The sequence below is a fragment of the Pseudochaenichthys georgianus genome, chromosome 15, assembly GCF_902827115.2.
Source record: "Pseudochaenichthys georgianus chromosome 15, fPseGeo1.2, whole genome shotgun sequence".
NCBI lineage: Eukaryota > Metazoa > Chordata > Actinopteri > Perciformes > Channichthyidae > Pseudochaenichthys > Pseudochaenichthys georgianus.
The window spans coordinates 6333708-6405796 of record NC_047517.1 but is presented as its reverse complement, the minus strand read 5'-3'; the positions used below and the strand labels follow the sequence as shown (position 1 = coordinate 6405796).

At 42.2% G+C, this 72089-nt stretch overlaps 1 long non-coding RNA gene across 1 annotated transcript; it reads left to right on the top strand.

Moving 5' to 3' along the window:
* The first annotated feature begins 31204 nt into the window (after positions 1-31204).
* Positions 31205-32060, top strand: LOC139435239 (uncharacterized). The gene is made up of 3 exons (XR_011644523.1): positions 31205-31366; positions 31756-31816; positions 31929-32060. It is a non-coding gene; the product is annotated as an uncharacterized lncRNA (long non-coding RNA).
* The last annotated feature ends 40029 nt before the right edge of the window (positions 32061-72089 follow it).

Sequence of the window (72089 nt, the reverse complement as noted above, 5' to 3'; positions counted from 1 at the left end):
TTTATTTGTAAATGCATCCCGAGAGGAACATTACACATATCCACAGTATTTACTGTATAGTTCAATGTTAATTGACAATAAATATTGTTGTTTTTGAATTGTACTTTATTTGATTGGCAGTCAGTTGTTGATTACATGCAGACGTTGATAAAGCTACAGCTACTTCAATATATATCACACTAATTCATGAAGCAAGTTAGACATTTTGATGTTCCGGACCTTTGCATGGGGAGATTTTCTCTAACTGGACCTCGTTGAATTTTAGTTGAAGACCCCTGCTCTAAAAGGTATTATCTTCTGTGATGTTACGACCCTGTAGGGATTGTGGGTATTGCACTTCATAATTACATTCTATGGTATGCTTATGACATATTTGATGCCAACATACATGGGATTAGGGGAGTCCTTCTTGTTGTTTGCATTGTCACTGATAAATGACAGCGTAGTATTCATTGTCAAGATTTTGTGTTTTTAACTTGGGACTCTTTTGAGACTGCTACGGCTTGGGAAAAGATTTGAGCCTTATGTGTAATGTTTTCTGTATTGTATGGTTAGCTTGTCCCTTCATTTGATAGTCGGATTTTGATGTGATAGCTACAATTTTCAGTAAGCAGTAGACAAAATAAGTGAAAATATGAATGTAATTTATTTATTTTTGGTTTATCTGGGAGAGCATGATCTTCATGCCAGGGTGCCGATGGTGAAGCTGGTGCAGGTCCTCCTTCATCTTGTTCAGCAACTGAACACTGGGCACATCCCCCAAGTCGTTGCCGCCACAGTGGATGAGGAGGACATCCGGGGCTGCTCTTCCTCGCAGGGAGTTGGAAAAGAAGGGGAGGACACCTCTCCAGCGCAATCCACCCCAACCGAACCAGCACACCCTCAGGTCGAGGCCAAGGTTGCTGCCGATGGTCTCTGTAGCTCTCTGGGCAGCACGCCCGACACAGCCGTCTCCGATTATCCATACTGTCACTATGGGAGGAAAATAAATGAGAGTAACAAATGCTTCAGATAATAATAATAATAATAATAATAATAATAATAATAATAACAATAGCTTGGATTTATATAGAGAGGCGAAGTCCCTCCCTTTCCGGGAGCCTCCATGGGACCCCGGAAGCGTAAAATTATACATTGAAGTCAATGGAGAGAGAAAGGTTATCTTTTGATCCCGTTTGAATTGTGCCACGAATGACACATATGATGTTTGTCAATTTAAAAGAATATTTTGCAAGTCAAAAAAATTAAAATGTGTCGTAAAACTGTGAAGTTACACATTTGTTTGTGTGAAACCGCTCAGTGAACTACAGGTCTCTCGCCTCGCACAATACGCGTCACCATCACAAAGACGGCCGTCACGTTAGCAAATTTCACCTGTTTCTTTCAGAATGAGAATAAAAGTATAAAACGAGGTGAACATCACTACAAGTCTGGACACGTTGAGAGCTGTACATACACGAAAGGGGAGTTAGTCGGTTCTGTAAGAGCCAGCATGCGGGACCGGCTTTACAAGATGTTGGTGAGTAATATGAGTGCAATATGTAACGTTAATGTCAGCTAGCTAACATTAGCTAACAAGGTACACTAACTTGTTTTGTTTTAGTAACTAGTTTTCTCCTTAAGAACTTCGTGGTCTCTGTGTATGCTGTGGATTACATTAGTGTTCACAAGAACAAGGTACACTCCCGTGTTTTGTTTTAGTTGCTCTTCAGATTGAAGCGGCCAGTTTTATATCGACTATACTGTATGTGTGATCTCCTTTTACATCTCGTTGTGTCATTTGAGTTTATTTGCTGTGTGTAGATTCAAGGATTTTGGTGACATGAACATGACCATCGCGGAGGCAGTCCAGTTACCATCCTTCTGTCTCCGTGAGGAGGGTGGGTCATATATCACCCATACTGGCACCAGGTCCAAGGGCAGCTGCACATCACAGACCGGAGTCTCTGCTACTTTGTTGTGTGGACCACGAAGGAGGCGATCATCATCCCCATCCCCAAAGACCCTGCATGGCATGGAATTCTCCTCCTACTGGAAAAATCATACACCCAGCATATGCTCCCTGTGTTGGCCAGTAGAGAGGAGGACATTTAAATAAACATACTCTTAACACCCTCAGACTCTGCGTTGTGTTTCGTATGTGTGATGGGGTGTTATGCAGAGGGGAGGAAAACAGGACACAGCAGATTGGGATTGTGGTGGAGATGCTGAGCAGTTATTTAATTGTTGCATGTAATTATTATTATACTGCGTGCTTCTTAGTTATTCCATCTTTTGTTGTAACATGGATCTGTATGTAACTCTATATTCACTTGTTATCTACCACACTCCCTTCTACATCACACACCATCATTATACATGATGGTGTGTATAGGATATATATATTTGTATACATTACATATCTATAGGTTACTTACGTAACCCCAGCCCTCAGAGTAACATGAAGTGAGATGTCTCACTATGGGATGCGCCTCATCGCGGAGCAAACAGAAGCATCAATCTCATTACGCCAATCCTGATTGGCCGGTGATTCTTGACGTCAACGTCAGGGGAAATCACCCCCTATAAGTAGCCTGCGCCACGACGCATGCGTCATTCAAAATAAGCACCTCTTCTCGCTTCACCATAGCAAGGAGGGCCGTCTGGTGAGACATCTCACTTCATGTTACCCAGAGAACTGGGGTTACGTAAGTAACCTATAGTTCTCATTCATAACACTCCGTTCGATGTCTCACTATGGGATATTGTAGCTCCCGTATTGCCAGACGAGCTTATCTCGAAGACCACCGACCAACCGGAATTTAACAGGTGGAGTCCCGACTCAACAAGGTGCCCAGCACTGCTCGGGCCACGCTTGGAGCGGATACGCCCAGCCTGTAAAAGCAGACAACAGTGAGCGGCGAAGACCCGCTTGCCGCTGCACAGATGTCTTGGATGGGAGACATCCTGGACAGAGCCCAGGATGCAGCCAGACCCTGATTTGAAAGAGCTCGCGGACCCGAAGGTGCCTGCAAACTCTGACTCGTAAGGGTCTCAAAGCAATAGCCTCCACACGACAGTGGGAGAGCCGTTGCTTAGTAACCGGCTTGCCCCCCTTTAAGGGTTAGCCCAGGACACCAGGAGTTGGTCATTATGACAAACACCCCTGGTCTGTCCATACAGGTGCGTAACCACAAACTGGACACAGCAAATTCCGCTGCTGTTCCCCGTAGGGACCCAGCGGCTGAGGAAATGTCTCAATATCCATTGGGTACATGTACAGACAGTGTCTGAAAACATTACTGGCTTGCCTGGCGGAAGCCAGGGTCAGTAACAGCACTATGTTAGAGAGACCTGGTGTAGGAATCTCTCGCACTCTGAATAGTGTTAACACCCTATGAGGGAGTCTCACTATATTCAGGTTGTACCACCCACGGGCCAGGCCCATAAGGCCAAGCGCTCTGGGTGTGGGTGAAAAAACTCACCCCCCGCCTGGGACAGTATGTCCCTGTGTAGTGGGAGCCGCCATGGCTGCCCGCACAGCAGCTGATAAATCTCCGCCAGCCAGTACATAGCTGGCCAGTGCGGAGCTATCAGAATAAGTGTGTGGCGTTGTTCCCTCACTCTTGCCAGAGTCTGGGGAATCAGAGCCAAGGGTGGGAACGCGTACAGAAGGCCCGAAGGCCAAACGTGTGCGAGTGCGTCCACGCCTAACGGTGCGTTTAGGTCGCGCATCGAAAAGAACAGCTGACACTGAGCATTTTCTCTTGATGCAAACAGATCCACCGTGGCTCTGCCATAACGCACCCACAGCTGGCTCACAATCCTTGGATGTAAAGTCCAGTCTGCATAAAGTGGTGTACCGCTGGACAGCAGATCTGCCCCGAGGTTCGACACACCCGGTACGTGCGTCGCTCTCAGGGAGAGGAGACGCCCGCTGCTCCATAGGATCAGTTTGCGTGCCAGCATGTGTAACTGGAGAGAACGCAAACCCCCTTGGTGGTTTATATACGATATTGTCGTCGTATTGTCTCTCCTCACGAGGACATGGTGTCCTCTGAGAAAAGGCAGGAAGTGCTTTAGGGTGAGGCACACCGCTAAAAGCTCCAGGTAATTTATGTGTGCCCGCTGGAGGTCTCTGTTCCAGAGACCCCTCACCGGGCGGCCTTCATAAATACCTCCCCAACCTGTCAGACATGCGTCTGTGGTGACCACCCTTCGTGAAAGGACAGCACCCATAGGCACGCCCCGTACTAGAAAAGACGGGTGCAGCCAGTGGCGCAGTGCCGTTACGCATTTCACAATAACCATTACCCTCCTCGCGCCATGACGCGCGGGGTTTAGTTTTAAGGCGGCTACCCAGCGCTGAAACTCCCTCATGTGTAAGCGTCCTAGTCGTACGACCAGGATGGCTGACGCCATGAGCCCCATCAACCGCAGGCATGTTCTGAAGAGAACATGTTTGCGACGCTGGAATAAAGCGAGACAAGCTCTGAAAGCTTTCACTCTTTCCGCTGACAGGCGAGCTGAAAAGGGTACCGAGTTCAGGTGTAAACCCAGGAAGAGTATAGTCTGCGCGGGGCACAACATGCTCTTCTCTGTGTTTATTATGAACCCCAGGTTGAGCAGGTGCTTTACGAGAACATTTGTCTGCGTAATAGCCTCGTGCTCCGACTGTGCGAGAAGCAGCCAGTCGTCCAGGTAGGTCGCCAAGCGAATACCCTGTTGTCTTAACGGGGCTATCGCGGCTTCCGTACATCGTACAAACACCCTTGGACTGAGAGACAGACCAAAGGGAAGTACTCTGTATTCGTAACAGATCCCCTGAAATGCGATATTTCCTGTGTGGATAATATACTGGGACGTGGAAATACGCATCTTTCAGGTCGACTGATGTAAACCAATCATCTTGTCGCACGAGACGCAGCAGAGATGTGTGAGTGAGCATTCTGAATTTATATCTTTTTAGATATCTGTTCAGAACCCTCAAATCCAGTATTGGCCGGATTCCGTTCCCTCCTCGTTTGGGGACGAGGAAGTACTTGGAATAAAAACCACTCTGACTCTGCTCGGCAGGTACAACAGATATAGCTCTCTTTTCTAGAAGTGAGAGGATCTCTCTCTCTAGAATATGGGCTGACTCTCCTCGGGCTTGTGAATACAAAATGCCCGAGAAACGAGGGGGGGTGACAGCGAATTGGAGTCTGTAACCCCGTGTTACTGTCTTGAAAACCCAAGCAGATGTTGTGAGCATCTTCCACTGTGTGCTCCTTAGAGCCAGCGGAGATGTCACATCTCCTGCCCTCTGAGACTCTGTTTGTTGTGTCATGGGGCCCTCTAGTGTCTGAACACGGTGGTACCCCATTTCAACAGTCCCCACCGTTACTGCGCACGCACGTGGCGGTGGCTTCACGGACCCGTCAATAATCCGTCCTTTGAGAGATGCCGTAGCTGCTCTCGAAAGGGAAAGGATTGACGGGCCGTTCTTTACAGCTCTAGCCGGCACTGCGTGCGCACGTGGCGGTAGTGCCCTTAAAGCCTCAACCGGCACTGCACATGCGCGTGGCGGTGGTGCCTTCACAGACCCGTTTATTATCCGCCTTTTGAGAGAGGCCGTAGCTGCTCTCAGAAGGGGATTTATGGTTAACGGACTGTTTATTGTTTTTCTTTTCATTTTTTTGAGCTGCGCCCTTGGCCGAAGCCTGGATGCGTCAGCGAAAAATGGTTTATTCAAACAATAATGATGTGACATGTGTTTTGTGCGGACTTGAGGATGGCGTTGAGGCATCTCTCGAGGCAGCGGGAACACAATTCGAGCCGGAGAAGGAACTTCCAGCTCTGTCACAGAGGGGAGAAGGAGGGGCTGTCATGCCGCTCGCTACTTCCTCCTTGATTGCTGGCCGAAATTCTGGGTTGGCTGCGCCTGGGCTGCGCCTGGGCTGCGCCTGGGCTGCGGCCGGGACCGGAGATTTTCTAGACCAACTCGCCCTCGTCTCCTGCCTGGGCTGGGGACTCGGGGCGGACTGCGACCTCTGCTGATCTGGTACTCTAGATCCAGCAGGGTTCGGAGCAGCTTGGGCGAAGGGTCGCTGTTGCGGAGGCAGCGGCTGGACCCTTCGAGGGAGACAGAGGTGGAGGGCCTCGTCTTCCTTCTTTTACGACTCGCACCTCCTCTGCATGGAAGCGAGAGCGGAGCCGAAAATTCCCTCGGGAACGATGGGCATATCCAGCACATCTTCTTTATCCCCGTCCGGGAGGTTGGTGAGGTTGAGCCATCTAGCTCTTTCCTGCACCACTATGATCCCCATCACTTTGCCCGTGGCCTGGACGGCGCAGCGTTGGACACGGAGACAAATGTCTGTGACCGCGGCTATCTCGTCCAGAGTGGCCGGTCCAGAATCGCTCGACAGATCCTCACAGAGCTCCGCTTGGTACGCGGTTAGCATCGAGGAAACGTTCAGAGCTCTGGCGGACAACGCTGCAGCTTTGTAGGCCCGTTCTGTCATGGTCGACTGGAATCGGTCTGTTTTTGCTGGCAGTGTGGGGTTCCTGCTCGGTGACGGGCCCATCCTCGGTAGGAGGTGGGCTGCCACCCGCGGTTCCATAGGCGGTATGTGGAGCAGGCCGAGCCTCTCCATACCGTCACAGTCAAGGGAGGAGGCACCCTGGATTGGGGCCTTGTTGCTAAAGGGCCGGTCTCTCCACGAGACCGACACCTCATCCAACATTTCCGGAAAGACCGGGAGGAGTTGTCTCTTTGTCCTCGTTGTTTGGAAAAACAGTTTTCCCTCGTTAACGGGACCTGGAGGTCTCCTTGGCCACTTCGGGCCATGGGATGTCTAGTCTGGCCGCAGCACGTTGACACACGGCTTGTAGGTCCATACTGAGACAGGGCGAAGCTGGTGTGCTATCGCCCGAGAGAGCAGCCCAGGCTTTGCAGCCTGAGCTGGTGACATGAAGATCTCGTCTTCCTGCTCGTCCGAATCAGACAGGAGGAACTCAGAGGCATCCTCTTCGTCCTCCATGTAATTTAATTCCAGGACATCCTCCGCGGGTGAAACCATGGTGAGGTCCAGTCGGGAGCCCCTGCTTGGTATAGCGTGGGGTCCCGTTCCTGCGTCCTTTGCCGCCACCGGGACCCGGCCTGATATGATGAGCCCCAGGCCGTGAAGCGAGGGACTCAGTCTCTGCGGCGGACGCCCCCGTGTCTTGGTTGCCAGCCGGCCAACCAGTGGACATGAGGGGATCCTGTCCCGACAGGCTAGCTTGTCGTGCTAACCGTCAGCGAAGGCTCTTATGGTGAGGTGGGCACAATGCCCGCACGAGCCGGGGTCGTCGATAGCCTCCTGGGCGTGTTCCAGCCCGAGGCAGGACGAGCAGACCTGGTGTGAGTCTGTGCCTGTTATCTTCAACCCGCAGTTGCAGAACCGAGCCTTCGAGTCCCTGACCCTCTTGGGTTCAGTCTGTGGACTGTTAAGCTAGCCCGGCTACCGTTCGAGATGTGCTCTGAAGCGAGAAGAGGTGTTTGAATGACGCATGCGTCGTGGCGCAGGCTACTTATAGGGGGTGATTTCCCCTGACGTTGACGTCAAGAATCACCGGCCAATCAGGATTGGCGTAATGAGATTGATGCTTCTGTTTGCTCCGCGATGAGGCGCATCCCATAGTGAGACATCGAACGGAGTGTTATGAATGAGAACTGTAAATTGTATAATTGTATTTAAACGTCTTTTTGATCTCTCTGTCTATAAACACAAACTGAGTAAGATTGACAATAAAGTTGACTTTGAAAAATATATATATTCTTTATGAAAATAGTTGACTGTTGGCGAAATGAATCCAAATTAAACGTTGGACTGAACTACAACTACGCCTTTAAATCTCGACGGACTGTTTTTCAGTGGGATGGCAAGTTCCTATCTTTAAACATTTATTAGTTTTTTCTCAGAACAGATTTGATTTTCTGAAGTTAATTTAACTTTGCCGACCATGTAAGGTCATTATTAAAAAGGTACAATCAATTTGTTTAGGGTTGAATAAAATAATGATAAACATTTCATTTGGATAATTTACTGACAGAATAAGAAACTCAATGATGCTCTACTCACCTGTTCCTTTTTATAAAGTGAAACAGTTGAAACGATAGATTTTAGTAAACTTAAAAACAACCTTCTCCAAAAGCTATCAAGGAATAACGAATACTTGTTTTAGAACTTTATTACATATTTTTATATAAATAGTTTGAATGATCCATAATTGACAGAAGCTTGTGTTTACACTGACCTGTTACTCATATATTAATGTCTTTGTAACTTCTGTAAACCACGACCTCACTAATTTATTTCATTCATCACGGTTCAGTAAACTAAATGATACATGAACCAGTTTAATCATTATAATAACGTAGGATTGCAACTCTTTGAAACTGTAGGTGGCTCTTAAAAGAGCCATTGTGTTTGGGTGTGCTGGTCTCAGGTCAGTCTAAGCCCTCTCTCCGTGGATGCGGCGGGCCAGCTGGATGTCCTTAGGCATGATGGCGACCCTCTTTGCTGGGTTCATCTTACTGGGGGGGCAGCTACATGGATGTCGGTGCAGTCCACAGTCATTGTGCAGTTGAAGGCAGAATGGATGAAGGCAGAATGAATTTATTATTGACTCCGAATGAAACACAACTTCATGTCATACAATACATTGACTTTATTTGTAATTGTGTAAAATAATAAAGCATTGATTAGCAAGCAGGACCTGCAGGAACAGAGCATGGTGATGGATGGAGCTGGGAAGAGAGAAGAATAAAGAAAACAGATCAACTTTATTATCGGATATTAAAAATTCAATTTCAAAACAAGTTGCCGCTCCGACAGTATGTAAAGATGATTTCACTTGACCTATGCAAAATATCACACTCAATACATGTGTGTCTCTGGGGGGTGCATTGTGCCTTTGAAGTATATAAATAATATACCATAACCAAATACTATTACGTACAGTGGAAATCAGGTTGCCAGAGCAGGTCAGTCCAGTGTGCATGTTCCTCAGGGTCTCAGCAGTTACAGGTGAGGGAAAGGAAATAAAAGAGAAAAAGGTCAGTAACAACACTTTAAAGTAACAACACTTTGAATAATTATCTCTTTTAATAATGTTCTATCAGTAATCACTCAACTACTGTCTTTCCAACAAACAGATTGACTCACTATCATCACAATGAAACACGTCCAGAAGAATGGACCACAATCTGGCATATTGCATCTCTTCTCTTTGCTGAAATTAATGTTTTTGTATGCATGGTCCTTCTATAAATAAATGTCATGCAAAGCTGCCTGCCTGCCTTCCTTCGACTCTCCCTGAACTGCCTGATCTTTTAATGTTCAATGTTATAACCATTTGAGCAGATCGCATTAAGTAGAAAAGATCGCAGATGCTAATGTGCCGTTAGCCTACCTCCCGCCCCCTTAGCACCTGGTGGAGGGGGCGATAGGCTCCTCTTCAAATGTTTCACAAAATACTTACCATCATGACTACTCTTACTGTTTAACATTTGGGTTTACTTCATGTTAAGGCTAATACAAATGACAAGGCTAAGTAATGTGATGCTAACTAACGTGCTCGCTACTAGCTATGTAGCTAACTTGACTATGTTCCATGCAAAACATGTGTATTACCTGATATGTCTGATCCAACGACTCCTGGTCCTTTCATCAGACGGGAAGCGATATAACGAGCAAAGTGGTATGATCACTTGTATGATTACAACCTGGTACAAAGCACACAGGCATCTTGTAAAAGTGAATTTATTTTTAGCAATCTCTTATTTATTGGAGGGAATAAATCACTTATGAGATCTTCTTCTTCTTCTTCGCTTTAATTACGAGTCGCAACCACTTGGAGCATTATCGCCGGTGACATCACTTACGCGAGCCAGAATGGGAATTGGGATTTGTAGTCTTTGTAGTCGCGTATTTTTCATAGTCTTATATTTCAACAGTTTTACGACAAAATGTGACTTTTTTGACATGGAACTTATTGTTTAAGATTGACAAACATCATATGTGTAGTTCGTGGCACAACGGGATCAAAAGATACGTTTTCTCTCTCCATTGAATTCAATGTAAATTTTTCGCTTCCGGGGTCCCATGGGCCGGAAGTAGATGGGCGTGACTTCGCCTCTCTATAGCGCCTTTCAAGGGACCCAAGGTCGCTTTACAAGTCATAGGGCAAAAACAAACATAAAAAAACAAAAGTCAGACAGACAAAGCAAAAGATCGATAATGATAATGAGGAATATCAAATTAAGAATAAAGGGTTGCTCATGTTGTTCCTTTGACAATAACATACAAAATAACTATGAAATCACACCTGTATGGTTAAAAGTAACAAGAGAGCAAAACCTCAAAAAACAGATTAACAGTACACAGTTTATATATATATATATATTAGGGCTGTCAACTTAAAGCGTTAATAACGCGTTAACGCAAAAAAAAATTAACGCCACTAATTATTTTAACGCGGAGACAGGACAATATATACATGAGGTAAGTGGGCACAGGTGGAAACAATCAGGGGCGGGGCAGACACTGACGGCGGGAAAAGGGACCAGAGCAGGAAGTAAAGGGACCTGGAATGAGACAAGGTGAGGACAAAATAAAACAGGAAGTGGAACATAAACTAAACTAACATGACAAAACTTAACATCATTGACGGGACACAACAGAGAGGTTCCAGGTTGAATTGAGGTGAATATTTGTAATGTTCAGAGGTTGTTGTGTTTAATATTCATGAGAATATTTGTCATTGTTCAAATGATAATAAACATTAGCATAAAGCATATTTGTCCACTCATATGTTGATAAGAGTATTAAAAACTTGAAAAATATTCCTCTAAGGTACATTTAGAACAGATAAAAAATGTGCGATTAATTTGCGATTAATCGCGATTAACTATGGACAATCATGCGATTAATCGCGATTAAATATTTTAATCGACTGACAGCCCTAATATATATATTTATATACTGTGTGCTGTTTATCTACAATTATGCACACATATATATATGTATATATATATATCTATATATTAGGGCTGTCAGTCGATTCAAATATTTAATCGCGATTAATCGCATGATTGTCCATAGTTAATCGCGATTAATCGCAAATTAATCGCACATTTTGTATCTGTTCTAAATGTACCTTAGAGGAATATTTTTTCAAGTTTGTAATACTGTTATCAACATATGAGTGGAAAGATATGCTTTATGCTAATGTTTATTATCATTTGAACAATGACAAATAATCTCATGAATATTAAACACAACAACCTCTGAACATTACAAATATCCGCCTCAATTCAACCTCTCATACAATAATACAATACAAATGGTGTGTGTGTGTGTGTGTGTGTGTGTGTGTGTGTGTGTGTGTGTGTGTGTGTGTGTGTGTGTGTGTGTGTGTGTGTGTGTGTGTGTGTGTGTGTGTGTGTGTGTGTGTGTGTGTGTGTGTGTGTGTGTGTGTGTGTGTGTGTGTGTGTGTGTGTGTGTGTGTGTGTGTGATGGATTGTTGGAGCTATGTGCAACTCAAGGCATATGCTCGAACGGGAGTTGCCTGGACGCTGCAATCATGTTGCGCACTATCCGAGCTGAGTGTGCTGACTTTTCGTACAATGTCCCACTGTCTGCTTCCTGCATAAAGTCAAGTGCTCGGCGCAGTTGTGGCGAAATGTCGCTCCTCTGTTTTCCTTTAAACAGCTCCTTCTATCCGTTAGCGCAGCTAGATAGCACCAGATGCTAACAACAATAATGCATGTAAGGTCTCTCTCTCGCTCGTGCCACTGTAGGAGCAAACACAGTGTGGGCCACAGTGTGGGCTTAAAGCCGTCCGTTAGATGAACCTGGTCAGATTAATAAGAAAAGGAGTTCAAACACTGGCATAAAAGTTATAACAATAATCTGATTTTAATGGTAAAAAGACACAATACGAAAATACAGAGTGCCCTGTAAAAGAGCACTCCGGGCTCCCCGCTCCACTGCCGTACGATACAGATATCGGGACCAGTCAGTCAGCAACAGGGGGCATTTGGCATGAATAAACAACAGTATATATGGACATATTTGGGGCGGAGAGTCACTGCTTATCTTCCACCGGACTGTACTCCTTTAATTTCCCAGGGAAGGTTTCACACAAACTATTCTTTCTCAAACAATCAAACATTGTACACAGATATATTGGTATCAAACATTGTACACAGATATGTTGGTGCTTACCTTGTGTTTTCACTCTCACTTAAGTCCCTCTCCCTTTGCCATCAATCCAAAATCAGCTGAGCTGCAACATTATACAGACAGGTAATAATCAACATAATCACAAGGATACAATATGGCTCTGCTAAAAACACTCACTCTTACACGCACCAAAGTTATATTTATCTAATATTTAACTCCCTCCACCCCCGCATACAATCCCGTTTAGAAGCCCCTCTTCTCTAATTCAACAATGTTGGACGAAATGACATTAAGAGAACGGAATTTACAATTAAAAGGCTGTTCAACGTGTGTTGCTAACTTGCTTCGGTATCCTAGCTTAATCTGTTATCTGTAAACGTTCCCTAAATCTACTAATTTAGGGATAATCCACTGACATCCTTTAATACACATGTTAATTTGAATCAGATGTACTGATAATATCCGCAATATAAATCGTTAAACTTCTTCTTACCTTTAAAAGTCCGTCACGAACGGTATATTATGCTGCAACTCTACAGCTCTGCTAGCCTTGGCGCTAACTTCCGGGGAACGATTGAGAGGCTCCACGATCCGCCATTGCTGTAAAAAAGTGGTCCATTGGAGTGAACGGAGATGACGTAACTCTCAGTCTATATGGCGCTGGTCATACCCTACCGGGCGCGTTTCAGAAGCATTTCAGAAGCGGAGCGTCTTGCCTGCCAGCTCGCAGTTTTTGTTGATTTGGGCATATTTCCTGGACAGGCTACTTTATACATACACATTTAATAATAATTGTAATATTCCAGTTATATACGACATGAATCAAATATGTGTTGCTGTATTTTAGTGGTAAGAAAATGCATTTATCATCATAATTATTCTATATATATAATTTACACAGTGCCTGTAAACCGGAGGAGAACGCTTGCATTTCTCCTCCTACTTGAAAGACTACGGAGGGATAGGGTCTGCAAATTAGTTTATTTGGGGGATGGGCCGGATGCTCTGACCGGTCCACTTCCTGCCTGCAACGACTCGCGTCGCGTAGAAAAATATGGGCCCGTTCAAATCCAGTTTTGGACAGTCTGCGTGGTTCCATCCCATTTCAAAGTGTTGTTCGGCGCCCTAAAGCAACTACCATGAGCTGCTCCGACCCTTGGTCCTGACGGACTCCAACTTGTGTTTATTAATCAAACAAATAAATAAACACAAGGATAATTATGTGTTACTGTTAAGTAAATAACAGTGTGTAGTTTAGAAAAGAATACAAAATTAAAAGGAAAAAACTATGAAACAATAAAGATTTCAGTATTCTGAGCCCCTACTCTCCCCATAACTGACGGCAACAAAAGTCCTACATTATTCAATTAAAATAAAGAAGTAAAAACAATAAGTGTGGCTTGATATTGAGTAAGAAAAGGTTGAGCATTTTTGCCGCGATCCCAACTCCTCTATTTCCAACGTTCAGGGAGCTCTATGCAAGTCAATGGGACACCCTGCCCGTTGAACACTGACTTCCAACGGGTACCCTGTACGTAATAGAGTGACGGGGAGGGGCCCTGACCGTCCGTCAATATGTGACGGGTTGGGAGTGAGAACGTATTGTATTCATAGTATGATATAAATATATACATCTGACAGTACCACTTTACAATAAGACTACCCTTATAAAGGATTCATAAAGGGTTTATAATTAGGTTATGAATTAGGTTGTAAACACTTTATCAATATCAATCATTAAGAACCATTTATAAACCAGTTCTAACATAGTTTTCATACATCAACACAGGCTCACTATTTGGCAAGATGACTAAGCCTTACATTGGCTACTTAGCGAGAATCAACTCAGTGAGCAACAGATACCAAGGATGCTGGCTGATGAAGACAAAGTAAACTAAGTAGCCAATATCAGGCTTAGCAGTACAGATAAATGTGGGCTCACTATTTGGCAAGCAACCAGTCACAGTTGCCCTGTTTATCTCATGTCTTATAAAAGCTTATTAAGGATTTATAAAGTGTTCACAACCTAATTAATAAATGAATTACAAACTATTCGTAAACCCTTTATAAGGGTAGTCTTATTGTAAAGTGGTAACCATGTACACTTTGTACAGTATAATAAATAAAAACCTTTATTCGTGCAACAGAGAAGACATTAACATTTTTACAGCAAGTAAAGAGCCAAAGACTAATATTAATTAAGAAGCATGCATAGAATATTAAAGATAAATATATCTTTATAAATTGTGTATATAAAGTTACACAATTTACAAAATAAACATCCAGTACCAGTAATAGTTGTGAGATAGCAGCCAGGTGATACTGTAGGGCTGTCCCGAATACAATTTTTCGGGCTCCGGACATTCGGTAGTAATCAGCAGCGAATATTTGGCCCGCGCGTATTTCGGTGTATTCACGGCATTCATGTTGTTATTCTACAGTTTTGTTGTTTTATAGTTATTTGTTAATGTAACCCAATTTGTGTACTTTGAAATTGAAAAGGATATCGCATTGTGTTTGTTACTTTCGTTGCAGTTGTATATGTCTTAAGTGTAATTTGGCTTGGCTTCCTATTTATGGACATGCTTTTATTTTGGAATACTTCCGGTTTTATTATGAAAACGTTGAGACCGGAAATACTGTTTTCACCCCGTGAGTGTTGACACCAACTTTACATGGATGCTGTGGGGAAAGACGTAGTATATTAACTTCTCAGACCTCTTGAGACCTCAAATCATCTTCGTAATATCTATCAAACTATAGATCCTACACATCCACTGGACGTGGATTCTAAAAGTACAATATACACTTCTCGCTAGAAATCTAATCAAAAAGCATTTTAATGGCCAAACTATTCTAACATTTTGGATTTTCCAGAGAGGGTTATTTGTGAATATACGACCCTCCGGAGCGTTTGCAATCAACGGGAGCATATGCTGCAAATTGTTGTTTCTTACACGACCACTAGAGGTGTTAAACTTTAAAACGTGACTCTAGTTCGTAATAAGCTGCTGAACAATCGACCTATTTGGTAGTTTTTTGGAGGAGGACAGGCTGTTTATTACACATGTAAAGGCCCAGACACACCAAACTGACACCAAAGAACACGTCCCGACGGACCCGATTGTTGTGTCGCCTCACATCTCCTGCGTCTTGGCCAACAGTCGCACTGGAACACACCGCAAAGACTTGAGCCGACGGCCAAGTAGCACGTACGCACTGCGCATGTGTGAGTGGAAATAACTCTCCTTACCAGCAGGTGGTGGTAGTATGTATTCGTCATTCAAAAGAGGCATCAACCGGAAGACAGACTGCGTGATACACCGAGAGAAGAAGAACAGACTGCGTGATATAAACAAACAACAAATAGCGTGTGCGTTCCATTTTCACTCTACAGCTAAGCTCATGGGGCTTTCCCGAACCTGTGGCGAGAGCTGGAGTTAAATGAAATCTCACATTTGCCTTCTTAATAGTTTATTTGGGTCCCTCACTTCCGTTTCGCTTCTCATGCACTGATTCGCTAAGCTGAACAGCCAATCAGAGTGATTTATTTTGCCGGCAGCAGGAGCGGATCTACTGGGGTGGCATGGGGTGGCAACTGCCACCCTAAAAAATAGCCTTGCCACGCCAGCTGCCATCTTTTTGTTGAAAAGTTGTGGCTAATCGGACATTTATGAGAGAATATCTCTAATGTCCGAGTGCAAACCAGTACAAGACGCAAGTCTTGTAACCCCTCCCCCGGCCCTGGCGCGAGCTTGGAAATATGATTGGCGGCAATTTCATTTGAACGGGGGAACGGCGCAAAACGAGAAACATTCGTACCTATGATTCGGACCCAAGTAGACGGAAGGAATGAGGTATTTGCGATCTACAATGACAGAGAAGAGACTGTCTAGTTTGTCTGTACTCAGCATTGAATCCAAATGCACTAAAGCTGTTGATCTTAATAAGTTTGTGAGGCGTTTTGCTGAACAAAATGGTAATCGCCGCATTCAGCTCTAATAGGCATGCCAACTTGATGCTCTGCTCACGGATAACTCGATGAGCATAAAAAACTGTTAAAGGGAAATGGAAACACTTTTCAAACTGCTTTCCATGCGACAATATTACCATTAGGAAATGTATTTATCTAGTCTATTTCCAATATAAACGATCGAGATACGCGAATTTACTTTTTGAAATACGTGCCTAATGACCATGGGCGCTTCCATTGCTCCGGGACTTTCCCAGTGACGTCACTGATTGGGTACGGCTTCCTGGGCCAAAGCTCAATAACAAACAACATGGCGTGCAATGCACCAGTAGTTTACATTACAAGAAAACGGTCGTCGTCAGGAGTTTATTGTATTGCCCCAGGCTGCACAAATGGATTTTATACAAAGAAGGAAGAAGTACATTTCCATAGGCTGCCACTAAAGGATGAGAAGCTGCTCAAAGTCCAGTCTGGATGCCTGGTTCAATACAAAACATTGGATTTGAAGCCAGGATCTGTTCCCACAATATTCGATTTCTCAACGTATGCAGTCGGGAACACCGACCGTCCCAGCACGTCGGCCGCGCAAGACAATGACAGTGTCAACAAACGTGAAGTTCGAGCCACCAAACGAGTTGCTTCAGCTGCCGAGAGAGAGGTAAATATTGCAGCACTACCAGATTACTAGCTCACACATGTATTTACTGACACAGTGTGACCTTATTAATTAACGCAATCGCGTCCAAACTAAATGGTAGCTATTATGACGTACAATAGAGAATTGGGGGTGTTCTATAGCTCAACTAATTAAACTGGCATACACACGCTCATCTGTCGAAAACAGCCCTAAAAAGGCTAGTATTGCTATTGATGGATGGTATTGCAGGACCCAGAGCGCACGGAGCACAGAGCGGACAGCAGATAACGGAATTGCAGTTGTATTGCTTATAGATTATCAGAACATTTCAAAGGGGACACAGCCCCATTGGATATTAACCTATGGATTAACTACATCATCGTTTTTATCGTTGTAATGCCATTGAAGACCAGTTTAGACCAGACAATGAGGAAGGTAAGCCGTTAGCCTGGCGTATGTTAGTACCTAGCGCCACTTGTTTTGATGTACGTTTTTGTGGATAACCTCACGAGTTTGTATCTTTCAGTGTTGAGGTGGGCACCGTTAGATTCTGTGTCTCCTTGCGATCATAAACGATGTGTTGGATGTGCGGCTAGGACCAGTAATAAGGGAGCTAGGAGTGATTTTCGGTGCAGTAATAGGTTAGCATTTTCGCTCGGGGCTAATTCAGAGGCTCACTGTTAGCATTGTGTTTTTTTTATTTTTTTATTCCGGATCGTATGCCACTCTATTCGACCGAATCGGTTCATAAGCATAGGCCATGGGATGCCTGATAACTGTAGATGCTTCCACATCAATGTCATCTCCCGACGAATAGTCAAATTCATCGTTCAAAACGTCGATCTCATTGCAAAATTCCTCCATCGCTGCCATATCTGCTACGTTGTGTTGACTTCAGGTGGAGCGAAAACACAGCCAGTGACGTCACCATTTGGGACTCCCCTAATGGCGGCAGCCTGGTCCCGGAATTCCCCACCCGGCCGGCGGATAATTAATTTTCTTTTGGCGAGTAATATCATATACAATAAATATTACGATCAATATCCATTGTAAAATGAATAAACTACCGGAATATTATAACTGTAATTGGTGTTTCCTTTCCCCTTTAAGATGATGACCTTGTATGTGTGTATACATTTGTTTTCTTTGTGGGATCTGCCCCCAAAAAACAGTTTTATGTCCTGAGAAAGTCAAATAAGACTGTGTAAAACTACGCTGCCCAGCCAAAAAAAAGTAACCACTTTGATTTAACTAGGCCAGTAAGTAAGGACTTTCCACTGGATAATAACTTACTGCCGCGCAGAGCTGGAGTACTCGAGTCGACTCGCACTGATTGACGCGACTTGGACTTGTGAATTCTCGCGCACGATGACTTGAACTCGGACTCGTGAATTATCGCGTACGCTGACTTGGACTTGGACACCAACTCGTGAATTTTTCCCCCCACGATGACTCGGACTCGACTTGTACATTGCTGCTCTGACTTGGACTCGAGCTAATTTTCTCTGGAGTCTGATGTCCTCTATCCTGGTGTGTGCACCTGTGAGGCGAGTTCACGTACTGGGCCCCACTATTCCAGTCTAAAGATGTTTAGAGACACACCCCGCATCGTGCTGTATGCTTTCACACATTCTGCTTCCACATTGGAAAAGAGCAGTGCAAAATGCTCGTTATGTGGAAACAATATTGAAGAGAAGGCTCCGTAACACATTACTCTAAGGATCGAGTTCAGACATATAGGCTGTCTTGAACACTATCATCAGAGTAACGTGATCTAATCAATAAATAAAGATTCAGCCGATAACACGAAAGCACATGGCTACTTAACATGCAGAATGACAGCCATGTGCTTTCTGGGGCTAAATCTTTATCAGTAAACCGATTTAACAGGTAAAAGTTCCTTCAAAATAAGAGTCCCGATCTTATTACTATCAAAATAAAAGTACAAAACGAAAACCTTACCATAGGAAAATATTGGCATACAAATATAATCACTTCTCTAAAAGGTAACTCATTTTAAATATAGTTTATTTATATATAATAATATTAATATTAATATTAGTAATAAGCTTTATATTTGTATAGCACCTATTACAAGAATTGTAGCCAAACTCGCTTCACAGCAGTTCGATAGACAGATTAGTATAACATGACAGGATAAAAGCAATGTAGAGGAGCAGCTACATTTCAACACATATATCCACGAAGATTAATACATGAAGACTTGTGACTCAGACTTGACTTGGACTCTTCTTAGGTGACTCGAACTTGGACTCGGACTCTAACACAGGTAATGATGACTCGGACTCGACTCGGACACTCCTTGGGTGACTCGGACTTGGACTCGGTCTCGAACACAGGTAATGATGACTCTGACCCGACTCGGACACTCCTTGGGTGACTCGGACTTGGACTCGTACTCGACTACGACTCTCCCTTGGTGACTCAGACTTGGACTCGGACTCAAAGAGTGGTGACTCGAGAGTGACTTGGACTCATGAATTGGTGACTTGACTACAACACTGCTGCAGCGATGTATATGTTTTAGCTGAATGCACGACTTTAACCCCAACTGATACAGTCACTTCTTTAATGTTTGTTCTTTCTGATGTAAAGTCAAGGTTGTAACTGTTTGCAGTAAAGTCGTGGGGCGCTGAACTGTTCCTTTGAATCTTTTTAATTTTGATACAAGATATAATTACTTGTCTTTCAAATTTGAAGGAGGGTGAGCAAGCATTTTGAGGAACATTCATCATTAACTCCTCCAAAAAATATAGTTAATTCAATAATAAATGAATATGTGAATCATTAGAGTGATTGACAGCTGATAGGAATAATATGATTGTTAATAGTATCATATTCATTCAGACAAACATCAATGAGACAGTTAATTAATGTACTTATTGCAGCAGTCTTCATAGATTTGGTACCCCTGCTGGTCCAAGAGTGAAATACACTCATTCAGTTATTGTTCAGTTAAAATTCATTAAATGATGTCTGCCACCTTATATACATATTTATATGTAAGGCTTTACTGATGTGCCACAATAATGTCACCTAATGTTATTGAGATAAAATATTAATATTGTGGCTTTCCAAGTTAACATTGATTGATATGACTGCGATTAAATCAGTATATACTTCTGCCAGGGGATGCCACCCCTCAAAATCTCCTGCCACTCCATGAATATTTGTCTAGATCCGCCTCTGGCCGACAGCCTGTTGAATCGGCGGCGGAAGGTGTCGGCACGGCCGAAAAGACATGAAGGTGCAGGACACACCAATCTGAGTAGGGCGACAGGACGCTCATCGACGGCCAGGCATCTATCGACATCTATTGACATCTATCGACGCCGAAAATCGTCCCGGTGTGTCCGGGCCTTTACACTAATTGGGAATGGCTTTGGTAATGGCAGTGGCCATTGCTTATGATATATCCCTATTGTCTGGGTTGGATTTAAACCCCAGAAATAAATGTTTGGAGAACAGAGTATACTGCCAGGCCTGGCAACTCGTTTGTCTTAATCCAGACAAACCCTTTATCCTTCATTTCCCCCTTATACTCTCGCTTTTAATTTGCTCAGCAGCATCCAAAGCGGGGCCGGCAAAGGAGAGGAAACATTACAACTCTGCCACAGGAAGTGGAGAAAATAATAACTGAAGTGGACGATGAGGCCTTCAGGTTGCATCAAAAGCAGAAAAACCCTAGCAGTGCTGACCTTAGGGTGTCGGAGTGATCAATCAGCAGGACATTGTGGACATTACCTATCAAAGAACCAAGTCTATATCCTTGACATTGGCCTAACATTAAAGGGGACATATTCTGCTCATTTTCAGGTTCATACAAGTATTTAGTGTCTCTACTGTGACATGTCTCCATGCTTTAATGTTCAAAAAGCTCTTTATTTTTCTCAATAATAGTGTGAGTGTTACATTATGCTGTCATTATGTTATGTAGGTAAGGGGAGCGTGGGAGAGAAACTCCCTCTGGAGGGAACACTGGGATTTTAGCCTTTGCAGACCATTTACATGCACATAAACCTTTATAACACACTAAAGGGAAGGGAACACCCCAAAAAGCAGTATAGGGCCCCCGTAATCTCAGTGTTTACACTGGTAATTAGGCCACCACACACTGGGTGTTATCCAACTCCAACTTTCTACCACCTCCAATCAACCATCTGCTGAGCATCTTAATAACCAAAGAAATTACATTTACATTTCACATAATATCCATCCTTGCTACTGCAATTGCCCACTGGCTCCCTTGGATGTTAATGCTCATGAAGTTGTTTATAAAACTTATTTTAGAACAATAAAATCATCATATTAAAGAAAATAATTTCTTCCCAACTCAGTTTTTTTAAACATTGTGACTCACCAAAAGGACACAGACATCAGTTGTTGGAAATCACTGACAAATGAACTTTCAGAATACTCTAAATCGTGTTTTTTTCCAAGCACTAACATTTTAGGAAAAGGTTAATCTTTTATGATTGACAGATATTTATTTTCAGTGCCCAACGGCCAGTACACGCTACATCAACACACCATGAATCCAGACGTAAGAAGGAAACCGGTTTTGTAAACATTTAAACTAAATCGTGTATGGCAGGGGTCGGCAACAGGCGGACTGGAGCCGGACCCAGACGCCGACCTATACGGACTCGGACCTATAATCAATACATTAATAGGGGATTTCAATTTTGATGGGGCGATTCTATTTTAATCGCCACCGACAGGGGGCGAAAGAGACGAGTGAGCGATACAGGGAGAGAAACACAGAATAAGTGATGAGAGCGCGGCAGAGAGAAGCGGAGAGGAAAGTGAGTGAAGAGAATAATTAGCGATACAGGGAGAGAAGCGGAGAGGAGCGTGAACAGGCGTGTTAGCGACAGACAGGGAGAGACAAATAATTACACGTGGCGCTCTCCGAGAAGAGGAAAGTGGACAGTGAGAACAAAGCTTTTAACCCTGAGTGGACGGACTCATTCATGTTCATCCTGCCCACTGAGAGCACAGAACTAGTGTGTCTCATTTGTTCAGAGACCGTGGCACTCATTAAAAGTGCCAACCCGCCACTATGAGACAAAACACAAAGTGACCAAACATTCCCTCTCAAGTCAGAACTGAGGTCACAAAAACGAAGCAGTCTCAGAGCCCAATATGATCAGTCCACCAGGATCAAAACTAAATATCGTTTAGCAACCACCTTGGTAACAATGAAAACGTTGTATAGACACAATTTCTTGAAGTAATCTTCGTAATAACTAGCAAACTAAAGATCATGTACATCCACTGCACACATAATCTGAAATAACAACTCATATTTCTCGCATCAAATGACATCAAAGGGCATTTTAATCGCCAAACTAACCTTAAAATAGGCATTTTCCACCGAGAATAAAACGAATGTTGGCCATGTTTTTTTTTTCTGTAGGGAGAAATGTGAAGATCACGTGACATAGACGCCAGCCATTGGAATGAATGGTGAAAAAAAACGTAGGCATTTTACAATTTCAGAGGCGTTTTCGTAGAAATACTACGTCCTACGTTGTGGACCAACGTAGTTATTACACGTTTTTTTATGAGACTGGGTTCGGTATTCACCTGGTGTTTCCAGAAATTAGACGTAGATGCAGCCAAAATCGACGACGGCAACTTTCAAGGTTTGTTTTTCCATACTTCTGCAGGCAGTCTTGTAAGGGCAATCCGACAACCCACACGCTGGTAACGATCTAGAGCACACCCCTCAAGTCCAGAGATGTAATCCGAAGACATGCAGCGATTTCTTCGGTCGTTAATTCAGAAAAAAAACCTAGTGCGCTCTGCCTGGCTACTTTAGCTAGCTGTTTATATTAGCACCTCCAGGATATTAGCACCTCCAGGAAAATGGCGTATTTATATATATATATATATATGGCGCGCGTTGCATTGTGGGTAGCTCGTGACGTCACTGTGTGTGAAAGAATAGGGAGCCGTACACATGCCGCAGTGTTTGCGTGGCTGTGTCTTTAGTTGTAAGCACAGTGGCGATCTGTTGTTATTAGCATCTGGTTAGCTAGCTATGCTAACGAACTTAAAGAGCTTTTCTACAACCAGGTGGAAGAGAGCTCTCCTGAGAGGCTCAAATAACCTCAGCTCAGTGAGGTTAAGGCACACCTTGATCATTATAGTTAGTAATGAGACATTAGAGACTAAATGAAAAACAGGTATAAAATACTAAATGACAGTAACAAAAAAGTTGTTAAAAATAACAAGAATAGAGTTTAAAAGCGGAGTGATTTGTAAAATATCCAAAAAGAAAAATCTGCTTACAGTCCTGTTTCATATGATTGTTGAAAGATGTATCCATAGATCTCTTCATTGTGCTCTCAAAGTGCACCAGATTGATGCTTTTAACTTCAATATTTAAAAAAAAATCTTCCCGGGGAGCATGCCCCTGGACCCCCCCAGAGGAGGTTAGGTCCCCCCCACTTAAATCATATTCACATGGATAGGATACTAAATACATTTGCAGTGCACACATCTTGTGTCCATATCTTTCGGTTTTGGTGGTCATGTCACAACCGTGCACGTGCATGCATGCGCGAGTCATGGTAAGATATCTGGATTAAGCAACAAGTCCTCCAACTCATACGACCAAATAGGTCGATTGTTTAAGCACCTTACATTACGACCCATAGCCACGTTTTAAAGTGTAGCACCTCTAGTGGTCGTGTAAGAAACAACATGCTCCCGTTTATTCACAAATAACCCTCTCTGTAAAATCCTAAATTGTAGGATAGTTTGGCCATTAAAACGCGTTTTGATTAGATTTCTAGCGAGAAATGTATATTGTCCTAATTTTAGAATCCACGTCCAGTCGATATGTAGGATATATAGTTTGATAGATCTTACGAAGATGATTTGAGGTATGCGGCAGCCTCCATGTAAAGTTACGGGTTGAAAACAGTATTTCCGGTCTCGACGTTTTCAAAATAAAACCAATGATCAAATGAACATTTAATATTCATTACTAATGGTACAGCGCACAAAACCTATTACCGCCGCAGATGGACCAAAAACGGGAGCGTTTGGGGAAAAAAAGGGGGCGGGTCCGCTCAGTGAAACGATAACAACGAAACATGGAGGAACAGAAGTCTGCGTTTAAATCGTGTGTGTGTGTGTGTGTGTGTGTGTGTGTGTGTGTGTGTGTGTGTGTGTGTGTGTGTGTGTGTGTGTGTGTGTGTGTGTGTGTGTGTGTGTGTGTGTGTGTGTGTGTGTGTGTGTGTGTGTGTGTGTGTGTGTGTGTGTGTGTGTGTGTGTGTGTGTGGTTAAAATCTGTTTACGCTGCAGCAGCAAAAGACAAGGAGGCATTGTACATTAGACAGAAGACTAGAATTAAACAATCGAAAATGTAAACATCTTAAATAGAAATAACATAGCATTACAACGTAGAAAGAAAATATACATAGTGTGAACAGCTATCTTACCTGTTAACATATACATGTTATGCTAACGTTGCCTTGGTTAGAGCCTGTTGCTGTTGTTTATTGCTTTGAATTCTTTAAAACAAATATTATCTTCTTAAACCTGTATGGTAGTCAGGAGCATCACATCCTAATGTTTATTGATATATTTAGAGGGAGGGAAGGAAGGTTTCAAAATGCTGATTAGATACATTTCTACCATTTCTTTAATTCATGGTGGTTTCAGTAATCCCATGGTAATTGAGGACACAAGTAATCTAAAGTACTAATGTAATCTTTATGACTTTCAGAAAGGACAGGAGACCCACAGGTGCCTATCAATGATTGTCAACTGACAGCACAATGAGTCAAAGCACTAGCAGCAGCAGAATGAGGATGATGTTAAATGTGTTGTTTTAGGAACATCCATTGTAAATAAATGGAATTGAATAAACATTGAATAGCATATCATGCCGTTTGTCTGTGCCTTTTCCTCTGTGTTGTCCTGGCATATAGTCTCCCCCATGGTTTGCTGTGCTGCCTGGGGATGCTCCAAGCGCTCAGAGAAAGGAGTACACATGTAAAGTTTCCCCACTGACACAGAGAGGAGGAAAGAATGTCTGGCTCAAGTCAGCAGGAGCAATTTAACTATCACAAAAGACAACAACAGCAATATATGTGAGGTAATCATATTTTTCCCAAACGAAGACCACACCATTGGGAAGCTTAATGTCTGTTTAATCAAAAATAAAGAACAGGGAGAGGCTTGCTAAACTCTGGGAGTTGAGACTCACGTGCAGGGTGAGGGTCTCATTGCAGGTCTTCAGGCTCCATTGAATCCCCCCTGGGGTTCTTGTGCTGAAAGAGGGAGACAAAGACAGGAGAAAGGGTTAGATACATCTAGCATCCTATAGGATGGGAAATTACTGACCTATTTTAAACTTACCTTGTGTTTTCACTCTCACTTAAGTCCCTCTCCCTTTGCCATCAATCCAAAATCAGCTGAGCTGCAACATAATACAGACAGGTAATAATCAACAGAATCACAAGGACATTATATGGCTCACCCATAAGTTACGTTTTTGTTTACTGTCTGTCTCAAATATGCACTCTAAATCCATATCAATAGCGATGTATCACACAAATAGCTCTCTTCCTTATTATTGTGTAGCGTTCGTTAACTATATTATACTAGCTTGAACTCCAAAATGGATATCCTCATTTCACCACCTCCACCCACTACAATCACACGCCCCAATGTTATATTTAACTAATATGTAACTCCCTCCACCCCGGATAAAAGCACGTTAAGAAGCACCTTTTCTCTAATTCAACAACGTTGGAAGAAATAACATTAAGAGAACGGATTAATAGGCTGTTCGTGGTTAACATGTGTTGCTAACTTTATCCGGTATCCTAGCCTGAAAATTAACGCAAGCTCAAAACAGAAGTTGGTCCAGGTTCTGGTCAACCCAAAATTGTGATAGAGAGAGAAACATGTTTTGTCATTCTGCCACCTCTAATGCTTACAGCAAGTAATCAATACCTCAGAAGGGTTCATGTACTGTTGCGAGGTGGGGGTGTTTACAACCCAACTCCTCAGCGCGTGTTGTTTTGACGAGTCCTGCTTGAAATCATAACAGGGAAGGAATTAGAAGACACCAGGATACCAGTTAAACAATAATCCGTTTTAATTAAACAAAGTAGTAATAATAATGCAATACGATATAATATAATACATTACTTATACAATTCAAAGAATCATATAAGCAATGTGTGGAGTACTCCCGCCCTTATTCACGCACTGCGGACATCCTATTCGTCTTGTCAGAGCATGAAGAGAGGGCCAACCACCAGAAAAACATTTCCCTAATACAAAAGAAGGGGTGGCGTTTCATTGGGGAGATACCAAAACGCTATCTCACAGGGAAATCAGTGCCTGGTAGCTTTGAAAGCCACAGGTGTTGGGAAGGCACCTCATTAAACCTCAAGGAAAATGTCCCTCCCATTTGTAAAACATATCGATGGTTTAACCCAGAAAACATTATCAGGGATAATCTTTACACTCCAAACAGAAATCACCCTTAATTCTGCATCTTCCTTCTTCACAAATAGCTTAAAACACTCTTTTGATAAACAGGTAAACAGTCAAAGAAAAAACTATTGTGCTCATCTATTTTTAAGAAAAAGGGAACATTGTTTCAGAAATCTATAAAAAACCTCTCTATATTGGAGAGGAAAAATGTACCTTTTGTTCCTTCAACTATTAACACACAGGAATGTATAAACTCACACATATACTCATTCAAGATACATAGATTTCCTTAAAACCTGGCCTGCCAGAGATCTCAAACAGAATTTCCTCTCCCCTGGCCCACTCACCCTGTGCTGCATACCTCGACCTCCCCCACTGCAATAAAACTTATTTTTTACAGCCCTTTGTCTCTCGCCATTTTAGTCCTCACATTTATGAAAGGATCAAAACAGAGAAATCACTATAAAACACAAACACAGGTATTGCTTGAACAGTATTCACTTAACTGCTACTATTTGATAATTACCAGGGAAACTCAACAGACCTCTTTTAGTGTCTGGAAATTGCAACAAGACTTTCTGCCCTTTTACATGTATCACAGTTCTTTGGTACAATATCTCACATCAATTTCCACAATTCCCTCTTTTGCACTCTTAAAAAAGAGTGCAACTTACACAAGGCACTTGAACCATAACTATTGTCGCTCCTCTCCACTGTGTTCATCTCTCAACATTATATTTAGAGCCCTTTAAACATTTAGAAACAGCCCTTCATAGCAATTTCTTATAGCAGAAGGAGAGGGAGACCAAAACATGTCAAAAAGCTGAGTCCCCATACTCGTCCTCTCCCTCCGAGACATAGGCCAACAGAGGCATTTGATACGGGGGGGGAGAAGCATCTTTTCCTTCAATGGTGGAACTGATTAGTCTGACACATAATGAGCGGATGCACGGCACACCACAACACCCACATGATAGTCTCTGTCCATGGATATAACTTGAATGGTTTCATCAGACCCCTCTGAGGGCAGGATGGGCTGGTTACACGCAGCACATTTAGGCGCCAGGACCCTGTGGTAGTCTTTCAGACAGTAGATTTTATTCTCAGTGTCTACAGTGAAGGGCACTCCGTCCAGGCTCTCGTTGCAGATGACGCAGCGGAAGCAACCGGGGCGGTACAACTTCCCCAGGGCCTGCAGGCCTGCATGTCCATGATCAGATGTCCACCTGCGTTGCACTTGTCTGCAGACTGCTGGAACCCAGAGTACAGAAAGTCCTCTTCACAGAAAACCCTTCCTGCGTCATAGTAGAACGCCTTCCCTCTCAGCCTTCGACTACAGGCGCTGCAGGTGAAGCAGCTGTCATGGTAGAGGCTGCCCATAGCTTGGCAGGCCTGGCTGGCTCCATACACTGTCTTGTTGCACTTAACACACACTCCTGTTTCAGCGGAGAGTGGAGTCCCCTGTGCCGTCCTGGCTTGCCGTGTCTTTGTCCCCTCTGATCCGCTGACGGCGGCTTCTGGGCTGCCTGCTAGAGAGATGTCTTCCTTCTCCTCCGGCTTGCTGATGGCGGCTTCCGAGTCGATGCTGAATAGATGTCCTCCCGATCTTCCTTCTCCGGTCCGATGATGATGCCTCCTGGGACGACTGCTGGATGGATGTCCTCGAGGTCCTTCTCCAATCCGCTGATGACAGCATCCGAGTCGACCTCCATGACGAGAGCCAGATCTGTCCTGATGTCGTCTAGGGTCCTCGCAGGTGTTTTCCCCGCCGCACACTGGCTCCAGTGTGGTACCAGTTGTCCCCCTTTCCTTGTAGGCGGACGGCATGGGATGTCCTCTGGGTCACTCGGTCGGGGCCGGAGAGCCTGGGGTTGACAGTCAGCCTCCTGCGTCTCGGGTCCCCCTTTCGGCGTCAGCAACCTGTGTGGAGAAATCTGATACAAATCCCTCAAGCCTACACTCCGGGCTCTGGGGCCCTCGGCTGTTTGACCCACCAGTGCGTGGGCAACTTGGAGCCTGTTGGTGGGGTGTAGGTCAGCTCCCAGCATTCCATTCTGGACTTACATCTCTCTGGTAGCCCCTGGTAGCCCCCACTGATTCTTTATCTGTGTTACCTGCTATAACTCAATCAATATTAGAGACATGTCAACATTCATCAAACAGTGTGTTATCCCCAAATATGGAGCAGGTCAATTCTAAAACTGTCAATCAATGGTCAGATTGAACAATCGAGTTGGGGCAGCCGGTTCCTTTCAGTCCCTAAATAAAAAATAAAAAATGTACATTGTGAAGTTTACACTCCCTCTTTTTTACACATTATCTCATGTGTAAACAAAATCCTGCATGGGAAGAAAACCTTCAGGTCATAATGGATTATAAGACAATACCAAACATTTTTCCAAATGTACATCCATTATTTCCACAGTAAACACTTGAGAGTGTTTCTCTCCATCATTCAGTCCTAAAAGAAACAGAATCTTCATGTTTTAGTTTGAGTTTCACATTCTGCAAACAGCCACCTCCTGTGGGAGTGAAATATCAAGTAGGTTAGATACGGTTTCCCCTTTTGTGCAATGTTAGGAAACCTCTCATTTCACACATTATTATCACACAAAAATAATGTGTTAGTCCAAAACATGCTTGATTAGTCATCGTTTTAAATCATGCAGTTGCACTGATCAGGTGCAGACATACACTCACTCACACTCACACTGTCAGGTTGTAAAGTCAGGTTTGGTCAGGTTCACCGCAGAGTCAGTCATTGACAGTGCCTTCCCAAGTTACCCTGTCGGTCAGTTGGTCTCAGTCTTTTTGGCCATGTGTCGTGCCCTGCAGAGATGTTCCAGCACAGGCCAGCATCCTCCGTCTATACAAATCTGTATATATGGAGCGCCATCATTTATTAATTCACAATTACAACTATAATGTTCAAGATATCTCCAACCCCTCCTTGCTGTTTCCCACATTCCCTGAAAAGTGTCTAGCCAAAAAAATGTCACTTCCTTATTGTACTATTACTATTACTGCAATTCATTTACACCTAATTAGTATTAAAATGACTAATAGATCTATTTCAGAAACATGTGTACTTCACTATCTTGTGTCAAAACATTACTAGGATCTGTAAAGATCTGCTATTTATTCCATAACTCATTCTATCAATTTATCTTCAATTCTGATGCACTTAAAGAACAATGTTACCCTCTTTAACCGTGCGTGGAACTCTGGGTGTCTGAACATGAAACCAGTACCTCAAATTGAAATACTATATTTTGTTTAGAACCAGCTTTCCCTTCAACATGACCTATATAAATAAATATTTATCTGATCTTATAGAGCTGTTACTAAAACTCTCCCTTTGAACTGATCAATACTGCAACAAATTAAAACACTACCAAATTCACACACGAATAAAAAGTCCAGTGCATACTTCCTTCATGCCCCCCCCCCCCCCTTTTTTTTTTTTTATCAGTGTGTATTAGACTGATTTTCCACTTCCCTTTAATAGTTCCCCTCTTTTCCGCTATTTTTATTTACCACTTGACTAATTTATGGTCCATACATCTTCTTATCTTCACTTATTTATCAAGTCAATTCAAGTTCTTTACAATAACTAATCCCCTCTAGGATATGAAATCCATTCATCTTCAAGCAGATACTATGTCCTTATTTATGTTTTGTTCACGATAACAATGGTATAACAACCACATGTCCTCAATTCTGGTCCACTTAAAAAACAATGTTAAACTCTTTAGCAGTGTGTGGAACCCTGGATGTCCGAACATGCAACCATTCCTCCCTCCTTTATCAAGGATTTAAAAACAGAAGTCATTTTATATTTCCTATGGTAATAACTATGCTACAATGGTGAAATCAATTATTTAGATTGGAATACTATATCTGGCTTGGCACCAGCTCTCCCTTTAACATTATCCATACAGATAAAGATTTGTCTTATAGAGTGGTTCCTAAAACTATCCCACTACTTTATTCACACGTGAATAAAAATGTCAAAGAATATTTTGTTAACCTGATGAAAAGATTGAAGAATATGGTTGTATTCTGAACCCTCAGTTTGTTCTCATTTTACTCTAATAGTTTACTGCTATTTTTAATTTAATAAATCTTTCTGTCTTTACGTATTTATGCTTTAAATGTGCGTTTTGTGAATAAGTGTGTTTATGTGCAAACTCACTCATTCCCGTTTTCCTTTTCTCCTCCTCTGGTTTTCTCAAGCCGTGACCCCGGCCTCCTCACTTCTAATCGACCATGCCAACTCCTCTGATTCTGTGTTCTCTTCAGTCCATCAGTTGTAACTTCATCCGCTGTCAGCCATTGGCCCAGTTACATCTGCATGCGCCCTCATGCCAATGTTCTTGCACTGCTTTACATTTCATCTCCTCCTTTACAGTCTCCCTGCTGTTTTTATGGAGGGCGGATTCTGCTCATCTCCCACACTTTGCTCTTGTGCTCAGCTTGGAACTTCATGGTCCCGTCTGAGGGACCGATGAGCGTAGATTTCTGCCCGTCAGCATGCTGTTTGGTTCTGGATGCCACAGGTGGAGATAGTTCTGGCTGCAGTCTTGTTGTTGTTGTTGTTGTTTCAGCTCTGGTTCTCTGTCTGTTCGATGGAGAAGGAGGAGTCTCCCGTTGGGTTAGGTCTTTTGTCTGCTTGGAGGGTCGGGATCGTAGCCTTTTCTAACTCAGAGGGGGAGTCCAGGTCTCGGGACGCATTACCTATAAAAAATCTAGCACACTGAGGTTAAATAAATCCAACCCTTTTCACTCTGACTCTTTGTAATCATACTATCTGTCTTAATTGTTAAATGCCATCTAAACAACCTAATTGATGTCTACAAATGATATTACAAAAACTCACTCTAAAAATTGTTTCATCCATTGCTACCAGAGCCATTTAATAGAAGAGTTACGACATCTCCGTTCACTCCAATGGACCACTTTTTTACAGCAATGGCGGATCGTGGATCCTGTCAATCGTTCCCCGGAAGTTAGCGCCAAGGCTGGCAGAGCTGTGGAGTTGCAGCATAATAGACCGTCCGTGACGGACTTTTAAAGGTAAGAAGAAGTTTAAAGATGTATATTGCGGATATTATCAGTACATCTGATTCAAATGAACATGTGTATTAAAGGATGTCAGTGGATTATCCCTAAATTAGTAGATTTAGGGAACGTTTACAGATAACAGATTAAGCTAGCATACCGAAGCAAGTTAGCAACACACGTTGAACAGCCTTTTAATTGTAAATTCCGTTCTCTCTATGTCATTTCGTCCAACATGTTGAATTAGAGAAGAGGGGCTTCTAAACGGGATTGTATGCGGGGGTGGAGGGAGTTAAATATTAGATAAATATAACTTTGGTGCGTGTAAGAGTGAGTGTTTTTAGCAGAGCCATATTGTGTCCTTGTGATTCTGTTGATTATTACCTGTCTGTATAATGTTGCAGCCCAGCTGATTCTGGATTGATGGCAAAGGGAGAGGGACTTAAGTGAGAGTGAAAACACAAGGTACGTTTAATACTACTGTTTTATATAAGTAAACACGTTATCTCCCCAAGGCAATAGGTGTGCTATATAGGTGTGTATAACCCTTTCTCCTGTCTGTTGCTCCCTCTCTCAGCACAAGAACCAGAGGGGGGTTCAATGGAGCCTGAATACCTGCACTGAGACCCTCACCCTGCACCCTGAGTCTCAACTCTGTGTTTTTCAAGCCTTTCCCTGTTTTTTTGTATTAAACAAAACATTAAGCTTTCCCAATGGTGTGGTTTTCGTTTTGTGAAAAAGTGCAAATGCAGTGTTTGTATATAAATCACATATTTTGTTGCTGTTGGTCGTGAAATTGCTCCTGCTGACTTGAGCCAGCCATTTTTTCCTCCGCTCTGTGTCAGTGGGGAAGCCGTACATTCGTACTCCTTTCTCTGAGAGATTTGAGCATCCCCAGGCAGCACATCAAACCATGGTGGCGACTAGGAGGCAGCACAGCAAACCATGGTGGCGACTAGGAGGCAGCACAGCAAACCAGGACAACACGGAGGAAAAGGCACCGACAAACTGCATGATATGCTCTTCTATGTTTATTGAATTCCATGTATTTGCAATGGAAGTTCCTAAAGCAACACATTTAACATCATCATCATCATCATCATCATCATCATCATATCGGTCTCCTGTCCTTTCTGAAAGAAATAAAGACGACATTAGTCATTTAGATAACTTGTGTCCTCAATTACCAGGGGATTACTGAAACTACCATGAATTTAAGAAAATGGTAGAAATTAATCTAATCTGAATTTTAAAGCATTACTTTAGATCCCCTCCCTCTAAATGTATCAATAAACATTAGAAAGTGATCCTCCTGACTACCATACAAGTTTAAGAAGATAATATTGGTTTGAAAGAATTCAAAGCTATAAATAAACAGCAACAGGCTCTTTAACCAAGGCACTGTTAGTAACATGTAAACTAGTTGTTCACACTAATCCTAATATTATCACTTAATATTAGCAAATTCGATTTTATTTTTGAAAACATATTGATGTAAATACATACACATATCGATTTGTTGTATAAATATTGCAAATCAAAACCTTTATTCACTAATAATTAACAAAAATCGTAGTTCTATCTCCTGTTATCAATGCATTCACATTGCCCGCCATGAACTTCCGGGGAACGATCCCTCGTCTACATGAACCACGTGACGATAACCGTTTTTGGACTTCCGGTGTCGTAACTCTTCTATTAAATAGCTCTGATTGCTACATATTTACCCAACATAACTCTTTCAGGAAACCATTTTCTCCTATACATTGAAAAACGTACATGTTTCCAGCATCACATATTCCACACACTGCGAAAGAACATCTACATATTTTCTCCAATATTTTAAGCTAGTTTCTATAGCAAGATTATCATGTGTGACATAATAATCAGATGTCTTGTTTGCTAACCAAGAATATTAAACTTTAAAATGTCTTTTGGCCAGTTGAAGTCCTGCTTACTTCATCCTTAAACTCTTTTTTAATTTGAAACCAAAAAAGGTCTTCCTTCTCCACCATGATCCTATCTCTATATCAAAGTCCAGACAAACTGATGATTTATCTTCAGAAACCATGAGGAATGACTCATAAAACACTATTCTCCCTTACTTCAGTTCTAAATCAAATGAGCCAGACAGGAAACCCCCTTTAACCACTTGCTTATCCTATTATTTTTGATCAAAGTTGTGTTACAAGCAGGTTAGATCTGTAATGAATTAAAATCAATATTTAAGGACGTAATATAAGTTCAATATATTGTTAAGCAAATTGCTGTTTTATTGTGAAGGCCTCTCTGGCGAACAGCGGCCTTTGGCTTTTATTTTGAAAGGCCGTTCCGGAACAGCGAGTCCGATTCCTAGAAACACGGCAAGTTGACAATCGTTCTAATGCATTAACTATAGTCGTGAAAGAGACAAGGAGGGGGAAGGCGTGTGGAAGCAAGCAATGAACTGAAAATGCCACCAATCCTGATTTAACGTGATGGCGAACATTGAAAACCGAAGCGGGCATAAGCACCTCTGCCATAACTGACAAGCGTTCAAAAACCTTTCTGCTTATCCCTTATGCTACAATTTTTTGTTTTATTCATAACCTAAAAATACAATTGTGATGAATAGCTTGCTTTTGTATCATTACATTTACCAACATAAAACAAGGTCTGTACTAATCAACAATGACAACCTACAGACAGCTCATTTAGTTAAATATACGCAATATATTGACTTCGCTTTTATTTATCTGACTTAATTAACGTGCTTCCCCCCCTTTCAGCCACTAGATGGCAGCAGCAGAGCACAAATGAGCTTCACTCTTCTGAGCGAATGTGTGATTATCACAGACAATCGGTCACACAGATTATTCAGGTAAAAATCACACAGATGTATTCCCCGTACAGTTTGTCCGGCTAGATAACGTGCTACATATGTCGTCACGCAGGACTCTCTGCCTACCTTGCGATCAACGTTATGTTTACGTCAGCCTTTCAAATTAATTTTTACAGACAAGGGAAACGGGAGCCGGTCTCGTCACAATGTAGGTGACGTTAGCGCTCTCTCCCAAGGATTTAACAGATAACAGTCCACTGACACTTTCGCTTCTTCGGTCTCAGACTGCTATTTTACCCCCAGTTATAAACGGCGGATCAATCTGAAATATCAATCATCCAGGTTTCGCCGTGTGGGACTCACACCCACATCCCACGAACTGCACCGCTCCTACGCCACTTCAGGACTAAAATACCTGAGATCCACGCAAACTGCTCTAATTTTCGTCACGCAGGACTCTCTATACCTGGCGATCAACGTTCACGTGTTATATATAACTTTCCTAACATGGTAAAAAATATGCATTGTATACTCCATTCAAACTTCAAAAACACTCTGAAACGCCTACAGACAATCCTACAGGGCCCTGCTATTGTCCGAGGCGTCTAAAAGTGCTTGTTCCCGACCCAGTGTGGTCCTCTGAATCCTTCCACAGCTCATGTTTATTCAGCGTCGAGTCACCATTTGTTAGGAGATTTAAATGTTAATTAGGCCGCATTTCCAAAAATCTCCTCGCGTCCCTACACAAGCCATTATCTTACAGGAAGGAAACCCAGAACCTACAAGTAACCGTTTAACAATAATCCACTTTAATGGTAATATACAATGCAATACAATCAAGTACAATCAATACAGTACAAATTACATACAGTTCTGTGGGATCCCACATTTACCTGATACTCACGTGAGCCAGCCAGTGATTGGCTGCCCAAATTATCATCAACACCCCACATCAGGGATGACTGTATGTTAACTCCTGACCTTCCCCCTCTTCCTGTGTCCTCTAAAAACCACATGTTAGCAGGCCCAAAACCAGCCCAGTTTTCTACACAAATCATTTTCAAGCTTCTTCACAGTTTGCATGAATACATACAAATATTTCCTTACAAAAGGAGGAAAAGTGCGTTATTTAGGCAATGTTGTTGGTTGGAGTTAGGGAGAGACCGCCCCTTCCAGGTGTGTGTATGTGTGTGCCTTTTCCGGTGTGTGTCACGTGAAAGTCATGAGTGTTACACTATTGATTGGTTCTGTAAATAAAGAGAACGTTTTCGACATTGAAGGCTTGAGTGATCTTGAATAGCGGTGAACGCTACAATATGAACAGGCTCGTGCTTGGCCCACTGGTATTGTTTGTTTATTTTGAAAATTAACTAGCAACGCTGTGCTGTCATATAGCAACTGCTAAGCTACTGCAGCAACAAAATCCTGGCGCCACCCATGATTATAGCACAGGCCTTTGTCAGATAGTATATTACGCTGTTTTTTTTCTGCTTCCAATAGTTTTCTCTTTTTTCACCATACCTGTGTTTGCATCACTGTTTTTGTCTAGAAGTCTTTTCATCAGGGCTCTATAAATAGAGAACTACGGTAGATATGTAATATTTAATGCAGCCAAACCGTGTATTACAATGCCGTTATGTGATGACTTTCAAAGGGAAAAGCAAGCACACTCGGAATAAAGTATTATTATTATTTTTTTAAATGTTTTCGGATTTCACATCGCATAAACACCATTTCTCAACGTGCATTGCGGCTAAACCATCGAATCACCGAGCTGAGGATCTTGCCTAGTACGTCCGTTTCCGGTATTGTTTTTGATGGATGTATTTTGTTATACACACATTCCTTCACATTTAAATTAAAATGTACATTAAAGTATTTTGTGAGGCCTTCTAAAATGTTTTAAAATATAATTACGGTTCGAGTTGAAGAGTTTGTAAATTAACATGAACTGAAGCTGTTGCCTTGTAACGCAATCGCACAACGTCACGTCCGTTAATTCCACATCCACACACATGGATTAACATCGATTTAATACATTAATGTAGCCTTTGTTTCTGCAAAAAGAGGTGTCGACCAGCTGGGGCAACAAGAAAATTGGCGAAATCGAGTGTGACTATTAAAAAATAAATCATTGTTACATTAATATTGACAATAACAACCGACCGTCGGGGTAGAGCATTTGCTTGGCAATTCCGGGTATATCTCCACTGGTTGGGCCATGTTAACAATACCGTGTAACTGTCACGTTTGAAGGGACGAAATCGTGACATCTTCACGTCTCCCAGCATGGTAAATCGTCACATGTTCACGTCTTGCTGTGATACCGGGTTGATTTAAACACATGGCATAACTATTACTATTTCTACCAAAATGGGAAATATTAACACTTAAAAATGCATTTGTTTGTTTTTTCAACCATCAAAGATACAGTTTCACAGAAAAAAAAAGCCCTGACCCTGACCAAAAACTGCTTAAAAATATAAATAAAAAAACATTTAAATAAGATGTAAAAGGGTGAATAAATAAATAAAATAATTATGTATTAATGAGATTTCTTTTTATTTCACTTAAATTCACCCTGATCACTTCCAAGGAATTGCTAGAGAAATATTCATTAATATTCAAATGAGTTCCTATTTCCAAAATAGGCTATCACACAGCCATGCAGTGAATCAATTACACATGCAGCACATTCAGAAATCTGGTTTTAAAAAAAGAAAATAATCTATATTTGCATTGAGAGTTTCATTAACTCATATCCTCTAGTAACAATATTACTATACAATAACCTGACCACTTAACCTTTATTACCAGTGGAGGTATGTTTTGAAGGTTTAAAGGGATTATATTCCTAAATCTTCAGGTATACATGAAGTTATCTGCTGTCAGGCTCTGCCCAGGCTCAGAAAATAGCCAACCTGAGAGTTTGGCCAAAAACAATATTTTTATAAATACACAATCATTAAAAGACAATATGCACCACCCAGCGCTTTCATTTCCCCCAAGACCCCCGAGTAATTGCTCCATGATCTGCACCGTGTGCCGCTCTCACTCTCTGATTTCCACACGGCCACATAACATGGACACAAACACAGTAAAGAAACGTCTGTCTGAAATAATTGAATGTCTCATCATAAAGGCAACGTTAATACTAGTTTTACCAGACTGATGTCATGGTTTAATGATACAGTTGTTTACTTTGATACAATGAAAAGTAGTTTGGGGTGTTTTGGAATGGGGTTCTATGAGATATTTGTAGTCAGTGTATCAGAAGATTTATTTCCAAAGTTTGGCAAAGCAGTTATCACGCCAGAAAAAAAGTTTGTCCTCCTGAGAACCGGGGCAGCAGCAAAACATAATTTAGCCATCAGAATTAATAAATATTATTTTAATAGTAAGCTACTTTATAATTCAATTATTTCCTACATTTTACCTTGCCGTCAGACATCCCTTTCTGTCAGAGAAATAAAGCTGTTATTCATGCTTTCTTCAAAGACTCATTTGACAAATATAGCTATTTAATCTCTCAGAGCTCCGGACCTGCTGGTTTATATTCACCTCGATCCTACAGCTTGATCCTGTTATAGTGTGAATTTCGTAGATTTGGATTTGCCAAAGTTAAACAACCAGACAGACAAATTAACCAATCCAGGCAATGCATCAGCACTTATTGTGCTCTGCCAACTAAATAATATTTGTGTGTTAAAAAACACGGACCCGAGCCCCACGGACCCGAGCTCGGGTCCGAAAATGCTATATATGTAGCAACAGTGCTATATCTGAAGTGTCATTCATGAAACTATTAATATTCATACCCATCTGACTGGAGGAACTTGGCTAACTGACGATACGAAAAAAAAAAGTTTTTCGAAAAAGAAGTCTCACAAGAAGCCTTTAAATGAGGCCATGGCAAAAACGGGCAATTGCGATTTCTGCTCATAACTCACAAAAACGATCATTTATCATTCATACTTTCTGCACAAACAACAGATATTCTGAAAGCTGAGATTCCACAGATTCCATGGGTATACACCCCGTCACTACAGGCACAACATTAACCCAGCTAGCAGCCAGAACATAGCAAGTAAAAAATATCAGTTTTCAAATCAATGACAATAATTAGGTCTTACCTTGGCTGTTTTGTGATCAAATATTGTGTTCAAAAGAATAAAAACGCTGCTCAAGGTTAATCCAATGTCTCTTGTCACTTTAAAATGATTACTGATAATCAATCCTTTCATTCACGGCAGAAGAGTAGGTCCAACGATTAACAGTCCGTGGCTTCAGCTGCGGGAGATGCAGTTTACGCACACGCCCTCTTTTTACGCAGCATAGTATAGCATAGCATGTCCCAGCATGTCCCAGCATGTCCCAGCATGTCCCAGCATGTCCCGCGGCGACAGGAGAGCAGAGAACGGCAGATCAATCAGCGAAAACCAGCAGGATTTGTTTTCTTTGTCTTCGGACGGGGCCGAGTGCCGGGCAGGAGACCGAAGAAAAACAACTCCTGCCCCACCTCCCTCCACGGTTCACCGTTCGGTTCTCCCCTCCCTCCTCTCCCCCGGACGGGGGAGACAGAGTCGGAGCAGGGTGCCAGCTTGGCGGCCGAACATGCTTTCCCCTTCTCCGTCACCACAGCGCGGCGGCGAATAACATCGCGGCTCTCCAACTCGGTGGGGACACTGGTAGAGCGGTCCACCACCAAGGCAGAGGAAATCAGCAAGGCAGCAGCACGACGTCTGTGCGCATCCGTCGCTGTCTCCCAGGCGAGGATTTCTGCGTGGGTGACACAGATCCAGCGCCACCTCGGGCTGAAATAGGCGTCTGTTACGGAGACGGCCAGAAAAGTGCTATGGACGCTCCAATCAGCCCGGACGGGCTGCTCGGACTCCAGTTCCACGCCATGGTGGAGTCCATGAAGATGGCCGCGGAACAGGGGACGACATTCGCCAGCATGTACAGCTGGCTCCAGCCGGCTGAGCTGCCACACACTGTTAAAAATGATTTGTTGACTCAACTTGACTAAGTCAAGTCATCTTGTTGCTTTGACTGAGTTAAGTTGTGTCAAGTTGATTCCACATTTAATGTCAAGTCTATTACACTTCAATACATTAGTTGATAAAACTTGTAGTCTGTTGACTCAACTTCATGTGTCAAGTTATTTGGACTAGAAAATATTAGTTAAGATAACTTAAGAAGATTTTGGTTAAACCTATTTGATTGAGTTCTTAAAAATGTGTTAATCAAGTTGGCTCAACATGTACAACTGTGTTTGTTCAACTTCTAGTACCAAGTTAACTTACCAGGACAAGCAAACTAATAGCTACAAAGTTATACTATACATCAACATGAGAACTAGCTTAGTCTAAATTATATTAACACATGAAAAAATAGCTGAAAATACATTTCAATCAGGACTGTTATTACAATATCAATACCTGAAGAAATGAAGAACTCCAACCCACACACTCATTAACTGTTCAGTGTTGCTTTTTAATTCAAATAAGTGTGTCAATGGATGTCAACATATCATAAAGATCTTCCTTGGGACATGCAGACCAAACAAAATACACCCTCTAATAGGGCTGTGCAATTAATCGTATTTTAATCGCGATTACGATTATGGCTTGCGACGATTATGAAAACAGCATAATTGACAAAATACGATTATTTTGCTGGGTGCGCTTTCGCCCCTCCCTAAAAGCCCACTCGGCCACGTGCGAGTGACATGTGTTGTGAGTGTTCAGCGCGAGCGAAGATGTCAGAACAAGAGCAGCAACTCGTTAAAAAGAAGGGTAAAACTATTTCCACTATTTGCAAGTACTTTGTCTTTACAATTTAAAAAAATAATTAAAAACCTTTATTTATCCAGGTAAAATCCCATTGAGATCAATGATCTCTTTTTCAAGGGAGACCTGGAGATACATTTCACATCGCTAAAGATATGTGCCCAGTTAGCACTGTTAGCAACCAGGCTTTAAGCAACTTGTCAACACGTTGGACAAGCGTTACGCGATGCCGTCTCGGTATTATTTCACCAGGTCTGCGCTGCCTGCACTATATGACAAATGCCGTGGGGAAGAGATGTGGCTTCAGCTGACTACTTTGCCACCACAACAGACCTATGGTCTAGCCCAGGGGTGCCCAACCGGTCGATCGGGAGATGTGTCTAAAAATAGAACAACAATAATCAGTTTTATCGTTAATGTCCTGTAACATAATCTTCCTGTGCCAGAATAATGCACTTGAACGCATCAAAGCTTTGTGATTGGCCGGCGTCACCCCATGTGTCGGGGCGTGGCTGAGGGTCTTCAGTACAGGTGGCTTGTCACCTGCCTGCGCTCATCTCTGAAACCAGACCATGTCAACAGGCTGGTGTTTCTGGCAAAAAATCTTTAAGAGATGACATGAGCAGCCCTACCAGCATTTGCCACGGTGGCCTAAACATTTTTATTTGATCTTAAATTGTAGTTCAACATTTATTTCCTGTTACTTCTGGACCATGAGGGTTGGCCAGCCTTCAACGTTTAACTGAGTGGAATATGTTGAATATGTTTTACCAAAATGTTGGCTATATGTTAAGGAGTTTTCAGTAGGTTGTGACCGTGCACTGCATCATATTTGATTTAATTTATTTTGGTCTAATTTATTTTTATTTATCATATTAATAATATATGTTTAGTATGGTTTTGGAAGTGCGCTCCAATATATTTGTTGATCTTGTTTATTGGTAAAATATTATTTGTTTTAAAGTTCAATAAATGGTCAATGAATAATCGTCAAAATAATCGTGATATCAATTATTGACCCAAATAATCGTGATTATGATTTTTGCCATAATCGCACAGCCCTACCCTCTAACACACCATTGTTTTTGCTCTGGGCTGCTCAAAAACTGAAATTACACTGTCCCATACAACTGTAATTGAGTGACTTGTTAAACAGAGTCCATTCTGAGGAGTAAGTGTTCAGGGTTGCTGCAGTAAAATGCATAGAAAATTGTATCTCTCTTAACTTAACTGTCAGTCAGAACATTAAAACATTCTAACAGTACTGAAATATCCACTCTGTTCATGGTTGCTGTACAACATAAAATACACACTAGTGTCTCTCAGACACTTCCTCAAAATAGAGCAATAGAAAATAAAAACCAAATAAACTGGTGTGACCCACAGAGGGGCTATACATTTGTTTTCCTCTTGGAACAGTGGACAAATGACAAAAAATGAAAATGCATCCTTTGGGATGGATGCAGAGACATCTTCCTAGGCCATCTCTCTAACTGAGCAATATATTCTTTAGAGAGTGGACCCAGGGAGTGCACGAGTCCAACCCAATTCCCATGAACAGGCCCTGAATCACCTCAAAGGTGTATTTCAAGTCTTTTGGATAGTCAAGGTTCAACATGTACTGCAATCCCATCAGGTTCACAAAAGCATTGGGTACATCACCAAGGTCACGTATGACTATCATTTCCTCGATCACGAGGGCGACATCGTTGTAGGAAGCTGGAAGAGGTTCCTTCACATCTTCAACGACTGAAAGGACTCCAATCACCATTCCCTTGATGACGTCCTCTTCAGGATCTGTTGGCTTCATGCAAGAAACAAAAAACAACAACGAAAGTGCTTTAGAGATGCTTTGGCATATGTGCATACACAGACGACGCCTGAAACTGTCACGATTCTCATGTTATGTCACGTTGGTAGTTGTGTCTGTGTTGGTGTTTTTCTTGTCTTTGGGTTTTATTGTGTAAAGTGTTCACCCCTGTTTCCTGCCTGTCTGTTTCCCCTCCATGTTATTCCACGGTCTGTGTTCCTTGTGCTGCTCGTTGGTGTTGGATTTTGGATTCTGCCTTGTTTTGCCACAGCTTTAATTTATTTAATAAAGCTCGCTTTTCGTTATTCTGCATTTGAGTCCTACCTGCTTCACCCATTCGTAACAGAATGAACCGACCACATTTGGACTCAGCAGATTTCAATGTTTTGGCCCCACAGGCGGAATGTCTTTGGTATTCTCTGGAGTACATTTTTTACACCTGGAAGAACGCCTCATCTAGACGGGGTAAAGAGGCTGCTTTGAAGGAGGCACGCCGGGAGGTTGCTCGCAAGCCCTGGCTCAGGAGCTTGTTGCCGGAGTGGCTACAAACCTTTTCAAGTAGCCCTGAGGAATTGGCACAAGCTTCTAACCCTTTCCTGGGATCCAACTACTGTCCTGTTGAAGGTCCACAGAGTCTCCAAAAAGCCTCTAGGAGACGCAGGGCCAGGATTCCAGCCCGTGCTCCAACAGCCATGATCCCGGCTTCAGTTCCGGTTTCCACAGCCATGGATCCATGCACCAGTACCGGCCCGCAGAGCTCTGTTTCCTTGCTCGATTACCTGGCCCACACAGCCATGGTCCAGGCCTCTGTTCCGGTTCCAGCGGCTCCAGTTCCAACCTCAGACCTTTTCTCAGGAACCCGTCTGGCGTTTGGAGGTCCACGGAGCCTCCAAAAGGTCTCTGGAAGATGCAAGGCCAGGATTCCAGCCCGTACTCCAGCGGCTCCGGCTCCAGTGCCGGTCCCAGCAGCCATGGTTCCGGCCCCAGCAGCCATGGTTCCGGCCCCAGTCCTGGTCCCAGCTGCCATAGTCCCTTCTCTAGTCCCTTCTCTAGTCCCTTCTCAAGTCCTTTCTCAAGTCCCTCCTCTAGTCACTTCCCTAGTCCCTTCTCCAGTCCCCCTTTTAGTCACCTCTCTAGTCCCTTCCCAAGTCCCTTCTCTAGTCCCTTCCCAAGTCCCTTCTCTAGTCCCTTCTCTAGTCCCTTCTCTAGTCCCATCTCCAGTTCCCTCTCGAGTCCCCTCTCCAGTCACCTCTCGAGTCCCCTCTCCAGTCACCTCTCGAGTTCCATCTCTAGTTCCTACTCAAGTCCCTCCTCTAGTCACTTCTCGAGTTCCCTCTCGAGGTCCCTCCTCTAGTCCCTCCTTTAGTCCCTGCTCTAGTCCCTCCTCGAGTCCCCTCTCTAGTTCCCCTCTCAAGTCCCCTCTCGAGTTCCCTCCTCTTGTTCCTCCTCTAGTCTCTCCTCTAGTCCCCTCTGGAGTTCCGTCTCTAGTTCCCCTCTCGAGTCACGTCTCAAGTTCCTACCCAATGTCCTGGTCTGTTGGAGGTTCCGCTGGGGGTCCTGCCAACTCCATGTCCTGTCCCGTTGGAGGCCCCGTCGACTACTCCTCTGCCGGGGGTCCTACTAATCGTATGTCTGTCCCGTTGGAGGTCCCGCCGTCTACTCTCCTGCCGGGGGTCCTGCCAGCTTCTTGTCCTGTCTCGTTGGAGGTCCCGCCGTCTACTCTCCTGCCGGGGGTCCTGCCAATCCTATGTCCTGTGCCGTTGGAGGCCCCGCCGACTACTCTCCTGCCGGGGGTCCTGCCAACCCTTTGTCCCGTCCCGTTGGAGGTCCCACCGACTGCTCTCCTGCCGGGGGTCCTGCCAACCCTTTGTCCTGTGCCGTTGGAGGCCCCGCCGCCTGCTCTTCTGCCGGGGGTCCTACCAGCTCCTTGTCCTGTCCCGTTGGAGGTCCCGCCGACTACTCTCCTGCCGGGGGTCCTGCCAACTCCTCTTCTGCCGGGGGTCCTGCCAACCCTATGTCCTGTGCCGTTGGAGGTCCCGCCGACTGCTCTACTGCCGGGGGTCCTGCCAATCCTATGTCCTGTTCCTCTGGGGGTCCCGCCGACAACTCTTCTGCCGGGGGTCCTGCCAACCCCTTGTCCTGTTCCGTTGGAGGCCCCACCATCACCTGTCTCACCGGGGATCCTGCCAACTACTGGTCCTCTTCCGTGGGGGATCCTGCCGAAGCCTGTCCCACTGGCTCCGGTTCCTGTTCGGCCGACACCGGGTCCTGCCCGGCCTCCGGAGCTGTCTGGTCTTCTCCCTCGAGCCCGGCCCCCTGAGAGCCGCGGTCTTCTCCCTCGAGCCCGGCCCCCTGAGTGCCGCGGTCTTCGTCCTCGGGCCCGGCCCCCTGACTCTTCCTGCCGCTGCTTTTGCCCTCATGCTCGGCCCCCTGAGTTTGCCCGCTGTGGCCTTCGTCCCTTTTTGAACTTTGCCTTGCCCCCAGGCCGTCCACCCGAGACCCCCTCCTTGGTCTCTGCCTTGCCCCCGGGCCTTCCGCCCGAGACCCCGTCCTTGGTCTCTGCCTTGCTCCCGGGCCTTCAGCCCGAGACCCCCTCCTTGGTCTCTGCCATTCCCCCGGGCCGTCCGCCCGAGACCCGTCCTCCAGCCCCCTCCACCCACCCTTTCTTGGCCCTAGTTATGTGTCCTCCCTCCGGTCCCCCTCCACCCACCCTGCTGGACTTTTTTTTGGGACGTCTGGGATCCGTCCCTTGAGGGGGGGGTTCTGTCACGATTCTCATGTTATGTCACGTTGGTAGTTTTGTCTGTGTTGGTGTTTTTCTTGTCTTTGGGTTTTATTGTGTAAAGTGTTCACCCCTGTTTCCTGCCTGTCTGTTTCCCCTCCATGTCATTCCACGGTCTGTGTTCCTTGTGCTGCTCGTTGGTGTTGGATTTTGGATTCTGCCTTGTTTTGCCACAGCTTTAATTTATTTAATAAAGCTCGCTTTTCGTTATTCTGCATTTGAGTCCTACCTGCTTCACCCATTCGTAACAGAAACGACTAGTGTAACCCTGTGAACTCGTTTTTGTATCATCTTGAACGACATTTCAGCGCTTACCTCACACATCTTCATGATAGTTGAAGGTTTCTCCCTCATGTACCATGGTAGGCCCTGCAACACTGCTGCCCTTTTCCTTTGGTTCGATGCCTGTCAAAACACATGATAAATTAATATTGCTCGTTGCTATCATAATTATATGACCCCCTCACTCCACAAGGCATTCTGGTTATTTGCACTACGTTCACAGCTAACTTAATAGATTCCTTCATATTCCGTGTGTCCGTGTCCGTGTGTGGCCTGCCTTCTCTGACCCTTGCCTGCCTCACTATCCCTTAAGCCTTTGTACCACCATGTTGTTTAGTAAATCATTGAACTGCATCAGGTGCCTGCTTTTGGGTCCTTCCCCTGTATCCCGTCGTAACAATTACATTGAGTTTACACGAGAACACATGAATGAATGTGGAAAGGCAGCTCTATTGCCTCAAAGTACTTTAAAGTAAAGAACTGTACTTACATCCTTGTCGAGGCTCTCCATTAAAGAGCCTGTGACACGGTTTTCCCCCATCATCCAAACCCATCAATTTGAGTACTTATTGTCCCCTTGAAAACCGTTACGGAACTGATTTTGGATATTTGTACTTTGATAACCATTAATCTGCCTTCAATGTTGACAATTTTCTGGATCTTCTCGCGGATTCTTCAAGTCCCGCCAAATGATGGGTGACGTCATTGCGGGCACAGCGCTCCAGCTGCACCGTCCAGGATCCCAGCATCTGCATGTAAACCTTTATATATATACAGTCAGATGTAAACGCACGACGGCGCACACAGCAGCAAGCTCAGACAGCGATGACAGGTTAATGTTGAACGTGTCTGAGAGCTCATATGAGGCTGAAGGATCGGTTTATGTTGTATCTGTTAGAAGTTTAGGAATGAGGTGCGTCAATATGGGCGATCATATGGTCATGTAGCCAGTGGGACTGGGACTAAAAATCATCCCGGGACTCTCGACCGGCCCACTTCGGTACCACTAGTAAATTGTCAACGGGGGGAGTGGGCGATGTCAGGGGCGGCGGGTGCTGTAGATAGTAAATGTAAATATGTAAATATTTGTGTCACTGCATCCTGGTAAAATACAAATATAATGTATAATGTCTGTGTCTTTGACATTAGCGCTGCTAGCCACCTGTGCCCTGTACTACGAAGCCAGTTCAACAGACCCTGGATATGTTTGAGTAACAAACAAACTAACAACAACAAACTAACAAACGAGATCTCGCTAAGCGGTCCTACGACGCTGGTTATCAACTCGGTAAATCAAGCCAGGGTTTCTCTCTCCAGCTGAGAGCGCGTTCACGTCTAAGACACGAGTGGATCTGACTTTAATTACATTTGTCTCGAGTGTTTCGTCAACATAATGTGTTGCTTAAAATAATACTTCTGCATACAGTCTGTGACACTGTGAGTGTTGCACGGCCAGATGAGGCTGAAGAAGCTGACTCAGATAAGGAAATATATGATATATTATGATATTATATGATCGATGATCTGATTGATGATGTAATATGAATGATAAGTGCGACACGTCGGCGTCTACTCTGCATACGGCAGTTTAAACTGTATTTCCTTTATCCTGTAATATGACTTGAGAGATTTAAACTCCGTACACTGAGTGATCTCTTTTCTATAGACGCCGGAGGCGGGCAGCGTCAGGTAAAAGAAGTTATTTAGCGTTCTCAAACCTGAGCCTCACGCGCCGCCTATGGGGGATGTGCTTGTGACTTATCCGACTGGTCCACTTCGGTACCGGCCCATCGGGATTCGTCCCGATGGCCAGTCCGCCACTGCACCCAGCCCACGTAAACTGTCAACGGGGGGAGCCTCGCTGCGGGGAAACGGTGGACCTAGTGTCCCGATCGGAGTGGGAATAATAATAATAATCCGTGCATTTTATCCATTAATTTCCCCAACATTGTGGTAAAAAAAACACACGTTTAATCCATGTTGTTGGTGTACTACAATTACAAAAAGCATCGGTTTGTTTTCTCATCAGGAAATGCAGACCGGCTCAAACAAACGATCATTTAATGTATCATATGTTCGCCGAATTGACATGAAAGCACTAATAAATGTAGTTTCATCCACTTGAGTTTACAACCACAAAAATAATCGATTTGTTTTTATATCACATCCGACGGGAGGAAATTCAGCAGCTCTCACTCCCGATTTTTAATCCTAATGTAATCATCATCTTCACCACGATCATCTATGTTTATGTCGCCGAATTGACATGAAAGCACTGACAAATATGAATATACTGTAGTCAACTTCATTACAACGTTATTAACGTGCCTAAACTCAGTAATTCACCATTTCTACGCATGACAACACACTTTGTCCGTGTTTGGCTCTCGAAGCGTTCCCGCATTGACGTCACTTCCGGCTTCCCCCAAAACTTCAAAATGAGTCGAAGGAATTTCCCCGCGATGTTCGAAATTATTGATATTTAATGGAACGGTATCGCTTTTTCTTTTTTAAACTGACGGTTCGAGATTACTAGTAGCCCAATATTTCATTGCACAACAGTTGTTGGGATGGTGTCACAGGCTATTTAAGGATGTAATTTCTTTGATCCCCTCAAAGCGCTTTGACCTGAACAACTGAAGGAATTTCTGCAGGTGGCTGTCCAGACCCTCATAGAGCGAATTGAGGTCCATCGACATCAGTCTGGTGAATTCCTTGACGATCTATATGAAGAAGTGACATTACATCATTTTAGTCCAAGTTAAAAGTGACCTACGTTTTCACATTTCACAAGCTGCCCAGATGAAATATTTGGTATTGCACAAGCATATATATGTCAAACCATATACAAATGTTGAACATGCAATACATGAAATAGAAGAACATTATTACGATTTAACAGCTCTGTCAAGACTTTCAGAATTGGAATATAAACAAATGTACGTCTGGAAGATGCATCTAAAACATATTCAATCGGCTCAATCATTTTAAAATTATTCTTGTAAAAAGTTTCTCTTTTGTATTCAGAGCCAAAAGGTCCGCCCTTTGACAGGAAACTTAGGGGGTTTGCTTTTTTAACTATCTCTGTTATAGCAGTGGTGATTGCACTATTTACTGCACAATTGTGGTTGATCAGTACACTTCCAATTATTTTTGGTGTGCACTCTTCCACAGCTGAGCTAATACGACATAGCTCGTTTATAATTTCCTGAGTTGTTGTCTTAGACACATGCAAAACCGTTTGCATACGCGGTAAGAAAGATGCAACTTTCTGTTGAAACAAATCATGCAGGTCTTGATCCTCTATGTAATCATCTGTTGTTAAATCTAGATGGTCCGAATTTGTCTCATCAATTCCTGTACTTTCAGAGTTTGAAGTGACTTGAGTACAAGTTTGATACAAGTTTGTACGGAAATCATCAACAGTACAGAGGTGATGTTTCTTGCTCTTATGTGCGCAAAAAGTACTGTATACACTGGACTGAAAACTAGTCTTTGAAGGGACATTTCACAGTTTCCTTATTGTGTATGTGTATTTTTAGATGTGCAACATACTGTGTATCACTACAAGTCTCTGAGAAATTGCACAGTTCACAATTTAACCTTGAGGTCACCTGCGTTGAACGTGCTTGACTATGGTCTCTAGTTAAATGTTTTTTCAGAGATGATTCGGTCCTGAAGGAGCACACACGGTCTGCATAGACACAGGGAAGAGGACAGTTCCTTGCCTGATGACAGTGCTTCAGTTTGTAATGGACAATTAGTGTGCGTTGGCTCGGGAGGAGTAATGACAACACTTGCAGGACCACCTCATTGAAGGGGAATTGCTCCAAACTGCACAGCCTCCACTGAAGTTATCCTGTACAGAAAAAAGAAAGAAAAACATGTTATATTACTGAGTTATCAGCACACAACACAGTAAAATAAGTCCAAATACTCTTCTCTAAAATGTTTTTCAATCCAGATTTTAATGTATCCAGTAGTGGTGCACGATAATTATCGGCCCGATAATTATTGGTCCGATATTAGGAATTATGACGTCATCCTGATAAACCCGATAAAAGTATTAATAGCCCCGATAATATACAATATATTTTTTGGGTAAAAAAAAGGACAAAAATACTGCGGTGTGGGTGGATTGGGGTGAGGGGCGCTTGTTTTTCACTCGGCTCCTCCCGTTTTGCCAGTACTGTGGTATTAGTGGTTTAAGAAGAGGGGAGTTTTTCACAAATCCAGCGCTCCCTAACTCATGCCTGGCTGTGACGTAAATAGTGTGCGGCCGTGAAGCCAGGACAGTAAACAAACATGTCGTCGGTAGTATGGGACTATTTCAAAGTTTCAGAGTTAGATAGTTCGCTTGCTATTTGTATTAACAAATGCAATGCAGAAGTTCCACGAGGAGGGAAAAAGGCAACGAGCTATAATACTTCCAACCTGATTAGTCACCTGAAACATCGCCATCGCTACGATGGTGTGTTAAAAGCGTACGAAGACGCCTGCGCTGCTAAACTAGCGGCGAATCCAAAGCCAGCTGCAAAGGCACCGGGGCTTTTACCTATCGACGAGGCTTTTGAAAAAGGCAAGAACTTTATTTGGGAAAATAAATATGGTCACTTTGAAGAGTCAAAACTGTTCTTGGCTTTGCTTTGTTCATAGTAGTAATGCTCATGTCATTTGCTCACTACTAGTCTTTTTTTTACCACCAGGTGTGCAAAAACTACAGATATATTTAATATATATATATTATATTATTATCGGTTATCGGTATCGGTCTTGAGAAGCAGGAAGTTATCGGTATCGGTTTCAAAAAAACAATATCGTGCAGTATCCAAACATGTAAACACTGTTATTACAAAGTGGAAATAAATACATTGAACAGATGTAAAAAATTGATTGCTGTAAATGATAAATGTCTGGTAGACAATCAAGTTTATCAAATCAATTGTCAATGTATCACTATTTTTCACATCACATGCATTTTCATCACCTCCATTCTTTATTTGTGTTACATCCACCCTTGAGGACACTTAAATGATAAATGACAATTTGATGTTATGAATGATGAAGAATGATGAAATGTAAGATGGGGAAAATTATGTAACATTGCTCTGTTTATCACATTACAACTGTTTTAATCAAATCGGCTTTAGATTAATCTAATCACTTTTCCAATTCACATCCGTTATACCCCTCTATTTTACAATTCACATGCATTTTCATCACCTCCATTTTTGACAATTGTTTTTTTTGGCTGTAGATCGTGTCAGAATCAATATAGATCTTTTTATTTGAAAGTAAATTCAGATTGTAAAAAATTAGTTTCCGTCTAAAAAAACATTACTTATAGTGAAAACCACCCTTGAATAATGGGATAGTAGACAAAAACCTTTAAGAATCCAAACTGTAACATAATAATAAGTACCCTGTATCAAGATTGATGCAAAACAAGTGAAATTTGACCTTTTTAAAGAGGTTTAGGTTATTAAATGTTAACAAGCCCTGGAACGGTGTTTGTTACAAGATGCTGCGTCAGCCCGCGTGTTGGCATCGTGTTGATGCCAATTTAGTGTTGGGCAATCGGGCTAGAAACAAAAGTGCTAAATTGGCATCACTGCACATGTGCGTGCTTGCGCTTTCGACTTTTTACTCTTAAAAAATACTTTTACTCGTGAAAAGTACATTATCCGTACCGGATACTAATTTCAGCCGAGTTTTAGGTTCAACCCTCCTTCGCTTTATACTCGTTATTTCACTCGGGCAGCTCTTAATTTCCAACCCACTGCTAGCTAGCTAGCTCGCTAACATGCTAACATTTTTCCTAAAACTAACTAACGTTAAATATGAAATATGCATCAAAAGGTGTGGCGACAGTCAGTCTGAGACAGAGACTAACGTTAGAGGATTCATTCGCATTGTCTGCTGATGAACTAGATTACATTTGAATGTACTTACTTGATAACTCCAGTCCGGGCTCTGAGCGAGGAAGAAAGATGGCAGCCAACTCGGATTTCAAATTCATTTCAGTTTTGGGACACTGCGTGTGACATCATATTGCGGGTGCGTGCGTGTTACATACATAATGCCGAGGCTGACTCATGTTATCAATTTAATGCAACGGATTATTCTGAGTTTACAAAAAATGTCCAAGTTGAAGTTTTTGTAACTCGTCTTAATGAGTTGTAATGGGCAGTGGGTTCACTCAGCATGATAACATTTGCCCATCTGACTAAAAACCAATATCCTTTTTAACAGTGCAGCGGCATCAACGCACGCAGCAGCCGCGGCGTCAGCGCCCTTCGGCGGCTGCAGGGGCTCCGTCCCACTGCTTATCTTCCACCGGACTGTACTCCTTTAATTTCCCAGGGAAGGTTTCACACAAACTATTCTTTCTCAAACAATCAAACATTGTACACAGATATATTAGTATCAAACATTGTACACAGATATATTGGTATCAAACATTGTACACAGATATGTTGGTGCTTGAGATTATATTGGCCCCAAAAAGAACTTTGAAAAGGACGTGTGTGTGTGTGTGTGTGTGTGTGTGTGTGTGTGTGTGTGTGTGTGTGTGTGTGTGTGTGTGTGTGTGTGTGTGTGTGTGTGTGTGTGTGTGTGTGTGTGTGTGTGTGTGTGTGTGTGTGTGTGTGTGTGTGTGTGTGGGTATCTGGGTCAGGGAGTGTATGCGTGTGTGGCAGGGTGTCTGGGTCATGAAGTGTAAGTAAGAAGGTTTATATATAAACAGTCCCAAATAATACATGTTCACTTCAATACAGTTCAAGATAATACCTGTTTACTTTAATACAGTTTAGAACAATATCTGTTTGCTTTACCCCTGAGCGTGTACGTGCCTCATGATGAGAGTCGGAGTGAGACGCAGCGTGTGGAGGCCCCCGCCTTGGGTTGCCTCACGGGCAGCGGCGGCAGGGGCTCTGGCGTGGCTCGTCACCATGACGACCAAAAACACATCTCGAGCACGTGCGCCCGCTCTCAGAGTTTTTCTCAGAGTGGCAGCGCGCGGGTCTGATGGACAGATGGATGAGCAGGCTGATCAGCAGAGGATACGTCCTGCAGTTCGCCTCTCCCCCCCCCCCCCACAGTTCAATGGGATACAGGAAACACTCCCTGTTGAAAGAGGATATTTCCAGGGTTCCTCAAAGGGAGGAAAATCAGGGGTTTTCACTCCCGTTATTTTTCTAATCCCGAAAAAGACTGGGGCAATGAGACATCCTCGATCTGTCAGTATTCCACATGCTCACGATCAAACAAGTGCTGGAATGTGTTCACCAGGACGACTGGTTCACTTCCACCTGAATGATGCATACTTCCACGTACCCCTCATCCCGAAACACAGGAAATTCCTGCGTTTCTCATTTCAGGGAATATCAGACCAGACAATCGTCTGCCGTCGGATATTTCCTGGCTCCTCCCATTTTTGTGTAGAGAAGGCTGGAGCCACTACACAGAGGAGGGATGAGAGGTTGGTTTCCTCTGGACGACCTGCTATTTGCTGGCTCGCTCCAGGGAGGAAGTCGCTTTACAGACGGTACATCTCGTATCGCATCTGTCAAAGCCTGGGTTTCATAATAAATTGGAAGAAGATAAACTCAGCCAGCAGAGCGCGGCTCTCGCGGCAGCGAGTGGAGAAACTGACAGCTCTCCTCCGGCATGTCACAACCCACACAGCCCTCTCCGTGACGCAGCTGCTCGGCGTTGGCGTCAGCTGGTCACGTGATGATCCCCCCGGGTCTCTTCCAACAGGGGGACACTCCAGAGGTGGTTCATTCGCTGCAGAAGCCGGCTGTTTTAAACCTATTGGTTTATAAACTGCAGAGCTCGCGGCATTCCTCTGTCCCAGATATGCCTCCTACACACGGTCATAATAAATCCACGAGCACCGTTATAATGCCTCGTGTGGACAGCATACAGCATTCCACACACCTCTCATCCTCTGGGCGTGTACGCGGCGCATGATGAGAGACGGAGTGAAATGCAGCGTGTGGAAACTCCCTCGCAGCCCTTTTGCCTAAAAGTGCACAGACAACAGGCCACGGCTATGGAAGCAGCCTACCTCAATCGCCAGGGAGGAGTACGATCTGCGCAGCTTCTGAACGCAGCCAGGCGGCTGCTGTTCTGGGCGCACACACACGTTGTTCTCCATCCAACCTGATCTCACCAGAATGCGTGACTCCACCACGACTTCTTAACACCACAATGCGTGGTGGAGACACGAACTTTGTTACATTTACGTGTCGGCACCACGCAAACAACCCCAATGTAAAGTGAATGAGCCTCCTTTGTCGTGGTGCAGACACGCATTTCTACAACATCTTTTATTCTATAAAACGTTTTTTTAAATCTACTTTATAGCTTGTAGTAACTCACGGGAGGCTTCTTTTATTTTATTTGTATTCATAATAATTTTTATTTTTCGTCAGAATGTAAAAATTACATTAGTTACGAATTTGTGTTCTCAAAAAACAGTGCATTGTGTGTAATGCAACTGTGATTTTTATTAAATTAGTTAGTTTTTAAGGAAGGCCAGAGCTTCAGCTGTGTCAAATAGATTGTTCCCTTTAGTTAACTTTATTTAAAAGATAATGATCGTGTCCCCTATTGTATTACGAGCGTCCATTCCCATTGGATAACGGAGAATTGTACACCCGGAAGTAAGTATTCTCCTTACTGTCGATTGATTTTACAGTGATATCTGCACTACTCATCGACTAAAAAACACCAGATTATCCTTGTTAATTACACAACATTGATTGGTTTGAATTGTGTGCAATGCTTTTGTATTTTCCCCCTTCGATTCGGAGAAACAAATGTTTTTTCGGAGTTTTAGGATGGCCGAAGACACTACACTACCCAGAATCCTCAGCTTTCGTTTGGGACTACACCATGTGCTTAGCTTGACAAACCCGTGATCAGTCCTCAACCTCTGTGATTGGATGTTGGAGTGGCAGTGTGGGAAGTTTACACAGTGTGTCAAAAAGGACTTTGAAATGGAATGAAACCCATCGACGACGGCACACTATTCAAAGTGCAATAAGAGTCTACAAGTGATTGGAATATGATATATTAGATACATAATTTCTAAGTAGCAGCCAGATGAATGTTATGGATGTTGTTTCTAAGTTCAGGTGTTTAATAATCGTATAGCCTGTGGGATGAAGCTGTCTCTGTGTCTGGTGGTTTTAGTCCGGATGCTGCGGTACCGCCTGCCAGACGGCAGCAGACAGAACAGTTTGTGGCTGGGGTGATGGGGGTCTTTTATAATCCTGAGGGCTTTCTTTAAGGTTAACCTGGTATTTTTACTCCACTAGATTTATTTTAGTTACTTTACAGATTTGGATTAATGATGTGAAATATAAACAACCCTTAAATCAGACTTTAGTTACACCTGAGTGAAATTCAGTGAAGGTGATTGTCAAGTGCCAACAATCAGGCGAGATATTTGATAGTTGGTGCTTGAGAAGACTAAATATTTATCTGCAGATCCGTTAAAAGCATATTCATTACTCCTTATTCTCTAATAGTTCATTAAAGACTGTATATAATTGCTATTTTGCACATCCCTTTCAAGATTTCAAGATTTTCTAAGGTTTATTGACATATCATATACACAATAGTGTAGTTATGCAATGAATGAAAAACTTGGGTCACTCAACAGTGCATTACAAGACATCTATCAATGTGTGTATACTTCCACCATTACACTGTCGTATTCTGCACATTTATTATACTATCTACATACATAAGATAATTAATGTGTATAATATCAGTTAAAATAAGTGCTTCAACATAGTTAACATTGCAGGAAAGTTGATTGTCAAGTTCCAAAACAAACCATGCAATTTAGACTTTGTCAGGCTTAATATTTATCTGTAGATAGATACCCCAAAGCTTTTTTCCTATTTAAAAGAAGACCTTAACCTAAAGTATTCTTTAATGTTTAAATAAAGCCTTATTAGTTAGCACATCCTCCTATCAGGCACTAAACTGTTTTATTCTAGATATCATTTAGTATCTTCTTGATATTTTCTATTCTATATTTATATCATTGACCTTCTACTTTCCCACTATTTTGTATGTACTCTTAATATTTAAATGTTTTCATAAAATATAACACATTCAAAAGTGCTTTACAAAAATGAAAGACATTAAGAAAAAGGCATTTTAAACAGTGTTAAAAAGCAACACAATCTTCCTGCATTGCAATTACTCTAAACGTGCAATAACGTGCTTTAACCAGTAGGTGGTTTGGGTTAAAAAGCTGTAAAGTTTACAGTGTTAACAAAATAAAATATACTGCTGTTTCTGGTTTAGTTTACGACGAATATTATTTTGTTATTGTTTTGATATTTGTAACACAAAAGCGATGGAAAAACCCCACAGCAACACAGAAAAGATGGTCTTAACATGACCCAGTGGTCTAGTAGTTAATAAAAAAACAAAATATGACTACTAACTTTATTTTGAAATTAAAACAGAACGGTAAAAGAATAGTTTCCGGTCTATTCTGAGCCCGATCTCTGTAGATAAATAAAGAACTACGACAGATGTGTAATATTTAATGCAGCCAAACCATTTATTACAATGCATTCATGTGATGACTTTCAAAGAGTAAAGCAAGCACTGCTGAATAAAGTATGATTTTCTCTTTTACGAAACCTTTTTTTATATGGAATGCAGTTGGATCAAAGAGCTTGAGGACTGATCACGGGGTTTGTCAAGCTAAGCACATGGTGTAGTCCCAAACGATAGCTGAGGATTCTGGGTAGTGTAGTGTCTTCTGCCATCCAAAAACTCCGAAAAAATCTTTGTTACTCCGAATTGAAGGGGGAAAATACAAAAGCATTGTACACAATTCAAACCAATCAATGTTGTGTAATTAACAAGGATAATCTGGTGTTTTTTAGTCGATGAGTAGTGCAGATATCACTGTAAAATCAATCGACAGTAAAGAGAATACTTACTTCCGGGTGTAAGATTCTCCGTTATCCAATGGGAATGGACGCTCGTAATACAATACAGGGGACATCATTATCTTTTAAATAACGTTAACTAAAGGGAACAATCTATTTGACACAGCTGAAGCTCTGGCCTTCCTTAAAAACTAACTAATTTAATAAAAATCACAGTTGTATTACACACAATGCACTGTTTTTTGAGAACACAAATTCGTAACTAATGTAATTTTTACATTCTGACGAAAAATAAAAATTATTATGAATACAAATAAAATAAAAGAAGCCTCCCGTGAGTTACTACAAGCTATAAAGTAGATTTTAAAAAACGTTTTGTAGAATAAAAGCTCACTGCGGGACGTTGTAGAAATGCGTGCGTGCACCACGACAAAGGAGCCTCATTCACTTTACATTGGGGTTGTTTGCGTGGTGCCGACACGTAAATGTAACAAAGTTCGTGTCTCCACCACGCATTGTGGTGTTAAGAAGCCGTGGTGGAGTCACGCATTCTGGTGAGATCAGGTTGTCTCCATCAGAGCAATGTATATTCCCGGCGAATTTAACCGAGGGGCTCGCAGAACGCAGCAGCCGTTGTATGCGAGGAGTATTGAGACTCAGACCTGTGTCACGCAACACTGGCGCCTCAGTGGGATTTGGCTTGGGTGTTACGCGCACTAAAGCAAAGCCCCATTTGAACCTGATCAGGTTCCCCTTAAACTGTGTTCAGCCAAAGTAGTACTACTTTTGGCTCTATCAGAGAAAAGGGTGAGTGATTTGTCTGCTCTCTCGGTGGCTCCGTCAGCTCTCCGGATCCAAGGAGATGGCAGTACAGCCTGGCGCCGTTCTCAGCGCCTGTTTGTGCACTCTAGAGAGCGCTCGATCGGGCAACCTCTGTCTGCACAACGGCTGTCACACTGGCTGTGTGAGGCTGTGTCGCAGGCATATGTCTCCTCTGGTGTGGAGCCCCCGGGGAACATTAATGCGCACTCCACCAGAGGAATTCCTCCTCCACGGCTTTGCACGGAGGAATGTCAGTGGAAGATATTTGCACTGCTGCATCTTGGTCTTCCCCCTGTTGATGTATTCATTTTTATTTTTTCCTCTCTGACACACCCTGTACTGGGTGTCCTGTCGGAGTGAGTGACGTCAAGGAACCAGCAGTGCGCCTCTCTCCTGCCTCTCGGCACGCGGAGAGCGGCCCTTTTCCCCTCGTATGAGAGGGATGTTCCTTTTACTCTGACACACTTCGTACGAAGTGCCTGATCAGAGTGAGTGACGTCAGGGATCCAGCTGAGCGCTCTCCTACCTGTCTGACACGCAGAGAGCAGCTGTTCCCCCTCTATGATCGCAGGATAAGGTGGGACCTTCGTCTCTACTTTCTCACAGCGGCCGGTATGTATTGTTCCCAGCCTTCACCCCGTCGGGAAGATAGGCATGTTTTGCTATGTTCCAGGGACGGTGATGCGCCATTACGCATGGCACAACAGGCAGGGGGGTGTTATTGAGCAGGTGTGTCTGTGCTTCTAGTGCCGGGCGGACCCAGTGGGGGCGCAGACTACATCATGCTTCGCCCTTAACCCAATAGCGATAGCCTTAGAGGGCGAAGCCATATACGAAATAGAACTGAGGTTACCTACTGTAACCCAGCTTCTATGAGTAATGGCGCAGCCCTCTAAGCGCTGGGCCCCACTGGCTCTACGAATAGCTGAAGAAAAGTTATATTGTATGGGAGCAGATTGCCGGGCCACCTTCCTATTTATACCGGAAGGAGGCCCGAGGGTGGGGCCCACCTAGCGAGTGGGCGTGGACTACAAGTGTTTCAGTGAATCCAAAGTACGAACATATAATAAGTACCCTGTATCAAGATTGATGCAAAACAAGTGACATTTGACCTTTTTAGAGAGGTTTAGCAAAAAAAACTCCACCTCTGAGGTGATTTGGGTGGAAATCGGGGTTTTACCGTTTCTCTGGAACCCATTGGTCGATTTTGGTGATTGACATCTCTTTCTGACCATTAGAGCCAATAGAATCGAAGGGGGATCTCCCCACTCACACACATGGTAAAACAAAAAGGTGGGGGCTTCGCGCACACAGTTTTGCATGAGAGTGAAGCTGTCTCTAGCTCTGACATCTGAAAACCGAAAAGCAGGTTTATTGCTCATGAATGATCAGAAATCATTTCAAAGGGACACAGACACATTGGATTAACCTATGGATTAACTTCATCAGCGTTTTTATCATTTAATGCCATTGAAGACTACTTTTGACCAGACTATGACACAGGTGAGCCATGTTAGCGTTTTTAGCTACCTAGCACCACATGTTTTGATGTCTGTTTTTGTTATTATCTCCGAGAGTTCGTATAATTGAGTGATAATGAAGGGTACCCTTAGATTCTGTGTCACCTCACGATGTGAAACGATGGGTTGGATGTGCAGCAAAGATAAATAATAAGGTTTTGTGAGTGAATTTCGGTGCAGTCATCTGTTAGCATTTTTCGCTCGTTACTAATTCAGAGGCTCAGCGTTAGCATTGTGGGAGTTTTTTTGAGAACATTTTTTAAATTATCAGTTAGATGAGTTTCTTCCCGTTACATGGATATAAAACATTCATAGTTTATTAAATGAACATGCCCTCAGACACTGTTTCTTGCAAGATGTTGCAGGAGGGCCCCGGTAACGGGGTTTCTCGGGCTTAACAGGTTAACTCCTAACAGTCATCATCATGTCAACCACAACACAGAGAAATACTGATAGAAATGTGTGTGTAGTTGTTGATACATTGCTGACAGAGGGAATTACATTTGAATACAGATTTAAGAAATATCAGTTTTTTAGCATGTCATAAGCATGTTTTGTCTTGACTATATTACAACTATATTATAATAAAAATAACATAGTATTTATATTATTGAATTGATTATGATTATTATTATTAGTATAAGCAGTTTATTTGCATTAATTATATTTTAATCTTTTTGAGGCTAGTACTTGGCAGGAAATGTTTTTCTCAGACGCGGAGGGATTCTGATTTGTTGTGAAAAGTAACTTACAATTCTATCCGTGGTATACGCTCAGTATATCACGGCTAAGAACCAATCAGATTGCTTGATTTGACTTGTCCGTTTTATAATTAGATTTCACTCAGAGGAAAACATGTTATATATTCACAATTATAAAACGGACAAGTCAAATCAAGCAATCTGATTGGTTCTTAGCCGTGATATACTGAGCGTATACCACGGATAGAATTGCAAGTTTCACAACAAGTCAGTATCCCTCCGCGTCTGCGAAAAACAGTATACCGTTGGGCTGAAAAGCAAACTGCACTGCATGATTTTGATATCATGGGTTTAATTACACATACGCACAAAATGACTGCTATCGTGTCAGTAGCGGGACCTTAGCATATATACAGGATATATATACAATATATACAAATACACAATATTGGACACAGACTATAAAGGACACACAGTTTCATTCACTAATGAAAGTCAAACACATGTTTGTTTCCACTGTTTTATTATGTGCCTGTCGCAATAAGCAATTAATTGACTTATCGTACGATAAATAAAAATGAACTCGATAAATTGCCATTTACATGAGGATGTGACTAGCAGTTTGAAATGATGTAGCCTACTTGAATTATTATTATATAGTATTATGGCAGTGGTCTAAAATGGTCATACAACGGTGCCCACAATAATTTCCGGGAAAATGTATCCAACAAAATTAATTATCGTGAGGCCTATGAAACACACACACACACAAACAAATCTACAGACTTACTCCAAACTGCCAAATATATTAATTAACACACTCTCACTCTCATACTCTTTGACTCTATTTTGGCCTAGAACAATAAGCAGCAGACTTTTACTTTTTTATAATTTCTACTGGATCTTAGATCTGCGCATGCGCAATACGGGTCGGCAGTTGCGGCTCCAGAGTATTTTTGTTGGGTAATCTATGGTAGGGCCCATACAGTGGTGGGGCTCAAGTCAGTATTTGAAGGTTAAATTATTTCCCTGTCTCAATCCAAATTGAACTGTATGAAATAAAAAGGCACATTTGTCTTGTAGTAAATAAAAAGGGCGACCTGGAACCAACCCCTGCAACTTCCCCACATGGTGAAAGAGTTGACATGCTGAAAACCCAACCCCTGCAGGGGGGTCTTGAGGGATTCCCCTGCGAGATGGAGTTCATGACTTTATGAGCTGTTCATGAGCACTCATGAAACATTCATGAACAACTCATTATATGTTCACTTGTCATGTTCATGAACCAAAATTCTTAAAATGCTCATGAACCATTTTAAAGAGCAGTTCATGAAATGTTTATGAACATTGTTCATTCATATAAAGTTCCTGTTTTGCTCATGACAGACTTTTATGAGCAATTTATGAACTTTTCATGATCCAGCCAATCACAACATTATAATTAAATCCCCAAAAAGTGTGCATGAGTATTTCATGAACTTTTCATGACTATGAGCATTTCATGAATTTTGGATGATTGTGGCAAGTTCAGAATATTTTGGAATATTCATGAGCATTTTATGAACTTTTGATGATCAGTGTGATGTTTTTAAAGACCTCTTGAATATTCATCTACTATTTGAACATTTCTTTCTTTTTTTAAATGTTTAATCTTAAAACAAAACAATAGTGAATTTGAAACTGAACATTATCTGTATTTATTTTGGTGACATTCATATCATTTTATGGTTTATCTGTACTGTTTGAGAAGCAGTACGAGTAAGTAGCGCCAAGGTGGAACCTTTGGCAGGTGAGCGGTGACATCTGGGTTACCTTAGGGGGGACACTTCCGCCCCCTCCTCAGAAGCAATCCAGACGATCAACCGGATCCTGTGTATAATTATTTCTGCTCCACTTTTCTGTTTTCTACAGGTCAGTACATAATGAAAATGATCGATGTTAACTTGTGTGAATTAGATATGATGTTGGAGATGTTTAGGAGAGTGTGTCAGAAGGTTTTGAGCATGTTTGACATAGTAACGGTATTTTAAAAATACTAAACTGTCGGCAACAATAGATGCCATTTTCGCGGGCTTCAGCCGCACCTGGGTAAATGTGACCTGAGCGAAGGCTCGCAGGCAGGTTAGCTGCTGCGCACGGGTAATATGTTTTGTTTACCTGAGTGCAGTCTTGCAGGCACATTGCCTTGGTTTTTGTTTATTAACATTGACAGTGTATTTTTGTGATCTCCATAATATGTTATATTTGGTAAAGATAGATATATTGATAGAAAGTATTATTTGATAGTGTTATGTGTTTATAGATAACAACCTGTCCTTCACTGCAAACATAGCTGCTACAACCCGCTGCTGCAGATACACGCTTTACAACATCAGGAGGATGCTGACCCAGAAAGCGACGCAGGTTCTGGTCCAGGCTCTCATCATCTCACGCCTAAACTACTGCAACTCCCTCCTGGCTGGTCTACCTGCATGTGCCATCCGACCTGCAGCTCATCCAGAATGCAGCGGCTCGTCTGGTCTTCAACCTTCCTAAATTCTCCCACACCACGCCGCTCCTCCGCTCCCTCCACTGGCTTCCGGTAACTGCTAGAATCCACTTCAAGACAATGGTACTTGCGTACCATGCTGCGAATGGATCTGGCCTTTCCTACATCCAGGACATGGTTAATCGTACACCCCAGCACGTGCACTCCGCTCTGCATCAACCAAACGGCTCGCTGCACCCTCACTGCGAAGGGGACCCAAGTTCCCATCAGCAAAAACACGTGAGTTTGCTATCCTGGCTCCAAAATGGTGGAATGAGCTCCCCATTGACATCAGGACAGCAGATAGCTTACACACCTTCCGGCGCAAACTGAAAACTCATCTCTCTCGACTCCACTTCGAGCAATAGAACTATTAACAAAGCACTTATGGACTGGCTTACCTAAAGCCAGTTGAGTAGCACTTGAAATGTTTTTGCTCTATGAAACCTGATGTACTTATATGATTCTGTTTTCTTCAAGTTTGTATTTTGTTGGTCGAACGCACTTATTGTAAGTCGCTTTGGATAAAAGCGTCAGCTAAATGCAATGTAATGTAATCATTTATATTGACTATGTTGAATTTCTCCTTGAGATACAGTAATTGACTGTGACAGACAGATAACTTAAATGGAGAAATGTGATGTTTGTAAAGTTCAGCTATTTGAATGTAACTGTGTACTTTGAATTTTGAATAAGAAGCATTCCAGACGATCAACCGGATCCTGTGTATAATTATTGCTGCTGCACTTTTCTGTTTTCTACAGAAATCATTTGTTGTTGCTGTGGTACCCAAGCTTTTGGGACCCGTAACAAAAAATGTTGTGTAGCTGAGTGTCAAGAACTGCTTCAAATAGTGACAGGATTAATTGTAGTGCTCCACCTGTATACATGTTTGTTTGTTTGTTTGTTTGTTTGTTTGTTTGTTTGTTTGTTAATTTGAGTAAAGTTCCATTGTGATTGACATAATTGTTGTTTTCTATGGTTGCCAATTGACCCACAGTCAGTGGTTCATGAACAGTTCATGTACATGAACAGTTCATAGCCAGCCATTGAATTATATTCAGTGACTGGGTATGAACTGTTCATGAAGTTGTTATGAACAGTTCTTGATATGTTCATGAACAATTCTTGAAATGTTCTTGGTTGAATATCCCTACACACTCACTGAAAACTCCATTTCATGAATTGTTCATGAACCTGCCTAAAACCATATTCCATGAATTGTTCATGAACCATTCCAGCACAGGAGTTTCATGAGTAGTTCATGAACTGCCCTAGTGCCATTTAATGTTCATGTCACTTTCATGAACAGTTCATCAACTTTGTTATGAGCTGTTTATGAGCTGTTCATGAATATGGTTCACTAATATTTCATGAACTTTTCATGACAATTTCATGAACAGTTCACTATCATCTCACTGGGGAGATTTTTTGAAATACTAACATAAAATACACATTCTGGTACTCTCTTGAGAAGAAAAATAAATAAATCTATTACTACCCGACATATTTAAAAAAAAAATGAATGCCATTTTAATTTTGTGTTACTTTGATCTGAAAGCTGAACCTGCTGATCCTCACAGATAGAAGAGGGTGTGTGAATTACTTTACATTGTGGATAAGGGTGGATAGCCCACAATGTTCTGTGTGCCAAAATGAAAGACAGCCCACACACCTATCAATCATCAAACCGTGGGGTCTTATTTCATTACGTGTTGTATCGATGTATAGAGATGTACTACAGCAAAAGTATTCTCCGTCGGGACTTCCTGCAACAACACCACGCCGTTATCTTGATTCTGATTGGCCAGAAGACATTATCAAAGATGTTCTATTGCGAAGACGATCACTACGTGACAAAAGTTTTCAAAACCGTTTCTCGTCTTCGGTATTCTTGTTTTTGGCGTGAGAATAGTTTGGGCAGCGTGATAGCGTGAGATTGAGAGTGAAAGCGTGTGTCACACGCCAGGTGCGTGAGAGTTGGCAACCCTGCCACGTAAGCCATTCTACTGATGCTGGACAGTTTTTCAGTGGCTGCACAATAAACGGCAACATACAAATGAATGTAAATAAATAGCCACATAATGGATCAACGCTCTCTGTCTAATATGTTCGCTAGCTGTTAGTGTTGTTGCATAGCAACCACCTCGCACTATGTTTCGTGCAGAAGGCAACGGTGGGACTATTTTATTTTGAACATCATTATTTACTAATAAAAACTATTTAAATTAGAGTGTGTATTTTTCTTTCATATTGCCACACTTGGTTTTATAAAAGCAATCTCACTTCAGGCCGTGGTATATGTTCATTATATCACAGCTAAGGGGGTTGTCGATCCTCCGCTTCGCGTCGGGCCGAACCACGCCCCTTAGTTGTGATATAATGAGCATATACCACGGCCTGTCGTGAGCTATTGCTTAAATATAGGCTAGTTCTGAAGTCTTATATGTTTGTTTGTACTTTTTAATGTTAACTTTAACCCACCATCTTTTAACAGCAGTGGAACAATAAGATGTTGATAGCCACGGTGATATTTTGTGAATTCCATTGTGGGAAAGGCCTTTATTACAGAAGTAAATCTAACAGTCACCAGAGGCTCCTCTTCCAGTTACAGCCTCACTGTGAAATATGTGATGGACTGATGATGTGTGAGCCACACACACACACTCACTATCAGGGTTAGGTAGTAGCAGACTACATGAGTAGGCCTACTACGAAATGATGTTATCAGGTTACAAAAGACTATATTCCCTTACTGATTTAATTTCTGCTTTGTAAATTCTACTATTCTGTAGGCTGATACTTTAAGTGTGAATCTATATGCCTACTGCCTGAATCTGCTTTATCGTTTTCACTTGCTATACTTCATTTGTTCTGTTTTTATTTCAGTAGGTGATCCTATAAGTTCATAACATAGTGTGTGAGTGAGAGCTTAACTGTGTGTATTAAACTAAAACGGAGCATTTCAGGCTCTTGAAGTTTATTGTCCATCCTTGATGCAGGTTGCCCTCTAGTGGTTAGTCTGGGTCACTGCGTATCCTTCCTTCAGCGGTGTTGGAAAGTAACTGACATTAACCTACATTGCCTCGAGTATTATTATGTCAATAACTTACTTCTTCCAACTGTACTAATGAACATTATACATGTTTAAATATATTCAGAAAAACATTACAGATATATTAATTTTGTTAATTAATTTTCTACGGCAAATGACGTCTTATTATATTAGATGCACATGGAATGAAAAAGAGATTTGTTTCCTCTGCTTTTATTTTAGGTGTTGCTCAACAGGATATCATGTGCAGGTGGGGTGATCTTAGGGAACGTTTCAGTATGTATTTTGGCAGAAACAAAACTGAACAGTTCAGAATGAACATAGAGGAGGAGAGGCTGAGAGACAGATCACAGAGGATGCAGCTTGACAGCTAATCTGAAGTAAAAGTACTCATAATGCAGATTTCATTTCAGAATAATATATAGGATATGTTTTGATTATTGATCATTAACGTATCAATGCTGGTAAAGGTGCAGCTAGTTTGAATGACTTTGTATACTGCAGGGTAGCTTGTGAATTTACTCCAGGTGGAACTGATTTAATAATTTAACACTTGATTATATTCACATCATTCATCTACATCTGTAAAGTAACTAAAGGTATTAAATAAAATGAATGGAGTAAAAAGTACACCATGTACCTCCAAAATCTTACAAAGTAAATTCTTAGTTACTTCCACCACTGATCTTTTTTTATGTAAACATATTTATGTTTGCAGTGTGAACCATAGCATCTACAGCTGTTTCTATTACACTCTATGAATACCGTGCAAATAAACTAATAGACTTTGAATGAGACAAGGATCAGTGCGTGTGCACACACTGCAATAAACACAGTGGGGAGTGTGGAAAATTATAATTATTTAATGGGCTGTTCTTGAGATGTAAGATGAATGTTTTTTTTACATTTCCAAGTTTGTTATCTTACACTGAAAGTAGCATTTTTTAAGATACAAAAAAAAGTTACAATGTTTATATAAGAAACAATGATTGAATACATAAATGAGAAATGATGACTAATAACAAATGTTTTTCTCATTATATAACCTGTCTTTGATATGTCCTTAATGCATCAATAATTTTAATAAAAGGATTTAAAAATATCTGGTGCTTTATAATGGCCATTTTGCATAACGAGTCATTTTACTTTTGGAACTCAAACTAGTTTTCAATGCTAATAGTTATTTACTTTTACTTAAAGGTGGGGTAGGTAATTATGGAGAAACCAGCTCGAGTGCGCTAGAATTGGAAACTACACAGCCGGAAGAAATCTGCTACTTCCTTAAAGAGCCCCTCCTCCAACACACACGAACGCGCACATGACCAATGAGGGCACGAGATAAGTTTGTGGACAGATGGAAGGCTGACAGGCATGTAGGCCATCCAGTTATGTTAGCCGGGCCGGCTCAGATGATTGGTCGTGCTTTTTACAGCGCCACGGCTTCCACAGATGATGGAATTGTATGGATTTTTTGTCAAACCACTTCAGATATTCATTGCTATCGGGATTTTAAGAGCATTCCATGGACTATAACAAAAAGTGTATGTCGAGCCGGTTTCTCAACTTACCTTTAAGTATAATTTTGAATGGAGGACAGGCCCGGTTCCAGAACGTCTTTGGGTTCAAGAAAAGCGCTATAGAAATAAAATGTATTATTATTATTAGAATAAAATGACTCATGCATCTGAGATTAGAGAGGGTGCAATGGTAAAGTGCTATTTTTATAGGTGGGGAGTGAACCTAACACCCTCTAGGGGGGTCCTGACCTCCTCTAGTGGGGTCCGGGGGCATGCTCCCCCGGGAAGATTTTGTTTTAAATATTGAAGTTAAATGCATCAACCTGGTGCCATTTGAGAGCAACATCAAAGCCGGCAAGTCGGGCGGGAGGACGTTAGTGTCCACGACAGTGGCCGTGGGTAACGTAATGTCCCCATGATCTGAACTGTTATTACCTGCAGTAGATGCAGTGTTACTGCTGGCGCTAAGGGCTGGTTGTTTTAACCATTTTCTGATGTCCATCATTGACTGCTGTGTAAGCACCTTGCAGATGACGAACGTGCAGCAGCACAGGTCACGCGCACCTGACATAATAACGTTACTTACCGTTTAAATTGACCAAATAAATGCAGCAGACAATGTTATTTAACCACAATTACAATTTATTTTATTTCAACTATATTCTTATTCTTATTCTTATTATTATTATTATTATTATTACTACTACTATTATTATTATTGTTATTATATATGTAATATTTTTCACTTTTATTTTTGCAGGGGGGGGTGCATAACGACTCAACTGAGGGTGCAATGCACCCCGTAGAACCGGGCCTGATGGAGGACTTTTACATGTACTTATAAAGTACACATGTGATAGTTCTACTTTATACTAAAAGTATAAAGTAGAACTATCCACTACATTTTGGAGGCATATATTATACTTTTAACTTACTTGTAATGTAATGGAGTATTTTTATAATGTAGTACTGCTACTTATACTCAGTACAATATCTGAGTACATCAATAACCTGAGTTATACAGAATTTAACTATTGAATACACAATTTACAAATGGTATATCTTAAAAGGAATTTCATCACATGTCATCACACAATATAAAAGTTTTTTAACAGCAGATTATTTTCTTCCTTACACTTAATGCATCCTATATATTAGACTCACAACAGTATCAGTACTGAGTAACATGGGTCCAATAATGTGTTTTTTTATTTTACTCATTATTAAAGGGAAGCTGCCACGATGATTAGAGTGCAGGGATAATGCTATTCCATAAACTGTTACAAATCTAATCTAATCTAATGACATTTAATTTATATAGCAGTATAACACAGTTACAAGAATATAATACAATTGCAAGAATATTATACACTAGAATAACAAGAGAAATGTTACCGTATGGTAGAGCTCACTTTGAGTCACTTCATTGTATTGAAAAATATGTTTTACTTAATTCCACCTGTCTGCAATCTCTACCACTCGGTTAATGTATGTGATGCTAAAAGAGTCCACTAGATGTCACTGTTTTTCTATAGCACAGATAGCAGGTTAGCCTGTTCACAGGAAGTTAGCAACAACAGAATCCCTCCTGACATGAGGCTTCTGTTCACTAAGGCCGTTTCTCAATGGCGAGTACATATGCTGCAGAGCAACTATTTCAAGCATACTACGTCATAGAGCGGCGCAGAATGCTGGGCATTTAACATGCATTTAAACAGTCCTTTGGCGCCACTTGATGACTTAGTATACTTGAAATAGTTGCTCTGCAGCAGTTTTACTTGCGATTGAGAAACGGCCCAGGTTTTTGGGGGGTTTTCCAAAGATAAACGAGTCTTCTTCCACATAATACATGAGTAATACATGCGTCAATTCCGGCCGAAACGTACGGCTCCGCCCACTTTTGGGGGAAAACAGTGCTGTAATTTGAATGGCGGTTAATACAAAATGCTTACGTTTTTGCCAGCGCCGTATAGAGTAGAGATGGGTGAGCCCTGATTAATCCGGATCAACAAGTTCTCCAACTCATACGACCAAATGGGCCGATTGTTCGGGCCCTTATTACGACCAAATGTGTTGTTTGTTCAAGCGCTTAAACGTCCTATAATCATGTTTTAAAGTTTTCGCCCTCTAGTGCTCCCGTTGAATGCAAACGTTACAGATGGTCGTTTATTCACTAATAACCCTCTCTGTAAAATCCTAAATTGTAGGATCGTTTGGCCATTAAAACGCTTTTTGATTCGATTTCTAGCGAGAAGTGTATATTGTACTTTTAGAATCCACGTCCAGTTGATATGTAGGATCTATAGTTTGATAGATATTACGAAGATGATTTGAGGTATGCGGCAGCCTCCATGTAAAGTTACGGGTTGAAAACATTATTTGCCTTTACCGTTCTGTTTTAATTTCACACTAAAGTTAATAGTCATATTATGTTTGATATTATTATGTTTGATTAACTACACTGGGTGGAACTTTCGGAAACAGTTCTAAATTGGTTTAAATCCTACTTAAAGGACAGAAACAACTTTGTTTCTATCGGTAAATACACATCTGAGTTGACAAATATGACATGTGGGGTTCCTCAAGGCTCCATCTTGGGGCCTCTTCTCTTTAACATCTACATGCTACCACTGGCTCAGATAATGAATAACAACAAAATAAGTTACCATAGCTATGCAGATGACACACAAATCTACGTAACAATTTTACCAGGAGACTATGCTCCAATTCAAACACTGAGTAAGTGCATTGAACAAATCAATGACTGGATGTGTCAGAACTTTCTCCAATTAAACAAAGATAAAACTGAGGTAATGGTTTTTGGAGCCAAGGCAGAACGTTTAAAAGTTAGCGCTGAGCTTCAGTCTGCAATGTTCAAACCAACAGATAAAGCCAGAAATCTAGGTGTAGTCATGGACTCTGACCTGAGTTTCAACAGTCACATTAAAACAGTTACTAAATCCGCCTACTATCACCTAAAGAACATATCTAGGATTAAAAGACTAATGTCACAGCAGGATTTGGAAAAACTTGTCCATGCCTTTATCTTCAGTAGACTCGACTACTGCAATGGTGTCTTCACAGGTCTCACTAAAAAATCTATTAGAAAGCTGCAGCTGATTCAGAACGCCGCTGCTCGAGTCCTCACTAACACTAAGAAAGTGGATCACATCACTCCTGTTCTGAAGTCTTTACACTGGCTTCCTGTGTGTCAAAGAATAGATTTCAAAATACTGCTGCTGGTTTATAAAGCACTGAATGGTTTAGGCCAAAAATACATTACTGACCTCCTGCTAAACTATGAACCATCCAGATCTCTCAGGTCTTCAGGGACTGGTCAGCTTTCTGTCCCCAGAGTCAGAACTAAACATGGTAAAGCAGCGTTCAGTTATTATGCTCCAAATATGTGGAACAAACTCCCAGAAACCTGCAGGTCCGCTGCAACTCTGACTACTTTTAAATCCAGGCTGAAGACTTTTCTTTTTGTCGCTGCTTTTATTTGAACTATTCATATCTTAAACTGCACTGTAACTTTTATCCATGTACTTTTTCTTGTAATGTTTAATTGAACTATTTATATTTTAGACTGCACTGTAACTTTTAACCATGTATTTTTTTCTTAATGTTTATTTGATTAGCTTTTCTTTTTTAATGCTTAATGTCTTTTTTGTAAAGCACTTTGAATTGCCTTGCGTTGAAAAGTGCTCTATAAATAAACTTGCCTTGCCTTACACCACTGGTTTTTAACCCGCGCCACCTAGTGGTTAAAGCACGTTATTGAATGTTGTTGTTGAATAAGTTTTATTTGATGAAAACATTTAAATATTAAGAGTAGCCTATATACAAAATTGGGGGAAAGTAGAAGGCATGATAGAAATATAGAATAGAAAAAATCAAGAAGATACTGTAGTGATCTCTACAATAAAACAGTTTAGTGCAGGACGTCCAAAGATATTAACAGGAGGATGTGCAAAACAGACAAGCTAATAAGGCTTTATTTAAAAACATTAAAGATTACTTTAAGTTAAGGTCTTCTTTTAAATAAGAAAAAAACGTTGGGGTTATCCACAGATAAATATGCAGTCTGACAAAGTACTTATCGTCCAATATATTGCATAGTTTATTTTGGCACTTGACAATCACCTTCCCTGAATTTGACTCAGGTGGAACTAAAGTCTGATTTAAGGGTTGTTTATATTTCACATCATTAAATCAGAATCTGCAAAGTAACTAAAATAAATGTAGTGGAGTAAAAATACCAGGTTAACCTCTGAATTGTAGTGGAGTAGAACAAAGTAGTATGCTGCTATAACAAAAACATTTCCCAACTTGGGATCAATAAAGTATATCTTATCTTATCTTAAGATGATCGATGGCTACTGCCATATTTTCAAAATGTGCCTCTGAACCTTGACAAGTGCATGTTTCAGGCTTATCAATGAAAAACAGGAGGGGTTAAATAAAGCTCTTCTGACCTTAGGTGTCATGTGGGTATATTAATTCACCCATTTATTAATTTTATGTTTTACATTTAATAACACCACTGTGTTTCGTATCCCCTAAACCTCCAGGGTGTACACAGTTTAATACTGGCAACTTCTAATTGTGGGAAATACGAAAACGTCTTATAAAGAGACGTGCCATAGAACATGTTGCGAAACACACAATAGCCAGCATCAGAAGAGTTACGACAACGGAAGTCCAAAAACGGTTATCGTCACGTGGTTCATGTAGACGAGGATCGTTCCCCGGAAGTTCATGGCGGGCAATGTGAATGCATTGATAACAGGAGATAGAACTACGATGTTTGGTAATTATTAGTGAATAAAGGTTTTGATTTGCAATATTTATACAACAAATCGATATGTGTATGTATTTACATCAATATGTTAATATACTAATATTAAGTGATAATATTAGGATTAGTGTGAACAACTAGTTTACATGTTAGGCTAACAGTGCCTTGGTTAAAGAGCTTGTTGCTGTTTATGTATAGCTTTGAATTCTTTCAAACCAATATTATCTTCTTAAAGGAATGGTCCACTCATTAGATAATTAATCAAAACTTCAGTATTTAGTGAAACGTTATGTTTAAACCATACCCTGAAGAAATCAGCGATATTCCCCGGTAAATAATGATTTTATAGCTCTTTTTTATCAAGACCTGTATATTCCGTCTGGCCGCCGCCATGTTTGCCATTTTCAGTAGTCACGTGATGGTCGTGACGTCATCCATGCGTTCACTTTGTCAACACACGGAGTATTTCAGTTCGAACTCGTCAGCAGAGGAACAAGTTTTGACCAATGTGAAGAGATTGGATGGGGGAATTCAGCCATACATATCAGTATGACAATACGACACCCTCTGTCCGTAGACCCTCACATCGTACAAGGAAAAACTTCCGAAGAAAACCCCCAGTTTAAAGGGAACATGGGAGAAACCTCAGGGAGAGCAACAGAGGAGGGATCCCTCTCCCAGGACGGACAGACGTGCAATAGATGCCGTGTGTAAATTGAAAAGATAATACATTTGCAACATAGGTAGTCCAAATGTTTGGAAATGCATGTGTGTATAATGGGAAGATTATATAAGATACTATATGTATGCATGTAGTACCACCCTTGCTAGCGATTCCCTCTCTAGTTTAGCATACTCAGCTTCGTTGTCCCTGGCCATAGAATCACGATTTTATGGAGCCGGAAAAACTGGGGGGAAATACACACTAGCCGGTACTACGCTATATGGAAAGGCCACCAAAAACTGTCCTGGCCTGGACGTTAAAACGGGGCTAGCCGCTGCAATGGAAATGCGCTATAACATACCTTATTCTTACTCCGAGCACTACTTCTGCTCCTCCGTCGCTTCACACTTGCAGAGGGCGATTTCTCTACTGGCCGAACTGGTGTCCTGGTCGGTGATGACACCAGAAAGACCGATGGTACTGCATCTCCATTGAGTAATGGTTGTTCTTTAAATCCCATGTTATGTTTGATCATACTCTCAGAGTAGTCGTCCGGAAATGTGAAATGTTCGCTGCATACATGAGCCTGTAAATCTCTCGGTTCGGGCCGGCCACATTTCGCTAGCCACTGCCTCCGAATGTACTTCTTATGCTTACCTTTTGGCAACAGATGGAACCGAGCATTCCGTGGATTGTTCCTATCCGAATTATGGCAATAT